This window comes from Octopus bimaculoides, chromosome 9 (assembly GCF_046866305.1).
Source record: "Octopus bimaculoides isolate indiv1 chromosome 9, ASM4686630v1, whole genome shotgun sequence".
NCBI lineage: Eukaryota > Metazoa > Mollusca > Cephalopoda > Octopoda > Octopodidae > Octopus > Octopus bimaculoides.
In genome coordinates this window covers 17,084,234-17,138,322 of record NC_142936.1, presented here as the reverse complement: position 1 = coordinate 17,138,322, position 54,089 = coordinate 17,084,234, and the positions used below count along the sequence as shown (strand labels likewise).

At 36.9% G+C, this 54,089-nt stretch overlaps 5 protein-coding genes across 6 annotated transcripts in view; all 5 read left to right on the top strand.

Annotated features, from left to right (window-relative positions):
• The first annotated feature begins 567 nt into the window (after positions 1-567).
• Positions 568-8,882, top strand: LOC128251420 (uncharacterized). The gene has a single exon (XM_052978262.2). It carries the CDS (start codon positions 3,845-3,847, stop codon positions 5,834-5,836), a length of 1,992 nt encoding a protein of 663 aa, XP_052834222.2. The 5' UTR covers positions 568-3,844; the 3' UTR covers positions 5,837-8,882.
• Positions 8,883-13,160: 4,278 nt separating this feature from the next.
• LOC106869648 (uncharacterized) lies at positions 13,161-17,047 on the top strand. Its single transcript, XM_089357197.1, has one exon. It carries the CDS (start codon positions 13,679-13,681, stop codon positions 15,668-15,670), a length of 1,992 nt encoding a protein of 663 aa, XP_089213323.1. The 5' UTR covers positions 13,161-13,678; the 3' UTR covers positions 15,671-17,047.
• Positions 17,048-23,780: 6,733 nt separating this feature from the next.
• On the top strand, positions 23,781-26,751 carry LOC149133995 (uncharacterized). Its single transcript, XM_089357200.1, has one exon. It carries the CDS (start codon positions 24,791-24,793, stop codon positions 26,270-26,272), a length of 1,482 nt encoding a protein of 493 aa, XP_089213326.1. The 5' UTR covers positions 23,781-24,790; the 3' UTR covers positions 26,273-26,751.
• A 4,153-nt stretch (positions 26,752-30,904) lies between these two features.
• On the top strand, positions 30,905-43,126 carry LOC106869647 (uncharacterized). Its single transcript, XM_089357203.1, is given in 3 exon segments — positions 30,905-31,535; positions 35,210-36,421; positions 40,493-43,126. Coding segments are annotated over 2 exon segments (2,004 nt in total). The 5' UTR covers positions 30,905-31,535; positions 35,210-35,620; the 3' UTR covers positions 41,696-43,126.
• A 4,992-nt stretch (positions 43,127-48,118) lies between these two features.
• LOC128248700 (uncharacterized) overlaps positions 48,119-54,089 on the top strand; it is a 7,492-nt gene continuing 1,521 nt past the window's right edge. Inside the window, exons 1-2 of one of the 2 annotated variants that reach the window (XR_016243062.1) lie at positions 48,119-48,623; positions 52,244-54,043. Coding sequence is in view for 1 of the 2 variants with exons in the window: in XM_052970447.2 (XP_052826407.1) it covers positions 52,532-53,407 (876 nt within the window). In the remaining variant the exon portion in view is untranslated. Of the gene's footprint in view, positions 48,624-52,243; positions 54,084-54,089 lie in introns of those variants that run through there. The other variant, XM_052970447.2, reaches the window with a different exon arrangement.

The window sequence follows — 54,089 nt, the reverse complement described above, 5'->3', positions numbered from 1 at the left end:
ATAGTAAGCTTTTCGTTTCGGTCAGGTACCAAGTGATATTTGTACATTCCCTAATATTTTCATTTTACTCAATACTTCTGTGATCAATGTTACCCGTATCCTTTTGTTTTGTTTTTTTTTTCCCTTACGTTTTTTCAGATTCCTATATTCTCAACAACAGAATTTTGCTAGAATAAATAAATAATACAAAAACAGCTTTTAATTAGTTCACCTATTTTTAGTTTTTAACCTTTTTTTCCGAAAGTTTATAGTGCGATCCTAGGTTTTGCAATCGTGTGCTAAATACCCTAACTAAGCCACGCGCTTTCACAACATGACTATATATGTCTACAAAACCCTAGAACTAACACTGCTACACACGGACTACACGCCAACACTCGATCCCCTCTATATTTCTACCTACTTGCCTGCCTGCTGTGCGAGGGAACTGTAATGCAGGGAAATAAAAAACAATTCGCCTACCTTCTCGTCGTTTTGCTGTCCAGCTGTACTCAATCCAAAACTCGTGCCCAGCCCGCGCACCTAACGATAGCAGCTGCTAGTACCCGTCCCTACTAGCTCGCTTACCTCACGTCCGTTCGCCGTGAGCACCGTAGTCTTCCTTCTCTTACTTCCTCTCTCGCCCTTCCTGTTCTGGTCAAGGCCCCTGACCGTTGACGTCACAGCCCTTTCCTTCCGACTCAACCCCACACGCCCCATGGTCTCATAGATCACCTCTTCACTTTACTCCACGTCAAAATCTTCCATTCACCCGGGTGCACGCCTCACATGCTGTGATCTCTGTAGGGACGTAGTCACGTTCTCTTTCTCTGCTCTACTTTCGTCGTCCGAAGAAGCGACAATCCTGCAAGACGTGACGCGGCATTCCATCCACAGAAACGTTATTTTGGAAGTTAACAGCCGTCATTGTTCCACTGAGATGTGCAGCGTGCCTTCGTGGGCTTGACCCAGACTTCATCTCCCACCTCCACGAAGACAGTCTCTCTCCCTCCCCATCCTCTCTCTTTCTTTCTCTCTTCCGTAGAGCATTCTGATGGTTTACTCGGATGCCACCATTCATATCTGAACCCGCTCGGTGATACGGACTCTTCAGCCTGTCTTTATCGAGGCGACATATTGTACCAGAACACTGTTTCCAGCAGAGAGATACACCCCCTCTCCGCCACGGCCTTGATCGTTCGATGATGTCTTCCCACGATTCCATTTCCACTCGGCCTGTACACTGCTCTGAAGAAGCGGTGCATATTCTCTTTATCAAGCATCTCCTTCAGTATCTCTGAACGAAACGCAGTGCCATTGTCCATCAACAATTCATCCACAGGGCCCCGCTCCAGGAATATCTCGTTCAGGATACGTGCAATCTCGTCTGCAGTACCTGTCTTCAAATCCCTCCAAATGGTCAAGCTACCCACAGTTGACCATCGAGAGACACGTCCCCTGCCAGTAGTGTATCACATCCACCGCCAATCGTTTCCTGTTGTGCTCTACCGAGATGATTCCCTGCTCATGCGCACCTGCAGCAGGGTCAATGGATTGACGACACATCACAAGTTCCGACCATCTTTTGGATGCTCTGCCGAGTGACGTCGGCGTCAACAAGATACAGGGTTCTATCCACGCCCATATGATGCATGGCATGCAGTTTCCTTAGTCACTTAACCGACACAGTGCAGCTATCCCCTGCTTCGAATATCCGGCTCCGCCAACCAGGCCTTTTTCACCCTGGGTAGGACGTCTGCCTTGTTCCTTTCTGAAGGCACAAAGACAATGCTCAGCTCCAAACCAAATTTGGCAGCTAGTTCTCCTAGAATCCCTAGGAGGTGCTTTATTAACATCTCTGCCGCCCTCTTTTCATCAGTGATCACTGGTCCCCTTCAACCAGGAACGGTGGCCGAATCGGCTCGGATTTCCATGGGGTGCAGCCGCCATTTCAGGACCAAATTCATCCCCTTCAGCACTGCATCAAATTCAGCCACGTTGATGTGGCTGTAATCGTCAGCTTTTCGAAGCCAGGCTGCGTCTTCCACTTCGACGCCTCTGATTTCCAGTACAACCCTTATCGCTACGCTGCTAGCATCGCACCGTACGGTCGCATTCTCCAGTTTGGGTACGAAACAGTTCCCTCTTACTGTGTCTTCTGCTCTTGTCCTCTCTAGGATTTCTCGCATCATCACCACCGTCCCTACTTTGTCTCCCCAGTTTGCCCTTTCTGCTCGTCTCTTCATGTAGCTGCCCGCCGTCCACAGCCACCCTGCGATTGGGTAGTGTCTCATGAGCCTCCCACACATCGATAATAGTTCTTTCCTGTTGCTACTGGTACCCAGTTCCGGGATCTCGTTCCACCTCTGTAACACCAATGAGCCTGATCTATCTCTTTGAAGCTTGCGCCCCAGTGAGGTTCCTCCAACCATTGGCTCCACTGGCTTCGCAATCAGCCCGAACTTCTTGAGGTGACCTACAACCTCTGTGGCAGACACTACGGTCTCATCTACCAAGATGTCATCTATATAGGAATTGGTGTCCCTTCTTATCTTGCCCATCTTTCCCAGGATAGACTTGAGCACTATCGCCATGATCTTCGGTGCGGAATTTAGCCCGAAACCCAACCTAGTCAAACAGTATTCTGGCCCTTATATCGCACCAGCTGATACTGCCACAGTTTCAAGTCGACAATCGTCGCTGCCCTCGTCATCTGTCTCCACTCACGCAGTGTCTCACCGCAGACGTCAGTCGCCACGATACATGGCCATTCATCTCCCGAAAGTCCAGTACCGGCCCGACTTTGCCCTTTGTTGGCTGCACCACTGCCTTTAGTAGTAACACTTCACGCAGCACCTCCGCCTTCCACAGGATAAGGACACCGTCCTTAATCCACTTCTCTACCTCTCCTTCAAATTCACCACTGGCATGTCCCTTCAAGGTATGCTGGTAGCAGTTCAGCCTCACCTTTCCAACGCCACTCTGCCGTCCACCGCTGACCTTCGAACACCGCCCGAAAATCTTTATCCTCAAGAATGTAAGCAGTGCAGTCCCTTGAGGAGCTATGCTTCCTCTCATGTTACAGATTCACGGCACGTGACACCCCTGCATCACCAAACAAAACTACGTCTCCACGAGCACTGACTCCTCCAAGGCGGTTGATCGCATCCATCCCCATCACCACGTCAATTCCGTCTACCACATGGTCAGTCACAATGGGGTATACTGTCGAAATAATCCTTCTCTTAATAAGAAAACTGAATATCTACACACCCATCCCCACAGCGAGGCGAGGCGAACGTCTATAAAATTTCAAGTAGATAGGTAACCAGACCTATAATTTGGAGTGATATATCTCCGATTTCTAGTAGGTTATAATTTAAGGAGACAATTGGTGTAACAGATTATTTCTGCTTCATTTTTGTATCTGGTTTGCAATATTCTTTATGTAAATTCGTGTACGGAAAAAAATGTTGTGTCGAGATGAGTTATTAATGACTCTACCGAGACCGGATGTCACCGGTATCATTTAAGCAGGGTGATATTTTCAATGACACCGCCTATATGTTATCTTTGTAAGTTATTTTATTGTATTAGTAATTAACTTTATCACATAGTATTATAATTAATCTGATTATATTATGCAAACACAGTCCCATGATATGTAAGCCCTATCGCCCCCCCCCCCCAAAAAAAAACAACTAAACTACACCAGGGGCGATAGTTACAGGGATTTATAAGAATTCATTGTGACTTTATAAGGTAGAGACGTTAATCACTTCAACGCTTCCATCTGAACTGTTTTTTAAGCAATATAGGTTCATTTACACAGACATACAATGGTGATAAGCCTTTAAATAGTGAAATGTTTACTAAAGGAAGATCATTATATGAAAATATTCCTGAATATTGCTGTGAAATTTGTGGAAAAATGTTCTCTTCGGAACATGAGGCTGTCACACATAAAGAAACACACAATAGAAAATCTCCCTTCCACTGTGAAGTCTGTGGAAAATGTTTTGCTTATAAAAGTAGATTAACAACGCATAAAAAAGTACACACTGGGGAAAAACCCTATCGTTGTGAATTATGTGGAAAATGTTTTGTCTCTAAGGGTAGTTTAAAATCCCACCAAAGAATACAAACTGGAGAAAGATTGTTTCATTGTGAAATATGCGGAAAATCTTTTAATTGTAAGAGAAATTTAACATATCACCAAAGAATACATAGTGGCGAGAAGCCTTTTGGCTGTGAAATATGCGGGAAATCTTTCTCTGTTAATTCTAATCTTGTAGTTCATAAAAGAATACACACCGGAGAAAAGCCCTATCATTGCAAAGTATGTGGAAAGTCTTTCATCACTAGCAGTTATTTAACGATACACAAACGAATACACAGTGGAGAAAAACCGTTTAAATGTAAAATATGTGGGATTTCATTTAATGAGAATTCTAAGCTTACAATTCACCTACGTAAACATACCGGAGAAAAACCGTATTGCTGTGAGATATGTGGGAAATCTTTTGTCAATAGCAGTTATTTAACAAATCATAGTAGGGTACATACTGGCGAAAAACCCTATCGCTGTGAAATATGCGGAAAATCTTTCACTCAGAATTCAAGTCTTATTTACCACAAACGTAATCACACTGGCGAAAAACCCTATCGCTGTGAAATATGCGGAAAATCTTTCACTCACAATTCAAGTCTTATTTACCACAAACGTAATCACACTGGAGAAAAACTCTATCACTGTGAAATATGCGGAAAATCTTTCACTCAGAATTCAAGTCTTGTTAGTCACCAACGACGTCACACTGGAGAAAAACCCTGTCACTGTGAAATTTGTGGCAAATCTTTCTCTAATAGTTCAAATCTTGTTAAACACGTACGTAGTCACACTGGGGAAAAACCTTACCATTGTGAAATATGTGGAAAATCATTTATGTCAAACAGTATCTTAAAAACACACAGAAGGATACATACTGGAGACAAACCCTATGACTGCGAAATATGCGGAAAATCATTCATTAATAATTCAAACCTTGTTATCCACATACGCAGTCACACTGGAGAAAAACCCTTCCGTTGTGAAATTTGTGGTAAATCATTTGCCTCGAGCATTATTTTAAAAACGCACCAAAAATTACACACTGGAGAAAAGCGATTTCACTGTGAAATTTGTGGCAAATCTTTCTTTAATAATTCAAACCTTGTTATCCATAAGCGTAGCCACACAGGAGAAAAACCATATGATTGTGAGATATGCGGGAAATCATTCATGTTGAGCGGTGTCCTAAAAACGCACAAAAGAATACACACAGAGGAAAAACCTTATGATTGCAAAATATGCGGTAAATCATTCATTGATAATTCTCGTCTTGTAGTTCACAAAAGAATACACACTGGAGAAAAACCTTATCATTGTGAGATATGCGGGAAATCATATATCACTAATTCTCATTTACTTGTTCACAGGCGAAAGCACACTGGTGAAAAACCCTATCTTTGTGATATTTGTGGGAAATCTTTTTTCTTTAACTGTTATTTAACAAAACACAAACGAACACATACTGGAGAAAGCCTGTTCCACTGTGAAATATGTGGGAAATCTTTCAATGAAAATTCCAAGTTTACAATCCACAAACGTAGACACAATGGCGAAGACCCATTTTGCTGTGAAATATGTGGTAAATCGTTCTCAGTGAATTATAGTCTTGTCGTACATAAACGTAGTCATACTGGAGAAAAACCTTTCCACTGTGACATGTGTGGCAAATCATTTATCAGTAACAGTCTCTTAAAAAGACATGAACGATTACACACTAGTGGTAAGCCTTTTAAATGTGAAATGTGAAAAACCTTCTTACAAATCTAAAGTTATAGTCCACCAACAGATAAACATTGGAGAAAATTTGTCATGGTGAATCATTATCACCATTTGACATTCACTTCCAATGCTGGCATGAATTGAACAGTTTCGTATGGTTGGAGTCTGCATACTCAGAAGTTTTTGCTTAGCCAGAAGACTGCATCTCCTGTTTCATTTTTGGTTTGGTTACTATGACTAGATGCCCTTCCTAATACCAACCGCTTCACTGAGTCTAATGGATACTTTTTACATAGCACCAGCACTAGAGAGGTGTCATTTATTTAGTAAGATCTGCACAACTTTACACTTGACAGAGTGCCCTGGGTGTTATTTTTGTGGTATCAGCACTAGAGAGATAATCGTAACTTTAGCATGACTAAAAGTACTTCATGACCCTATATCTCTGCTTGCTTGTTGATATCTTTACAGATTGAGAGACATGAATGACAGTGATTGGACTGTGTTTGAAGGAGCATAATAGAGATAATCAGTACTCTGAGGTAGATTTGTGTATTCAAGGCAACATGGCCAAGAGGATAGGCAATGACTGAAGGCAAACATCACCCAGGCGATGGAACACTGGCAGAAAGTCAGCATTTGTGGGAGAAAAGGAGCAAAAGTATAATGGCAGAGGTTGATGACAGAAAGTACAGGCAGAGAGGGTGATGGTAGAGTGTGAGTCAGAAATCATTCTTGCTGAATTCCAATTCCTTAATACAAAAAAAAATAATACTCATTTAGGAGAAACTCTTTTACTAAAATATTTGGGAAATTTTTATTTGTGAATTATAAGCTTGAAGTTAACAAATGCTGGACAAAATAAAAATCTTATATAGATATGTATGTTTGTATACACATCTATTAATGTGAAAGGAACTATTCAGGTAATTCTCTGAATTCTAATTTTGTAATCAACAAATACACACTTTGGAAAAATATGTTCACAGTTATTTGTCGTTAAAGTTTCTTACAGAAACAATCTCATTAAACATGACTGGAAATCATAGCAATGAAAGTTTATTGGTTTGAAATTTGAGGAAAATTGTTTTTGTAAAGCGATATTGTTAAACAGTAAATATTTTAATATAATGCTGTTTTAATTGCACACATCGAGTATATTTCAACCTGGTAAACTTTCCGCAATATTAGTGAATGCATTATTCTCTGTGCATTATATGTCGTGGTAAGGGAGAGATTTCGTCTTGGTATGTGACCACTAGATATGTGTCATTGACAAAAGCTGAAGAAGACTGAAACGCGTCTGATATTCTCGTAAGCCACTGCTGGAACGATGTTCATCTTGTCTTGATATATGTTGCAATTTTAATAAATGTATATGAAGAAATTTTCTTTCTTACAAAACGACAGCATCATGCCTTTTATATATATATATATGTTAGTAAGGTATAGATAGCTATTTATTTTTGATTACTGTATTTGCCGGCGCATAAGACGTGCTTTGAAAAATTTTTTAAAACATTTCAAAAATTTGTCCTGCGTCTTATTACATTGGCAGAACGAGTGTTGTAAACTAGGGAATAGAATAAGCATAAATCTGCTAGGCTCAATAATTGTTTTTAAAGTATTGCAAACAAGTTTAAATATCAGTCTGTTAGCACAGACTAATGCAAAATTACACTACACTGACAGTTGTGTGGAGAGACCACATCATCTCATTATACGTATTTCTCCAACATACATATCCCACACCAGATATGTGGTTTACATTATTTGATGACTGTGATACCTCTAAGAAAGGTTTTTTAAAAATTATCTAAGTGAAAAATTTCTAAGAAAGATTAATATTAAACTTTCATTCGCCTGTCAGCCATTTGCATCGAAGGGTTGACAACAAAACCGTAGCAGTGAAGTACTACCACAGTGGCTGATTACAGTAATACATCAAAGCCAAAAGTACCAGTTTTATATTCTGCATGGCAGTTCTTTTGACAAAATAATAGACAAACTACACGGAGTGGCTGTGTGGTAAGTAGCTTGCTTACCAACCACATGGTTCTGGGTTCAGCCCCACTGCGTGGTACCTTGGGAAAGTGTCTTCTACTATAACCTCGGGCCGACCAAAGCCTTGTGAGTGGATTTGGTAGACAGAAACTGTAAGAAGCCCGTCATATATATGTATATGTATATATATATATATATATATATATATGTTTGTGTGTCTGTCTTTGTTCCCCCAACATCACTTAACAACTGATGCTGGTGTGTTTACGTCCCTGTAACTTAACGGTTCGGCAAAAAAGACCGATAGAATAAGTACTAGGCTTACAAAGAATAAGTTCTAGGGTCGATTTGCTCGACTAAAAGCGGTGCTCCAGCATGGCCACAGTCAGATGACTGAAACAATTAAAAGAGTTGATCTGAAAGAAGATAAAGGTGAAATACAGTACTCCCATAACGTAGTTCATATACTATAAATTAATGGTCACATACTTTATTCTAGTATTTACATGTGTACATGTTGTCCACAAAGTCTGGGTACAAGGGATTAACACATACTTTAAGAAATTATTATTTTTTATATTAATTGTTTGTGTTATGATTTAATTTACTCCATGTACCCAGCCTTTGTGGACACCCTGTAGAATACATTTTCCCCCACAAAACCATTAAAAAAATTTTTTGACGTACTAAGATGTATTTTCTACAAAATATACTTGTTAAATTGCGGTGCATCCTATGTGAGAGTGCGCCTTGTACGCAGGCAAATACTTCAATTAAAAGTAGTAGTAGTAGTAGTAGACGTGATAGTAATAATATTTGTTTCATTGAACATTAACATTTTTAATGAAGAGTTTTGCTGGTTAGAGGTTACCTGTAGCATACTGGAAGTTGTATGGGAGATCCCAACTTGACGTACAAAATGAAAAGTGTTTGCTTTAATTATTTTTAGCAAAAGCTGGATCATATGTGGTAAAATATTATATGTGTGTGTTATACATGTATGTATATTGTTATAATTGTCTTTTTAGAAAATAAATAAATAGACATAATGTCTTAAAGTTGATGAATACCACCTCTTGATCCCCTCCATTTACTTATTGCTGTATAAAGGGTAAAATAACTTTTTACCCTCACCCATTTATTACACTCGGAAATGTAATTGCCATGCTATGAAAAAACACTTGTGTATTCTACCAGCAGTATATTGGATAGATATTATCCCTTAGTTGCTTGGATTCTTAACCTCTAACTCTCTTGGAATTATATATATATATATATATATATATATACATATATATTTATATGTATATATATAGTTGTCAGAGGTTTATTATTAATTGTGTATTCTACCAGCAGTATATTGGATAGATATTATCCCTTAGTTGCTTGGATTCATAACCCCTAACTCTTTTGGAATTATATATATATATATATATATATATATATATATATATACACATGTAAATACTAGAATAAAGTCTGTCATACCGGCCATGACGAAGGGAAATAGCCCTGAAACTCGAGTCGCCTTTATATATATATTTATATATTTATATATTTGATCCTTTATATTGAACACTCAATATTTCATCTACATTCAATACTTTCTTTCATGGTGCCATCCATTTTTATTTTATATTGTATATTGTATATCATATTATATATTGTATATTCCATATTCTATACCCCACATTAGTTCTGCAGGAATATAAATAAAACATAAAAAACAGACAGTGTTGGAACTCTTTTAAGCAAAATAATATATTCCTCTATACACAATCATACAAAAAAACCCCACCTTTTTTGTATTTATTTTTACTCGCATATATATATATATATATATATATAGTTGGCAGAGGTTTAGCAATGTATTATCAAAAAGGTAAACTATAATTGTTATCAAATATGACTGAGATTGTTAGAATACCTACAATACTAGAAATAGAAGCTGAAGCGCTGTGATGCTGCAGTCGGCACACAGGACCGGCCTTAGAAAGTGCGGGGCACAATTGGGTGAGGTGAGGAGGGAATTTCTGCCCTACCCCACCCCCTCTGATTTCTGTGGAAAAAAATTATTTGCGGCACATTAGGAGATTAGATTAGCTGATAGCACAAGAAAAAAATGAGGGAAAAGCATTATTTTCCACCGAAATTGAGTTAGGTGTTAAACTATAAATGTACCAAAAATTTTCACCATCAGTAAGCGAAACCACATTCAAACTACGCTTTCTAAAAATATTCTAGCAAAAATTGGAAAGAAATTTAACAAGGTCCCAAAGAAACTTTCATCTGTTGCATAATGTTACGCTAAATGAGATATTCATAAAAAGCAAAATAATAATTAATATTTTTCGGAAGCTGGTTATATACTTACCTTGTGTTTTTTCTATAATTTCTGTTGTAGAAAACACAGTCCTGTCTGCGTGGCAAGAAGCCTGTTTCTTAGCTATATGGTTCTGGGTTTAGCACCATTGTGTAACACCAAATGTCTCCTATAGCACCCCACCCATCTGTGTGTGTGGCTGTGTGTTTGTGCTTGCTCAAAAACCTGAATGGGTGTCATTGCAAAACGTTTTCTCTTTTGAACAAGAGACAAACATTTTTATCTCACCTCCCCCCCCATCTCTCTCTCACTGTATGCACATGCGCACGCGTCTGTGAATGTATACAATTCACCACACACTAAAAAATGCATATATGTATAATCATACACATACTAACATAAACATACATTCACACAAATACAAAGACCTCAACCAAACCAAAACCACTATGAAAAATAATTGAACTTTTAACCATGTCTTTTTGACAGAAATTCCTGTCGCAAAAAAGCTGAGCACTTAATTCTGCCATATGGAAAAGATCCAACTCTTTTACACACACATTTATATTTTGATTTTATCATTTTTGATTTATTTTTTGCTTTCTTTAATACACACACACACACACACATAAAATACACTTTATTGAAATAAAAAAGCTTCCCCAAAATTAAACATATACAAATATATTTATAGCAACTCACACACATATATACATACAATTCACCATACACTTAAACAACCACATACATACTCTCACATACACACACAGAGTGGTTGGCGTTAGGAAGGGCATCCAGCTGTAGAAACTCTGCCAAATCAGATTGGAGCCTGGTGTCGCCTTCTGGTCCACCAGTCCTCAGTCAAATCGTCCGACCCATGCTAGCTTGGAAAGAAGACGTTAGACGACGATACGATATATACGATGCTCATGTATACACTCCCAAACATTCACATACACACAAGCAAGGATGACCCTAGCAATTTTGGATGAACGGGTTTATCTTTTGGTATCTTGTGTCGCTAAAGTATAGAAAGTATGTTCTTTTTTTTACAGAGCATTTTTATGTAGATTTTTTTAAACTTCAAGGAGACCACCTTCATGAAATTTCGCAGTATAGGATGTGATCTCCTTGAGCACGGGGCCTCCTTGGGCGCAGGGCCTGATTGGGAGCAATCAGTCCATTTGGCTTAAGGCCCGCACTGGTTGTATACATACATACTGACAGCAGCTGAAAGTGGCAACCGAGATATCCCTATACTGTCGGGCAGTTTCAGCTTTAACACCGGAGCCTCTTCAGTAGGGTATATATATATATATAAATATATATATACATATATATATATATATATGTATGTATATGGTTCAAATGTACAGAAAACAAATGTAATGAAAAGAAAAAAGGCATTGGAGGGGCGGTGCATACCCTCACGATATCATGATTATACACTCATGAATATAAGTAGTCATATTTCTTCTACCAGCTATCTTAGTAATAGTGGTGGTGGAAAATATAGTGGCAATACTGGTAGAGGCAGATGATAGTATTGGTGGTAGCATCATGACATATTTCTTCTACAAGTTTTGCCTTGGTGGTAGTGCTGCCATTGACAGTAATGAGATACTAGATGCTATTCAGTTTCATTGACTTTGGTAGAATACACTGAGATGTACACAGGATATTTTATATTAATTTTACCAAGTACAACAAGGACAAATCTTTTTCTAATCTACTATTGCAACTTACTAACAACTAGGAATTGGTGTTTTTATATGGTTTATAGTTGTGCACTTCTGACAGTATTTATTCAAAATAATTGGGAATGGTATCTGTGGACTTGACTTCAATAAAAATATACATGTTACCAGGCATCGATCATCCAAGCATGGAAGTCTTTTAAACAAGCAAAAACTGAAAATATCAAAACATAGAATAACTGTAGAATTCGAGTTAATCAATGAAGCAATATGACCACAAAGCTGCTAGAATGTTCTACCAACCCCAGGTCTATCAAGATGCCTAACTAAATATTTTTAGGTTTCTGTAAATTATGTATGGAGACACAGTTTTGGGAAATAATATTTTGCCATCGTGTTTCCAAGAGTAAAATAAGTTTGTAAAGGATTTATTTTGACTGTCAGAAAATAACAACCAACAAAAATGGTAGATAACTTCAAGATTTTAATTTACAAATAAATATTTTGCTACAAATTTAAGCGAGAGAGAGAATAAAAGAATACGTATGTCTTATGCTTGTAGCAGTTTGGTCATTGGGTGTTACAGTGTAAAAATTAACACTTCCTTCTCCATGCCTAGATTCGAAACCGAATCTAAGAATTCTGTCGTCCAAACCACCACGATCAACAGGCGCGAAAACAGGTGTTGGTTTGTTTACGTGTAGATATGCAAGTATAAGTACGAGGTTATTAAAAAATAACTAATGGAGACGATTCGTTCCACTAAAACAGGTAAACATGTATGTGTGTGTGTAACATAAGGATGTATATACATATATATAAATTCAATGAGGGCTTTATTTTGCTGGAAATTAATACATTTGTATTGAAATATTTTTATTGGTATATATATATATATATATATATATATATATTATCCGGAGGGTACAGTATTATATATCTATCACGGATATATAATAGTACTCTTCGGATAATATACCGACTCTATTCACAGATATGCGAGGGCATCTTTTTCGTGGCTTATGGAACGTTAGACGAAATACGCGCGCGCGCGTGTGTGTGTATATGTATATATATATATATATATATATATATATATATACACATATATATCCATCAAGATGCAAACATTAACCGTTATGGTTATATATAATGGGGTATACTGTCGAAATTATCCTTTTCCTAATAAGAAAAATGAGTATCTACACACCCATCCCCACCTGCGAGGTGAGGCGAACGTCTATAAAATTTCAAGTAAGCTTATAGGTAACCAGAGCTCCTATAATTTCGAGAGAATTGTCTCCGATTTCTAGTAGGTTATAACTTAAAGAGACAGTTCGTGTAACAGATTATTTCTGCTTCATTTTTGTATTTGGTTTGCAAGATTCTTTATGTAAATTCGTAAAAATTTTGTTGTGTCGAGAGAGAGTTATAATGACTCTACCGAGACCGGATTATTTCTGAATATACAAAATAACGTTTGGGACCTTGAACTTATGTCACCGGTATCATTTAAGCAGGGTGATATTTTCAATGACACCGCCTTATATGTTATCTTTGTAAGTTATTTATTTCTATTAGTAATTAACTTTATTACATAGTATTATAATTAATCTGATTATATTATGCAAACACAGTCCCATGATATGTAAGCCCTATCGCCCCCCCCCCAAAAAAACAACTAAACTACACCAGGGGCGATAGTTACAGGGATTTATAAGAATTCATTGTGACTTTATAAGGTAGAGACGTTAATCACTTCAACGCTTCCATCTGAACTGTTTTTTAAGCAATATAGGTTCATTTACACAGACATACAATGGGGATAAGCCTTTAAATAGTGAAATGTTTACTAAAGGAAGATCATTATATGAAAATATTCCTGAATATTGCTGTGAAATTTGTGGAAAAATGTTCTCTTCGGAACATGAGGCTGTCACACATAAAGAAACACACAATAGAAAATCTCCCTTCCACTGTGAAATCTGTGGAAAATGTTTTGCTTATAAAAGTAGATTAACAACGCATAAAAAAGTACACACTGGGGAAAAACCCTATCGTTGTGAATTATGTGGAAAATGTTTTGTCTCTAAGGGTAGTTTAAAATCCCACCAAAGAATACAAACTGGAGAAAGATTGTTTCATTGTGAAATATGCGGAAAATCTTTTAATTGTAAGAGAAATTTAACATATCACCAAAGAATACATAGTGGCGAGAAGCCTTTTGGCTGTGAAATATGCGGGAAATCTTTCTCTGTTAATTCTAATCTTGTAGTTCATAAAAGAATACACACCGGAGAAAAGCCCTATCATTGCAAAGTATGTGGAAAGTCTTTCATCACTAGCAGTTATTTAACGATACACAAACGAATACACAGTGGAGAAAAACCGTTTAAATGTAAAATATGTGGGATTTCATTTAATGAGAATTCTAAGCTTACAATTCACCTACGTAAACATACCGGAGAAAAACCGTATTGCTGTGAGATATGTGGGAAATCTTTTGTCAATAGCAGTTATTTAACAAATCATAGTAGGGTACATACTGGCGAAAAACCCTATCGCTGTGAAATATGCGGAAAATCTTTCACTCAGAATTCAAGTCTTATTTACCACAAACGTAATCACACTGGCGAAAAACCCTATCGCTGTGAAATATGCGGAAAATCTTTCACTCACAATTCAAGTCTTATTTACCACAAACGTAATCACACTGGAGAAAAACTCTATCACTGTGAAATATGCGGAAAATCTTTCACTCAGAATTCAAGTCTTGTTAGTCACCAACGACGTCACACTGGAGAAAAACCCTGTCACTGTGAAATTTGTGGCAAATCTTTCTCTAATAGTTCAAATCTTGTTAAACACGTACGTAGTCACACTGGGGAAAAACCTTACCATTGTGAAATATGTGGAAAATCATTTATGTCAAACAGTATCTTAAAAACACACAGAAGGATACATACTGGAGACAAACCCTATGACTGCGAAATATGCGGAAAATCATTCATTAATAATTCAAACCTTGTTATCCACATACGCAGTCACACTGGAGAAAAACCCTTCCGTTGTGAAATTTGTGGTAAATCATTTGCCTCGAGCATTATTTTAAAAACGCACCAAAAATTACACACTGGAGAAAAGCGATTTCACTGTGAAATTTGTGGCAAATCTTTCTTTAATAATTCAAACCTTGTTATCCATAAGCGTAGCCACACAGGAGAAAATCCATATGATTGTGAGATATGCGGGAAATCATTCATGTTGAGCGGTGTCCTAAAAACGCACAAAAGAATACACACAGAGGAAAAACCTTATGATTGCAAAATATGCGGTAAATCATTCATTGATAATTCTCGTCTTGTAGTTCACAAAAGAATACACACTGGAGAAAAACCTTATCATTGTGAGATATGCGGGAAATCATATATCACTAATTCTCATTTACTTGTTCACAGGCGAAAGCACACTGGTGAAAAACCCTATCTTTGTGATATCTGTGGGAAATCTTTTTTCTCTAACTGTTATTTAACAAAACACAAACGAACACATACTGGAGAAAGCCTGTTCCACTGTGAAATATGTGGGAAATCTTTCAATGAAAATTCCAAGTTTACAATCCACAAACGTAGACACAATGGCGAAGACCCATTTTGCTGTGAAATATGTGGTAAATCGTTCTCAGTGAATTATAGTCTTGTCGTACATAAACGTAGTCATACTGGAGAAAAACCTTTCCACTGTGACATGTGTGGCAAATCATTTATCAGTAACAGTCTCTTAAAAAGACATGAACGATTACACACTAGTGGTAAGCCTTTTAAATGTGAAATGTGAAAAACCTTCTTACAAATCTAAAGTTATAGTCCACCAACAGATAAACATTGGAGAAAATTTGTCATGGTGAATCATTATCACCATTTGACATTCACTTCCAATGCTGGCATGAATTGGACAGTTTCGTATGGTTGGAGTCTGCATACTCAGAAGTTTTTGCTTAGCCAGAAGACTGCATCTCCTGTTTCATTTTTGGTTTGGTTACTATGACTAGATGCCCTTCCTAATACCAACCGCTTCACTGAGTCTAATGGATACTTTTTACATAGCACCAGCACTAGAGAGGTGTCATTTATTTAGTAAGATCTGCACAACTTTACACTTGACAGAGTGCCCTGGGTGTTATTTTTGTGGTATCAGCACTAGAGAGATAATCGTAACTTTAGCATGACTAAAAGTACTTCATGACCCTATATCTCTGCTTGCTTGTTGATATCTTTACAGATTGAGAGACATGAATGACAGTGATTGGACTGTGTTTGAAGGAGCATAATAGAGATAATCAGTACTCTGAGGTAGATTTGTGTATTCAAGGCAACATGGCCAAGAGGATAGGCAATGACTGAAGGCAAACATCACCCAGGCGATGGAACACTGGCAGAAAGTCAGCATTTGTGGGAGAAAAGGAGCAAAAGTATAATGGCAGAGGTTGATGACAGAAAGTACAGGCAGAGAGGGTGATGGTAGAGTGTGAGTCAGAAATCATTCTTGCTGAATTCCAATTCCTTAATACAAAAAAAAATAATACTCATTTAGGAGAAACTCTTTTACTAAAATATTTGGGAAATTTTTATTTGTGAATTATAAGCTTGAAGTTAACAAATGCTGGACAAAATAAAAATCTTATATAGATATGTATGTTTGTATACACATCTATTAATGTGAAAGGAACTATTCAGGTAATTCTCTGAATTCTAATTTTGTAATCAACAAATACACACTTTGGAAAAATATGTTCACAGTTATTTGTCGTTAAAGTTTCTTACAGAAACAATCTCATTAAACATGACTGGAAATCATAGCAATGAAAGTTTATTGGTTTGAAATTTGAGGAAAATTGTTTTTGTAAAGCGATATTGTTAAACAGTAAATATTTTAATATAATGCTGTTTTAATTGCACACATCGAGTATATTTCAACCTGGTAAACTTTCCGCAATATTAGTGAATGCATTATTCTCTGTGCATTATATGTCGTGGTAAGGGAGAGATTTCGTCTTGGTATGTGACCACTAGATATGTGTCATTGACAAAAGCTGAAGAAGACTGAAACGCGTCTGATATTCTCGTAAGCCACTGCTGGAACGATGTTCATCTTGTCTTGATATATGTTGCAATTTTAATAAATGTATATGAAGAAATTTTCTTTCATACAAAACGACAGCATCATGCCTTTTATATATATATATATATATATATATATATGTTAGTAAGGTAAAGAGATAGCTATTTATTTTTGATTACTGTATTTGCCGGCGCATAAGACGTGCTTTGAAAAATTTTTTAAAACATTTCAAAAATTTGTCCTGCGTCTTATGCGGTCGTATTACATTGGCAGAACGAGTGTTGTAAACTAGGGAATAGAATAAGCATAAATCTGCTAGGCTCAATAATTGTTTTTAAAGTATTGCAAACAAGTTTAAATATCAGTCTGTTAGCACAGACTAATGCAAAATTACACTACACTGACAGTTGTGTGGAGAGACCACATCATCTCATTATACGTATTTCTCCAACATACATATCCCACACCAGATATGTGGTTTACATTATTTGATGACTGTGATACCTCTAAGAAAGGTTTTTTAAAAATTATCTAAGTGAAAAATTTCTAAGAAAGATTAATGTTAAACTTTCATTCGCCTGTCAGCCATTTGGATCGAAGGGTTGACAACAAAACCGTAGCAGTGAAGTACTACCACAGTGGCTGATTACAGTAATACATCAAAGCCAAAAGTACCAGTTTTATATTCTGCATGGCAGTTCTTTTGACGAAATAATAAACAAACTACACGGAGTGGCTGTGTGGTAAGTAGCTTGCTTACCAACCACATGGTTCTGGGTTCAGCCCCACTGCGTGGCACCTTGGGCAAGTGTCTTCTACTATAACCTCGGGCCGACCAAAGCCTTGTGAGTGGATTTGGTAGACAGAAACTGTAAGAAGCCCGTCATATATATATATATATATATGTGTGTCTGTGTTTATATGTTTGTGTGTCTGTCTTTGTTCCCCCAACATCACTTGACAACTGATGCTGGTGTGTTTACGTCCCTGTAACTTAACGGTTCGGCAAAAGAGACCGATAGAATAAGTACTAGGCTTACAAAGAATAAGTTCTAGGGTCGATTTGCTCGACTAAAAGCGGTGCTCCAGCGTGGCCACAGTCAGATGACTGAAACAATTAAAAGAGTTGATCTGAAAGAAGATAAAGGTGAAATACAGTACTCCCATAACGTAGTTCATATACTATAAATTAATGGTCACATACTTTATTCTAGTATTTACATGTGTACAGGTTGTCCACAAAGTCTGCGTACAAGGGATTAACACATACTTTAAGAAATTATTTATTATATTTAATTGTTTGTGTTATGATTTTATTTGCTCCATGTACCCACATGGGGAATAACATACTTTAAGAAATTATTATTTCTTATATTGTTTATGCTATGATTTTATTTACTCCATGTACCCAACCTTTGTGGACACTGTAGAATACATTTTCCTCCACAAAACCATTTAAAAAATTTTTTCACGTACTAAGATGTATTTTCTACAAAATATACTTGTTAAATTGGGGTGCATCCTGTGTGAGAGTGCACCTTGTACGCTGGCAAATACTTCAATAAAAAGTAGTAGTAGTAGACGTGATAGTAATAATATTTGTTTCATTGAACATTAACATTTTTACTGAAGAGTTTTGCTAGAGGTTACCGGTAGCATACTGGAAGTTGTATGGACTACTCATTGGCCTATGGGAGATCCCAACTTGACGTACAAAATGAAAAGTGTTTGCTTTAATTATTTTTAGCAACAGTTGGATCATATGTGGTAAAATATAATATATGTGTGTGTGTGTTATACGTGTATGTATTTTGTTATTGTTATAATTGTCATTTTAGAAAATAAATAAATAGACATAATATAATGTCTTAAAGTTGATGAATACCACCTCTTGATCCCCTCCATTTTCTTATTGCTGTATAAAGGGTAAAATAACATTTTACCCTCACCCATTTATTACACTCGTTAATGTAATTGCCATGCTATGAAAAAACACTTGTGTATTAATAATTGTGTATTCTACCGGCAGTATATTGGATAGATATTATCCCTTAGTTGCTTGGATTCATAACCCCTAACTCTTTTGGAATTATATATATATATATATATATCATCATCATCATCGTTTAACGTCCGCCTTCCATGCTAGCATGGGTTGGACGATTTGACTGAGGACTGGTGAAACCGGATGTCAACACCAGGCTCCAATCTAATTTGGCAGAGTTTCTACAGCTGGATGCCCTTCCTAACGCCAACCACTCAGAGAGTGTAGTGGGTGCTTTTACGTGTCACCCGCAAGAAAACGGCCACGCTCGAAATGGTGTCTTTTATGTGCCACCCGCACAAGAGCCAGTCCAGGGGCACCGGCAACGATCTCGCACGAAAGACATCACGTGTCGCCCGCACATGAACCAGTCCAGGGGCACTGGCAACGATCTCGCTCGAAAAAGCCTCATGTGTCGCCCGCACAAGAGCCAGTCCGGGGGCACTGGCAACGATCCCGCTCGAAAGATTTCATGTGTTGCCCGCACATGAGCCAGTCCGGGGGCACCGGCAACGACCTTGCTCGAAAAACCTCATGTGTCACCCGCAAGCCGGCCCAGGGGCACTGGCAATGATCTCGCTCGAAAGATTTCATGTGTCGCCCACACATGAGCCAGTCCCAGGGCACTGGCATTGATCCCGCTTGAAAGATTTCATGTGTCTCCCGCACATGAGCCAGTCCATGGGCACTGGCAACGATCCCACTCGAAACATTTCATGTGTCACCCGCACATGAGCCAGTCCAGGGGCACTGGCAACGATCCCGCTCAAACAATTTTATGTGTCACCCGCACATGAGCCAGTCCAGGGGCACCGGCAATGATCTCGCTCGAAAAACCTCATGTGTCACTCGCACAAGAGCCAGTCCATGGGCACTGGCAACGATCCTGCTCGAAAGATTTCATGTGTCGCCCGCACATGAGCCAGTCCGGGGGCGCTGGCAACTCGATTTCGATTTCACTTGCCTCAACAGGTCTTCACAAGTGGAATTTAGTGTCCAATGAAGGAAAGAAGGTACGCATAAGTGGGCTGGCTGGGCCTTAGATTTAGGTCTCACTTGGCTTGCCGGGTCTTCTCGCGCACAGTGTATTTCCAAAGGTCTCGGTCAGAAGTCATCGCCTCGGTGAGGCCCAATGTTCGAAGGTCGTGCCTTACCACCTCATCCCAGGTCTTCCTGGGCCTACCTCTTCCACAGGATCCCTCAACTGTTAAGGTGTGGCACTTTTTCACACAGCTATCCTCATCCATTCTCGCTACATGACCATACCAGCACAGTCGTCTCTCTTGCACACCACAACTGATGCTTCGTAAGTTCAACTTTTCTCTCAAGGTACTGATACTCTGTCTAGCATGCACACTGACATTACACATCCATCGAAGCATACTGGCTTCGTTCCTTGCGAGCCTATGCATGTCCTCAGCAGTCACGGCCCATGTTTCACTGCCATGAAGCATGGCTGTTCGTACACGTGCGTCATACAATCTGCCTTTTACTCTGAGAGAGAGACCCTAGAGCTCTCTGAACTTTGCCCAGGCTATTCTAATTCTAGCAGCTACGCTTTCAGCGCACCCACCTCCATTGCTAATTTGGTCACCAAGATAGCGGAAGCTATCAACCACTTCTAGTTTTTCTCCCTGGAATGTGGCAGAAGTTGTTTTCTGCACATTTCCAGTATTTATAGCTCCAGAACATCTGCTGCAAACAAAAACTAACTTCCTAGTTAACCTTCCTTTGATATTGCTGCACCTCTTATGTGTCCATAGCTTGCACTGGGTGCATCTTATAGAGTTACTTCCCACTCCTTTTCTACAGATCGAGCAGGGCCATCTACCTGAAGGGGTTTGTGTTTTGTCTGCCTTCCTACTTATGAGGACTTTGGTTTTAGCTAGGTTGACTCTAAGGCCCTTTGATTCTAGTCCTTGCTTCCATACCTGAAACTTCTCTAATTGTGATAGTGACTCAGCAATTAGTGCAAGGTCATCATCATAGAGGAGCTCCCAGGGGCATCCTGTCTTGAATTCCTCTGTTATAGCCTAGAGAACTATGATAAATAGGAGGGGGCTGAGGACAGAACCTTGGTGGACCCCTACCGCCACCCGGAATTCTTCACTGTACTCTCTGCCAATCCTCACCTTACTGACAGAGTTTCTGTACATGGCTCGCACAGCTCTCACTAACCATTCTTCTATCCCTAGTTTCCTCATTGACCACCAGATGAGAGATCGGGGGACCCTGTCAAAGGCTTTCTCCATATCAACGAAAGCCAGGAACAGAGGTTTATCCTTGGCTAGGTATTTCTCCTGAAGCTGTCTTACCAGAAATATAGCATCAGTGGTGCTTTTCCCAGGCACAAAACCAAACTGCATCTCATCTAAGCTGACTCGCTCCCTAAGCAGTTGAGCTATGACCCTCCCCGTGACTTTCATTACCTGATCTAAAAGCTTGATACCTCTGTAATTATTTGTATCTAAAGCGTCACCTTTACCTTTGTAGAAGTTGATTATGGTGCTGCTACACCAGTCGTTGGGTATGACTCTTTCGTGTATCACCTGGTTCGTAATACTGGTGACTAGGCTATAGCTGACACTGCCAGATATTTTGAGCATCAATTATATATATATATATATATATATCCCTTAGTTGCTTGAATTCATAACCCCTAACTCTTTTGGAATTATATATATATATATATATATATTCACACACACGCATATATATATATATATATAATTCCAAGAGAGTTATATATATACATATATATATAAGCAAATTAATAATTAATATTTTTCAGAAGCTGGTTATATACTTACCTTGTATTTTTTCTATAATTTCTGTTGTAGAAAACACAGTCCTGTCTGCGTGGCAAGAAGCCTGTTTCTTAGCTATATGGTTCTGGGTTTAGCACCATTGTGTAACACCAAATGTCTCCTATAGCACCCCACCCATCTGTGTGTGTGGCTGTGTGTTTGTGCTTGCTCAAAAACCTGAATGGGTGTCATTGCAAAACGTTTTCTCTTTTGAACAAGAGACAAACATTTTTATCTCACCTCCCCCCCCATCTCTCTCTCACTGTATGCACATGCGCACGCGTCTGTGAATGTATACAATTCACCACACACTAAAAAATGCATATATGTATAATCATACACATACTAACATAAACATACATTCACACAAATACAAAGACCTCAACCAAACCAAAACCACTATGAAAAATAATTGAACTTTTAACCATGTCTTTTTGACAGAAATTCCTGTCGCGAAAAAGCTGAGCACTTAATTCTGCCATATGGAAAAGATCCAACTCTTTTACACACACATTTATATTTTGATTTTATCATTTCTGATTTATTTTTTGCTTTCTTTAATACACACACACACACACACACACATAAAATACACTTTATTGAAATAAATACATACAATTCACCATATATACATACAATTCACCATACACTTAAACAACCACATACATACTCTCACATACACACACAAATATTTTATCCAAATATGCCCATATATACACTCCCAAACATTCACATACACACAAGCAAGGCTGACCCTAGCAATTTTGGATGAACGGGTTTATCTTTTGGTATCTTATGTCGCTAAAGTATAGAAAGTATGTTCTTTTTTTTACGGAGCATTTTTATGTAGATTTTTTTAAACTTCAGGGAGACCACCTCATGAAATTTCGCAGTATAGGATGTGGTCTCCTTGAGCACAGGGCCTCCTTGGGCGCAGGGCCTGATTGGGAGCAATCAGTCCAATTGGCTTAAGGCTGGCCCTGGTTGTATAAATACATACTGACAGCAGCCGTAAACGGCCGAAAGTGGCAGTCGAGATATCCCTATACTGTCGGACAGTTTCAGCTTTAACACCGGAGCCTCTTCAGTAGGGTATACATATATATATATATATGTATGTATGTATATGGTTCAAACGTACAGAAAACAAATGTAATGAAAAGAAAAAAAGGCATTGGAGGGGCGGTGCATACCTTCACGATAACATGATTATACACTCATGAATATAAGTAGTCATATTTCTTCTACCAGCTATCTTAGTAATAGTGGTGGTAGAAATTATAGTGGCAATACTGGTAAAGGCAGATGATAGTATTGGTGGTAGCATCATGACATATTTCTTCTACAAGTTTTGCCTTGGTGGTAGTGCTGCCATTGACAGTAATGAGATACTAGATGCTATTCAGTTTCATTGACTTTGGTAGAATACACTGAGATGTACACAGGATATTTTATATTAGTTTTACCAAATACAAGGACAAATCTTTTTCTAATCTACTATTGCAACTCACTAACAACTAGGAATTGGTGTTTTTATATGGTTTATAGTTGTGCACTTCTGACAGTATTTATTCAAAATAATTGGGAATGGTATCTGTGGACTTGACTTCAATGAAAATATACGTTACCAGGCATCGATCATCCAAGCATGGAAGTCTTTTAAACAAGCGAAAACTGAAAATATCAAAACATAGAATTCAATCTAATCAATGAAGCAATATGACCACAAAGCTACTAGAATGTTCTAACAACCCCAGGTCTATCAAGATGCCTAACTAAATATCTTTAGGTTTCTGTAAATTTTGTATGGAGAAACAATTTTGGGAAATAATATTTTGCCATCGTGTTTCCAAGAGTAAAAAAACTTTGTAAAGGATTTATTTTGACTGTTAGAAAATAACAACCAACAAAAATGGTAGATAACTTCAAAATTTTTATTTATAAGATTTTAATTTACAAATAAATATTTTGCTACAAATTTAAGCGAGAGAGAGAGAGAATAAAAGAATACGTATGTCTTATGCTTGTAGCAGTTTGGTCATTGGGTGTTACAGTGTAAAAATTAAGCCTAGATTCGAAACCGAATCTAAGAATTCTCTGTCGTCCAAACCACCACGATCAACAGGCGCGAAAACAGGTGTTGGTTTGTTTACGTTTAGATATGCAAGTATAAGTACCAGGTTATTAAAAAAATAACTAATGGGGTCGATTCGTTCCACTAAAACAGGTAAACATGTATGTGTGTGCAACATCCATCAAGATGCAAACATTAACCGTTATGGTTATATATAATGGGGTATACTGTCGAAATTATCCTTTTCCTAATAAGAAAAATGAGTATCTACACACCCATCCCCACCTGCGAGGTGAGGCGAACGTCTATAAAATTTCAAGTAAGCTAATAGGTAACCAGACCTCCTATAATTTCGAGAGAATTGTCTCCGATTTCTAGTAGGTTATAACTTAAGGAGACAGTTCGTGTAACAGATTATTTCTGCTTCATTTTTGTATTTTGTTTGCAAGATTCTTTATGTAAATTCGTAAAAATTTTGTTGTGTCGAGAGAGAGTTATAATGACTCTACCGAGACCGGATTATTTCTGAATATACAAAATAACGTTTGGGACCTTGAACTTATGTCACCGGTATCATTTAAGCAGGGTGATATTTTCAATGACACCGCCTATATGTTATCTTTGTAAGTTATTTATTTCTATTAGTAATTAACTTTATTACATAGTATTATAATTAATCTGATTATATTATGCAAACACAGTCCCATGATACGTAAGCCCCATCCCCCCCAAAAACCCAACTAAACTACACCAGGGGCTATAGTTAGAGGGATTTCATAACTTATAAGAATTCATTGAGACTTTATAAGGGAGACGTTAATAACTTCAACGCTTCCATCTGAACTGTTTTTTTTAGCAATATAGGTTCATTTACACAGACATACAATGGTGATAAGCCTTTAAATAGTGAAATGTTTACTAAAGAAAGATCATTATATGAAAATATTCCTGAATATTGCTGTGAAATTTGTGGAAAAAATTTCTATTCGGAATATGAGGTTGTCACACATAAAGAAACACACAATAGAAAATCTCCCTTCCACTGTGAAGTCTGTGGAAAATGTTTTGTTTATAACGGTCAATTAACAAGGCATAAAAGAGTACACACTGGGGAAAAACCCTATCGTTGTGAATTATGTGGAAAATGTTTTGTCTCTAAGGGTAATTTAAAATCCCACAAAAGAATACACACTGGAGAAAAATTGTTTCATTGTGAAATATGCGGAAAATCTTTTGATTCTAACAGTAATTTAACAAATCACAAAAGAATACATACTGGCGAGAAGCCTTTTGGCTGTGAAATATGCGGGAAATCTTTCTCTGTTAATTCTAATCTTGTAGTTCATAAAAGAATACACACCGGAGAAAAGCCCTATCATTGCAAAGTATGTGGAAAGTCTTTCATCACTAGCAGTTATTTAACGATACACAAACGAATACACAGTGGAGAAAAACCGTTTAAATGTAAAATATGTGGGATTTCTTTTACTGAGAATTCTAAGCTTACAATTCACCTACGTAAACATACTGGAGAAAAACCGTATTGGTGTGAGATATGTGGGAAATCTTTTGTCAATAGCAGTTATTTAACAAATCATAGTAGGGTACATACTGGCGAAAAACCCTATCGCTGTGAAATATGCGGAAAATCTTTCACTCGGAATTGGAATCTTGTTTACCACAAACGTAATCACACTGGAGAAAAACCCTGTCACTGTGAAATATGCGGAAAATCTTTCTCTGATAATTCAAGTCTTGTTATTCACGTACGTAGTCACACTGGGGAAAAACCCTACCATTGTGAAATATGTGGAAAATCATTTATATTAAACAGTGTCTTAAAAATACACAGAAGGATACATATTGGAGATAAACCCTATGACTGCGAAATATGCGGAAAATCATTCATTAATAAGTCAAACCTTGTTATCCACATACGCAGTCACACTGGAGAAAAACCCTCCCGTTGTGAAATTTGTGGTAAATCATTTGTCTCCAACAATGTTTTAAAAACGCACCAAAAAATACACACTGGAGAAAAGCGATTTCACTGTGAAATTTGTGGAAAATCTTTCATTAATAATTCAATCCTTGTTATCCACACACGCAGTCACACTGGAGAAAAACCCTTCCGTTGTGAAATTTGTGGTAAATCATTTGTCTCCAACAATATTTTAAAAACGCACCAAAAAATACACACTGGAGAAAAGCGATTTCACTGTGAAATTTGTGGAAAATCTTTCATTAATAATTCAATCCTTGTTATCCACACACGCAGTCACACTGGAGAAAAACCCTTCCGTTGTGAAATTTGTGAGAAATCATTTGTCTCCAAAGTTATTTTAAAAACGCACCAAAAAATACACACAGGAGAAAAGCGATTTCATATTTAAAAGAAACCCTTTTACTAAAATATTTGGGAAATTTTTATTTGTGAATTATAAGCTTGAAGTTAACAAATGCTGGACAAAATAAAAATTTTATATTGATATGTTTGTTTGTATACACATCTATTAATGTGAAATATATAAGGAACTATTCAGGTACTTTGAATTCTAATTTTGTAATCAACAAATACACACTTTGGAAAAATATGTTCACAGTTATTTGTCGTTAAAGTTTCTTACAGAAACAATCTGACTAGAAAACATAGCTGTGAAACTTTATTGGTTTGAAATTTGAGGAAAATTGTTTTTATAAAGCCATATTGTTAAACAGTAAATATATAAGAGCAACATACTTTTGAGATGATTCTATAGCAAGTAAAAAGAAGAAATTCAGAAATTAATGTAAAATTTTATCACTTCAATTTGTAGCAAAATATTTATTTGTAAATTAAAATCTTATAAATAAAAATCTTGAAGTTATCTACCATTTTTGTTGGTTGTTATTTTCTAACAGTCAAAATAAATCCTTTACAAAGTTTTTTTTACTCTTGGAAACACGATGGCAAAATATTATTTCCCAAAATTGTGTCTCCATACAAAATTTACAGAAACCTAAAAATATTTAGTTAGGCATCTTGATAGACCTGGGGTTGTTAGAACATTCTAGCAGCTTTGTGGTCATATTGCTTCATTGATTAGATTGAATTCTACAGTTATTCTATGTTTTGATATTTTCAGTTTTTGCTTGTTTAAAAGACTTCCATGCTTGGATGATCAATGCCTGGCAACATGTATATTTTCATTGAAGTCAAGTCCACAGATACCATTCCCAATTATTTTGAATAAATACTGTCAGAAGTGCACAACTATAAACCATATAGAAACACCAATTCCTAGTTGTTAGTGAGTTGCAATAGTAAATTAGAAAAAGATTTGTCCTTGTTGTACTTGGTAAAATTAATATAAAATATCCTGTGTACATCTCAGTGTATTCTACCAAAGTCAATGAAACTGAATAGCATCTAGTATCTCATGAATGTATGATCATGTTATCATGTGTCGTGTGTGCCCATGTTTTATTCAGAAACTACTGAACAAATATCCACATCATTTATCTTTCCACAAGAATATATATATATATATATATATATATACATCTTGATGCAAAACAAAGTAAAGTTTATAAATTTATATTTTAAATTTTCAAATTTCTATAGTAAAATATGACAATATTGTCTTACAGTTATTTCCTTTGCACAGCTCTTCAGAAAAAGAAAGAATGAAACAACATGTGCAAGAGAGATAATGCATTAGAGAACATGAGTAAAAAAGTCAGATAAAATAAATGCAAATGAGTCATATGGAGAGAGGGAGAGGAAAAGTGATCATGTAGATAATGAGAGAGAGGTAGATGTATTATCTATAGTGGTATGTGTCAAAAAGTGACTGTCACAGACCACAATTATTACTTTTAACTCTTGTAACATTGGTTAGATTTCCGAGGATTTCCAAAACTAGTGGAATGCCTGCGAACAGCATAGACAAAATTGAAGCAAAATATCATCATCTTCATCACTGAATTCTCATATATCCATATGAAAGTGATTTGACAAAGATGAATATAGAATAATATATACAACTTTAAAGCAATTTAAAATTCATATATACATTAAAAAGACTGCAGTGTTGTTTGAGCAAGATTTGACTGGTATTTCAAGCAGGCCTAGTTACCATATAATGATCATGGCTAGAATACCGTTGTATGGAACTGCGGTAACCATTAAGTTTAAAGAGAATGAATAGCTTTACAAAAATGAATAGCTTTGCAGGAGAATAGAAGAAAAAATTAGAAAAATGTGGTGGTAGAGACAGGCTGGCAGACCAGAGAATGACAGAGTCAACATCCCTATTTTCATCTATCTATCAAAAACTGCTAGACCTTTTTAACTTATAAACTTTCAAAACTTGAAACTTCTGAACCTTTGAACTTCGAAAATTCGAGAAAAAAAAACTTTCTAGGTTTTCTCAAACGATTATTTCCAAAGACCTCTGCTCTGTTCAATGTTCATATAAATATATTTATACTAATACTTCAGTTTCCTGTCATCTTTTCAGTTTCATTTCCTATTTAAAATTTTTTAAAATTTTTCTTTAAGATAGTTTTAAAAATATTTTTCTTTTTACTCTGTTCGTTTTTCATTCCTATTTTCATCTGTGAGTAACATTGATGAAGAGGAGTTTGAAACTGTTAGAACTGCACATATTTTTAAGATGAAATTTTACAAATGTAAGTTTTTTTGATTACAGTTAATGGACATCTATTTTTTTTTTTTTTTTTCATATCAAGGAAGTAAAGAAATCCATTCAGTAACTTGTTCATGATCATTGCATAGTATAATGGTGTGGAATATCATCCAGAATATCATCCAAAATATTTTTTGGTTTGTATTGTAGCAGGTTAAACATAAAGTCGATATTTTTAAAAAGTTGTGTTAAGATCATGTGTAAGTCATTGAATGGTTAAAAGTACCTTTGTTTCTTACAAAATATATATCTCTATCTATCTATACACACACACACACACACATATATATATATATATATATATATATATTGTTGGCACTCGTCGTTTACGACGTCGAGGGTTCCAGTTGATCCGATCAACGGAACAGCCTGCTCGTGAAATTAACATGCAAGTGGCTGAGCACTCCACAGACACGTGTACCCTTAACGTAGTTCTCGAGGAGATTCAGCGCGACAAGGCTGGCCCTTTGAATTACAGGTACAACAGAAACAGGAAGAAAGAGTGAGAGAAAGTTGTGGCAAAAGAGTACAGCAGGATTCGCCACCATCCCCTGCCGGAGCCTCGTGGAGCTTTATGTGTTTTCGCTCAATAAACACTCAACGCCCGGTCTGGAAATCGATACCGCGAGTCTGCTGCCCTAACCACTGGGCCATTGCACCTCCACTATCTATCTATCTATACACACACACACACATATATATATATATATATCCATATACAAACATACATATAAAAATTGTTAATGTAAAAAGAAATTTTTTAGTTATAAGATGAAATTATGAGATGTAATGAAGTAATACGATCTGAAATCGATGAAAACAATGATAGACAGACGAACTTTTAACTACTTCTCAAAGCATATTTTCTTCTGGTTCGTGAATGATCTCGTAAGTTATTACATGATTTAGTCAGTTATTACAAACACTGTATATAAAAACAAGGAAATATCTTAGTGTGAAAGTGAATGTATGTTCCAAGTTGGTCACAATGTTGCATGTAGGTAGCTGAAATGTTGGATAGGGACAAGCCTTTTCATCAAACTCATGGGTTATGCAACTTGAAATGTCCCCCTTTTAGTTCGTAACAGAAAATCTTAGAATATTCGGCAGAGGTTAAGGATACGCACACCACCCGTTTACGACATAACCCTAAACACTGGGTGTACGTATTCTTTACCTTCGCCAAATATTCTCTACCCCAAGCATTGCAATAGACATTGGATAAACTACCGATCAATAAAAATTAATCAAAGTAAATTACTATAGTATCTGGGGGGGGGGGGCGTTTCTTTTTGCGAGGAAATATACAAATGGAAGAGTAGAATTATAAGCCCTCCCTTCCATCCACCCATTTTCATGAGTTTCATCTTATACCATCACAAATGTTTGGGTGGAGGTAAAAAACACTTTCGGAGTTTATTTTTATTTTTATTTTTTTCCAACAGAAATCCACTTTTTCGAGCGCGGAGATACCGAATCTGCCAAAAAATCGGCTTTTCAAAATTTAGTAAAAATTAATTAATTTTTTTTTGCACACACACAAACACACACGCGCGCACACGACAACAAAACGACATTAAAAAATGTTTTCTTTGTTTGGTAATTCGTATTTAGAAAGTGAATCTGCGGTTTGGGAATTAAAATTTTGGAATGCCGATATTTTTTTTTTTTTTTTGCAAATTCGTAATCTCTGCAGTCGAAAAAGTGGGTTTCTGTAGAACCCCACTCGGTGATCTTTCGGTACGATTACCTAAATATCGGCCTTTTCCGTCAAAAGTGTCTTCGGCGATCTTTACCATAGATCGGCCTTTTCCATAATAGCCGCACAATCTTCACTATAGTGTTAGGATTAGGGTTTTAGTGTCAGGGTTAGGGTTACGGTTACAGTTAGGGACGGAAACCCTAAAACCCAAACCTTAACCGTAAACCTAACCCTAACCCTAACTCTAAACCCTTCAAAATAAATCGCGCTCTCTGTATGTCTGTCGTTGATATGACATCGTTTCCCTGTTTCTCTCCAACACTTTTTTACGGAAAAGGCCGATATTTAGGTAATCGTACCGAAAGATCGCCCCCCTCCTCCACCCCGCAAACACCGAAAGGGGGTGTGGTCCATATCCTTTACCTCCGCCAATGGATACTACTAAAGCAGCGCGGACCCGAACGCGCAGTCGCGCGTCCGCGCTAGCTAGTCTTGAGTGGTCGATCCTAACCCTATCCCTAACCCTGTCCCTAACCCTATCCCTAACCCTAACCCGCGTGTGCAAATGAATACGTGTTTAGGGTTAGGGTTAGGGTTCGGATCGACCACTCACGACTAGCTAGCGCGGACGCGCAACTGCGCGTTCGGGTCCGCGCTGCTTTAGTAGTACCCGCCAATGTTTGAATACAACACTTCGCTGAAAAGTGCTAACACCATTTTAAAGCAATTTTGCGTGAATCAAAATGTAGTTATTTCATGTTACCTATGGTTTAGTCATTTATAAAACTAAGGTCAGCTATAGCTGTTAGAAATAAACTGTTACGTTTACAAATTTAGTGAAAAGTGGAAGTTTCATTGATTGAATGGTAAGAACTGATTTCTAATCGTTAGAGAGTGCTATGTAGTTTCCTGCTGTTATTATTATTGACCCCCGGGACAAACCGGGAAGTAAATTAGATAACATTGTCAAGATTATATTAAAAAAAAAACAAACAAAAAAACGAGAAATTGTGCTGGAGGCGTATAGAGAATAAGAGATAAGTGAATGAAAACTAAGACTGCATTCTAAGAGACAGCAAAAGAAATAAAGGACGACAAGTATTGTTTAAATTTGGGAAACACAATATCGAAATTTTGGAGAAATACAAGAAGAGCCTTCTTTAATCAGCAATTGCTTTTTTTTGGTTGATTGTATAATAATATAACAGCTAGAATCATATAGCTTTCACCGTACTTGCCGATTCCTAATGACTGAATGATGATGTAGGTAAATATTTATATTATTTAAACCATGACACAAAAAAAACATTTAAATTATTTTCATTATCACATGTTCTGGTAGAAAATTAGAGAAAAGCGGCGTAATTTATTTTCGATAGAGACAGTAAAATTTTATTTAGTAAAACACCGAAACAACGAAATATACATGGTTTTTGTATATTCACAGTTACAACAATGTATGTAATAATGCACATTATTCCCTAGAGTTTCATTTGCGTTTTAGTAGCTATGATCATCCAATTTTTCTCCAGTTTATAGTCATCAAATTAAATTTTACATACTATTTTTTCACCTCCTGCACGAGACAAAAATAAACAGAAGTATATGGAAGATTTTAATTCAGACTAGATTTGTTGTTTCGTTTACCACACAACTTGTGAAGGTATCAGAATTTTTTTAATTACGAATTGTGCGATGAAATGGACAAAGTTATAAGTTTTTTTTTTGTTAAAGTGTATTCCAAATCTTTCATATAAAATAACAACAATATATATATATATATATATATATATATATATTATATATTGCTGATTGCTGGGGTGAGAACACGTATAAAATGCATGGATTTAAATTGTTTTACTTGTTTCAGTCATTTGACTGCGGCCATGCTGGATCACCGCCTTTAATCGAGCAAATCGACACTAGGACTTATTCTTTGGAAGCTTAGTACTTATTCTATGGGTCACTTTTGCCTAACCGCTAAGTTACGGGCACGTAAACACACCAGCATCGGTTGTCAAGCGATGCTGGGTGGGGGGACAAACACACACACACACATATATATATATACATATACATATATACGACAGGCTTCTTTCAGTTTCCGTCTACCAAATCTATTCACAAGGCTTTGGTCGGCCCGAGGCTATAGTAGAAGACACTTGACCAAAGTGCCACGCAGTGGGACTGAACCCGGAACCATGTGGTTGGTAAGCAAGCTACTTACCACACAGCCACGTATGTTTCAGAATATGGAATATAACAAGAAGGGGTGAAGTTTTAAAACTTATGGATTTTAAAATTCTGTGTTTAGAAAAGGTCCCCCCCCCCCCATTTCAAAGTACATAGTGCTTAACAAATAATGAGAAATTCCTGTGAAAACGAAGAAAATCGAACTTATGTGGGTGAGCTTTTCTGAAACGCCACTAAAAAAATATCTTTTTTAGAAGTGTTTCGGAGCTTTCTCTCCTTCCCCGCCCACCACAACTTTCCCCCCACCCTTAAGATTTATATGTTTAATACATCACTTCTATGCAGTTTACATTCACAATATCTGTCTTCAAAATATCATTTACAAAGGAGTGGCTGTGTATAGGCGTAGGAGTGGCTGTGTGGTAAGTAGCTTGCTTACCAACCACATGGTACCGGGTTCAGTCCCACGGCATGGCACCTTGGGCAAGTGTCTTCTAATATAGCCTCGGGCTGACCAAAGCCTTGTGAGTGGATTTGGTAGACGGAAACTGAAAGAAGCCTGTCGTATATATGTATATGTATATATATATGTGTGTGTGTGTGTTTGTCCCCCCACCCAGCATCGCTTGACAACCGATGCTGGTGTGTTTACGTGCCCGTAACTTAGCGGTTAGGCAAAAGTGACCCATAGAATAAGTACTAGGCTTCCAAAGAATAAGTCCTGGGGTCGATTTGCTCGACTAAAGGTGGTGCTCCAGCATGGCCACAGTCAAATGACTGAAACAAGTAAAAGAGAGGGAACCAAGTTTTGTGGGTGGAATGATCCAAAAGTTCTTCATTAACATTTTTTTAATGTTGTCAGTGTTATTGTAATCTGCACCCTCAGTAAAGTATCTTTACAAAATTTCATTTTAAAAATATGCATTTTCCAGAAAATTTACGAGGGGCACCAAAATGTAGTAATGCCTATCATTTTATCTTTTACTTGTTTCATACTGAAAATCGAGATCGAGCGAGCTTTTGCTCGACGTGTAATTTCCGTCCACGCTGAGCTCGCCTTAGGACACCTGCGTTACCGTTTGACAGACGTGCCGCTCCAGTACACCAATACTTACTTTTTCAAGTTTGATACTTATTCTATTGGTCTCTTAGGTGAACTACTAAGTTATAGGAACATACACCAGTTGTCAAATGGTGGAGGAACAAAGAAACACAAAGACACACATACATATATATTTTTGCAACAGGCTTCCGCACAGTGGAACTGAATGGAAATCACATTGTTGCAAAGTAAAAGCTTAACCCAACAGCTGATTTTCTAAGTTGTCTTCACAGCTTTCCTGCATTAGAGACATTTCCTTATTTTCTGTAGAATACGCTTATAAGTTTGTTACAAAATGTTCACACAATCCAAAAGCTATTACTTAGCATTATAAAAAAGCAGTATCTGTTGTCAGGGGCCTCTTAGCTTAATGGTACAGAGCGCTCAGCTAGATTTTAAGAAGTGTAGGTTTCAGTTCTCTGTGGAGGCTTGCTGGCCACTTTTTACCTCATTTTCTAAACCATCGTCCGAGCCTTCCTGCATTCGAGACATTCTTTTATTTTCTATATATCATCATCATCATCGTTTAACGTCCGCTTTCCATGCTAGCATGGGTTGGACGATTTGACTGAGGACTGGTGAACCAGATGGCTACACCAGGCTCCAATCTGATTTGGCAGAGTTTCTACAGCTGGATGCCCTTCCTAACGCCAACCACTCCGAGAGTGTAGTGGGTGCTTTTACGTGCCACCGGCATGAGGGCCAGTCAGGCGGTACTGGCAATGGCCATGCTCAAAATGGTGTATTTTACGTGACACCTGCACAGGAGCCAGTCCAGTGGCACTGGCAACGATCTCGCTCAAATGACTTTTCACATGCCGTGGGCACAAGTGCCAGGAAGGCTGGTAACGATCACGCTCGAACAGTGGTATATATATATATATATATATATATATATATATATATATATATATATATATATACATATATATAAAGCCTAAAACTTTCATATTTATGTATATACATGCATGTATGTCTTGACATCACATGATGGCTGTAAACAAACCTCACTATCATACAAGCAATGTTGTTTTTTCCAGTCTTCCCTGAAAAACATGTTTGGCTATGAGGAAATATTACCTTACTTGGAAACAGGAGAGTTAGTGACTGGAAGGATATCTGTCTGTAGAAAACCTGCCTCAACAAATTCTGTTTGATCTATGCGAGCATAGAAAAGTGGATGTTAAAACAATAATGATGATAATGAACTGTATCCAATACCTGAGTGTTTTGTGTCTGTCTTCATCTACTTGAAAGAGAGAGACACAAGATAATGAAGTCCTCAATATATAATGCTCATGAGAAGTGATGGTCTTCACCTTGGATTTAACAAAAGCGAAAACACAATGGCAAATGATGTTTCTGGATATGCACAGATAATTATCATTTCTTATTCAGTAGTTTAACTTATATAATATTAAACAATCTGAAGCTAGGGCTATAATTTACAAGTATATGTAGACTTCATACATGGTTGTATGATGTAATTTTTATAATAAATTAAGGAATAGGATTCAATTGGTTAGGTAAAATTATATATCAACAGTTTATCAGTATAGAAATATAGTAAGATTTACACTGTTATCTCTCTATTTTTAAAATATCCTCTGTATCATATTCTGTTTTTATGTTATTATTTCAGAATACCAAATGAAGTTGGCATATTATTATGCAAAGGCTTAAGGAAGATGCTATACCAAACTTATGCAACTTTGTTTATTTAAATTCATGGTAGAATTCCTGTGGAATATTTACTTGAACTGACATTAAAAGCAAAATTTCCCAACTTTTGCTGCCTAGAAAAAGTAATAGATGATTTGAGATTCTAATGAAACTTGAGAAAACTTTACAAAGGAAATCACAGTATCTTCAGATACTGACAAAGATATCAGTTGATGGAAGTAAACCAGTAGAAATATTTGTACTGGTCAAAATATAAAAGTAAAAAGAAGAAAAATATCCTTATATTGTGGTGAAAAAAGAAAAAGTATAGAAAAATGATTTATGAGAGGAACTTAAAAGATTGATTTTTTTTTTTTTTTTTACTGGAGAGATGCCAAAAGAGATAGTGAAAGCATTATACCATTGTGATATCTGTGGTATATCATTCTCTCAGAAAGGTAACTTAGTTACTCACAAACGTGTACATACTGGAGAAAAACCATATTACTGTAATATCTGTGGTAAATCATTCTCACAAAGTCATGCTTTAACTAAACACAAACGTATTCATACAGGAGAGAAGCCATATAACTGTGATATCTGTGGTAAGTCATTCTCTGTAAAATGTAACCTAACTACTCACAAACGGATTCATACAGGAGAGAAGCCATATCACTGTGGTATTTGTGGTAAATCATTCTCTGAAAATGGTGTCTTAACTAAACACAAACGCATTCATACAGGAGAGAAACCATATCGTTGTGATATTTGTGGTGAATCATTTTCTGAAAATGGTGTCTTAACTAAACACAAACGCATTCATACTGGAGAGAAGCCATATCACTGTGATATCTGTGGTAAATCATTCTCACGAAATGATCACTTAACTAGGCACAAATACACTCATACAGGAATTAAGTTATACAACTGTGATATCTGTGGTAAATCTTTCTCTGAAAATGGTGTCTTAACTAAACACAAGCGCATTCATACAGGAGAGAAACCATATCACTGTGATATTTGTGGTCAGTCATTTTCTGAGAGTAGTACTTTAACTATTCACAAACGAATTCATACAGGAGAGAAACCATATCACTGTGATTTCTGTGGTAAATCATTCTCTCATACAGGGAACTTAAACAAACACAAATATGTTCATACAGGTTAAAACCATATAACTATTACAATGAAAGTAAACAAACAAAGTTTGTTCTTTTTTTTTTTAGAAGCGTTGAGCTGTATTAGAACTTATAAATTTAGCTTCATAAATTCAACTTCATGAAGCTAAATTTATAAGTTCTAAAATTGCAGAAGAATTCGTTGCTGGGCAGTTTAGTTTAATGGTAAAACACTTGATGCATAATCACAGAGATGTGAATTCGAGTCTCACGGTTGGCCAGTAACGTATTTTTCTGCAATAAATGGATACGTTATCCTGATCACGCTATTTATAGCATTATCACACGTTTGAGAAATAAATTTATTTCTGCATCTTACATATAACTATTGTGTTAGGTCAGATTCTCTCTCTCAAAAAAAAAAATGCATAAATAAACTACACAGAAATATATCAAATTTTGTTCTATGAAAGAAATATAATTCACAATAAATGCATTCAGATGGGAATGAACATGTAACAGTATAACTACTTTCAGACACTTTTTTTGTTTTTTATATAACAACTATATATTTGTGAGAAAACTTACCACACTGATATTATGAATAAAAATATTCTTTCAGAATACTAATATATATTGCATCTAACATATTTCCAGAAGAGAAATAAAATACTACTTATTTATTTGAGATTGTAGGTAAATTCTTTGAGAAATATATAATGATATAAACATATAACAGTTTATTTATATTCTAGATATTATATATTCTTTCATGTGTCTTATATATGCTATTGTTGACATTTCATTATGTATGTACCCCCACAAACAAATGATTCTGTTGTTCCTAAGATCTATATAATTTTGTTACATAGGCATGGATGTGGAGTTTGCTGGTAACGTGATTTCAGGTTTCATCTCTGTGTGACATCTTTATCAAATGTCTTCTTCCAGTGCTTACAATCTGTCATTGTCTGAGAAAAACATGGATGTCATGTAAGCAATATCTTGTAGCTCTACACTTTCAAAGCCTTGTGACATTAGGAAAGATGTCCAACAACAGAAACCATGTCAAAGCTGACACTGGAACCTGATGCAGCTCTGCAGCTCGTCAGACCCTGTCAAACTATCTTATCCATACCAGCATGAGAAATAGACATCAAATGATGATGATGATGTAGGATTTTAAAAAACCCTTGCTTGAAAAACATGAAAGAATTGACAACAGGAAGTCCATCTAGTTTTAAAATACTGCATCTGTAAAACTCTGTCCAACCTGTGTTGGCATGGAGAAATAAATGAACAAATATTTCCTTTTATTACATGATTCCTTTGTGACATGATGGCAAAGCTAAATGTTAATTTGGAAGTATCAGTGTAACATTTAACTTAATAAAAATGCAAAGTGGTTGGTACAATTTGTGAATCATCATCTTCGTCAATATCCATTTTGGTTAGACATGTCTGTCATACAAGTTATTGCCATGTTTTTTCAAACTTGTGTCTGCTACCCAAAATTGTGACCACATCACTCTGAAATTTAAATAAAGCTGTTTTATCTTGAAATTATTCTTTTCTCATTTTATATGTAGAAGATCTAATTAAAACTTGTACTGATCATAAATAGAATTAAGACTTGCATATTTATCCAAACTGATCTTCAATTGTTTACTTTAAAGCTATATAATTTGTTGATGTTATTTCATATTAATTATTAAATATTAGAGATTGTAAGATAATTTAGTATATAATAAATGATAATAGCAGTAATGTAGTCAATATGTTGACAGTAGTAACCTGGAAGCAATGTAATATAATTAATTCATGATGCAATTAAAATGTGACACATATTGTCTTTATGAGTGAGATATAGTCCTCTCACTTGTCTAGGTGAGTTGAATTCTGAATAAGAACAGACTCAGACTGTAATGACCCATCAAACCTATATTTGTGACAATCTAGCCCCATCATCTCAAAGACAGAGAAACTGTTCATATCAAGGAAGTAATCTTGTACTTCACCCTCTCTAGTTTTGGACAGCATGCAGTTAAAACCTTTCAGAATCACCACAAATAATAGATCTTGCTATCAGATGAGTTTTCCTAGTGACCTAGTGACCAACATAACTAAATCTGCATCTCCAAAACTGACCTTTTTCAGAAACAGGAAATTCTTCAATTCTAATCAGTTATTAATCTTCTATAAAAAGGCTTAAACACATCTTATACTCTTTGAGTAAAATCGAGGATAAACTTACTTATTTTATCTATTATTATACTAATTGAATTTTACACTCAGAGTAGATGAATAGCTTGTGAGAGCTGTACAAGCAATATCAAAAAGTGCAGTCAGTAAGGTGAGAGTAATGTACATAGTGATGAATTCAACATGAAGGTAGGGATACATCAGAGGTCAATCGTCACTTCACTTCCAAGCCATAACAGAAGGGTTTGAGACTTGCTACTCTTGAGAATTCATGTATATGTGACCTAGTTCTTATAGTTGAATCAATAGCAAACTTGGAAAAGAAATTCCTAGCTTGAAAACAAACCAAAGCTACTCCCAGCCCTACTATTGGGGCTCGAAGAAGAAATAACGATATTAGAGGCCTCAAAAATCCACCAGCTGAACTGGAAGGGGCAAGGCCTCGTGGTCATCATCTAAGCGGCGCCACAGACCCTAGAAAAGATCGTGGAAATATATACCTCGGAGAAGAAAGCACCTTACGGGTAATGGTGGAGGGGAGAAGACCCCGGTGCTTCGAATGTGGACAGAAAGGCCACATTTGGGCAAACTGTCCTACCCGTAAGGTCGACTTTGCCTTTCATCCTTTCGGGGTCGATTAAACAAGTACCAGTTACGCACTGGAGTCGATGTAATCGACTTAATCCCTTTGTCTGTCCTTGTTTGTCCCCTCTATGTTTATCCCTTTGTGGGCAATAAGGACATAAATATCACCCAGAGGCACCCGCTCTGGATGAAGGAATTAGAGTTTAAGTTCTCATATATCTGAGCACTATTCCGTGGATATCTATATCACACTTGCTTCGAGTTCTCCAAAATACTGTATCTTTGTACATGTTTACTTTCCCCTCGCTTTTGCTGCTACGTAAATAATAGCATCCTGACGGTGTCATTTGTTTGTAGTTCACTACGAAAGGATGGCCGGACTCGTTGTTTGTTTAAATATTTTTCTTTCTTTTTTTTGTATTCCTAAAAAATTAAAATTCTGATAAAAAATAATTATGGTGATCCTTCGTTTTGACTCGCAAATGACCTACGTAATGCACTTATTTCAGCGGGCGAAGTTAAGAGTCTTTAATTCATGTTTGGTACTCAAACTTATAGCACTGATGTCATCCACTAGAGTGGGGTATTAGTTTCAACTTCACCGCCTACCTAGTCTGTTGTAATTAGTTTTGCTAACGAAATATCATGTGTAATAGTTATCTCAGGTTACGGTATATAAGTGTTCTTTAAACAGTTGTATTTCGCTATACAACCACACCATTCCGTGCGCTTTTCCTTTCCCCATAATAGCTAGGGATATCAGCGACCAGATCAACTTTTAAAAGAATGCAGGACAGCCCTTAATGTCTGTGGATACATGTAGTATCCTGCATGTTTCAGAATTAGTGTTACATCATTTGCATTATTATATATTTCAATTAGCCATGAAATACCTGATAGTTTAAACACTGTGTACTTTTCTACGCTTTGTTCTTTCATTTGGACTACACACGCACGTATATGTACAGAACTGAAAACGTCTACAGTGTCTCGTGAACTGGACCCATTCTGCAAGACGCATTTTAATAGTAAGTAAAAAATATACCTGTTATATATAAACAGTATTCTATCATATCAAGAAAGCGAACCGTAATAGATTACCAGGACATTTCTCGGCTTTTAAGAATTCTCTGAGAATTAATATGGGAGATGTTAATAACTTGAACACTTCTAACACAATTGTTTTTACCAATACAAATACAGTTAAACAGACATACAGCAATGAAAAATCTTTACGAAGTAAAACCTTTTCTGTGCAAAGATCATCACACAGAAATGTTCCAGAATTTTGCTGTGAGATTTGTAAGAAAACATATCCTTCAAAACATGAAGCCTTCAAACACAAAGAAACACACAAGGAAAACCCCTATCATTGTGAAATGTGTGGGAAATATTTTGTTTCACGGACGAAATTAACAAAACACAGAAGGATTCACACTAGGGAAAAACTTTTCCTTTGTAAAATTTGTGGGAAATCTTTCATGAAGAATTCGAATCTTGTTGTTCACATACGTAGTCATACTGGAGAAAAACCCTTTAGCTGTGAAATATGCGGGAAATCTTTCGTGGACAATTGTTATTTAAAAAAACACAAAACATTACACACAGGAGAAAAACCGAATCGCTGTGAGATATGTGGCAAATCTTTCATTAGTAGTTCGAATCTTGTTATCCACAAACGTAGTCACACTGGAGAAAAACCTTACTGTTGTAAAATATGTGGAAAATCTTTTGCCTCTAATTGTCACTTAAACAGACACAAACGCTTACATTCTGGTGAAAAACCATACTGCTGTGATATTTGTGGGAAGTCTTTTGTCTCAAATGGTAATTTAAGCAGACATTCAAGGATACACACGGGGGAAAAACCTTATCGTTGTGTAATATGTGGAAAATCATTTACCACTCACAGTCTTTTAAAAACGCATGCAATGACACACACTGGTAATAAGCCTTATAATTGTGAAATTTGTGGAAAATCATTCGTTAGAAATTCTGATCTTGTGGTTCACAAACGTAGACACACTGGAGAAAAACCATTTCATTGTAAAATATGTAGCAAATCTTTCATATCCAACAGTGAATTAAACAGGCACAAAAGAATACATACTGGAGTAAAGCCGTTTCAATGTCAAGTATGTGGCAAATCATTCTTTAGTAATTCAAAACTTGTTTACCACAATCGAAGTCACACTGGTGAAAAGCCCTATCGTTGTGAAATATGTGGAAAGCCTTTTGTTTCTAACTCTAGTTTGACAATACATAGAAGAATACACACTGGAGAGAAGTTGTTTCACTGTGAAACGTGTGGAAAATCATTTGTCTCCAATGGTGATTTAACAAAACACAAAAGAACGCACACTGGAGAGAAGCTGTTTCGCTGTGAGATTTGCGGGAAATCTTTTACCCAGAGTTCTAGCTTTGTTATTCACAGAAGAATACACACCGGAGAAGAACCTTATCATTGTGTAACGTGTGGGAAATCGTTTATCAGCAGCAGTATCTTAAAGACACACAAGCAAACACACTCAGGAAGGAAGCCTTTCAACAGAAAAAAGTGAAAGAATCATTCTGTTGCAAATTTAAACTCATAGTCCACAACTGGTACACACTGAAGAACATTTGGCATGGAGAAATGATTCCCTTAAAGTTCTCAACTACATACACACACATATATATATATATGTAATAATAATATTAGGGACAAAATCCAAAATTACAGGTAAAAACTCAATTAAAATCAATTTATAAAAAATTAAAATTAAATCGAGCTTTATAGATTAAAATATATAGTTTTAGGGAAAATAACCAAGTTTCAAGAACTCATCGATGAGTTCTTGAAACTTGGTTATTTTTTCTCTCTCTCTCTCTCTCTCTCTCTTTCTCTCTCTCTCTCTCTCTATATATATGATCAGTACATGTGTGGTAGGGTGGAGTGAAAATAAAAAATTGTGGAAATTAAAAATGCCTGAGGGCTAAAATGTTGCTATATTTCATTACTAGAAAAATGCTAAATTTTCGCTGAAATCAATGAAGGGCATTTCCTCCCTCGTGCCCCCCTAAACTCCAAAAATGGGGATTTTTGTAATTTTTTACAATTGCGAAGTTTGAGGGAGTAAATGTCCTTGACTGATCTAAGATAAAATTCAGCATTTTTCTACTAATCAAATATAGCAACATTTTAGCCCTTAGGTATTTTCAATATAGCAAGATTTTAGGTCTCGGACATTTTCAATTTCCACAATTTGCTATTTTCACTCCACCCCAGATTTCATAATCTATATACCCACACTCACATACATGTGTGTTAGGGTGGAGTGAAAATAAAAAATTGTGGAAATTGAAAATGCCTAAGAGCTAAAATGTTGCTATAGTTGATTAATAGAAAAATGCTAAATTTTCACTTTGATCAGTGAAAGACATTAACTCCCTCAACCTCTTCAAACACTGCTATTGTAAAAAAATTTTCAAAACTTCCCCATTTTCAGAGTTTAGGGGGCTTGAGGGAGTAAGTGCCCTTGATTGATTTCAATGAAAATTTAGTATCTTTCTCATAATCAAATATAGCAGCATTTTAGCCCTCAGGCATTTTCAATTTCCACATTTTAAAAATTTTCACTCCACCCTTCTGTGTGGTAAGACATTTGTTTCCCAACTACATGACTAGGTTTAGTTTCACTGCATGGCACCAGGAGCAAGTGTCTTCTACATTGGCCTTGTGAGTAGATTTGGTAGGCTGAGGCTGAAAGAACCCTGTCGTGTGTATGTGTATATATAATATATATGTGTGTGTTTGTCTTCTCCCCACACACACTGCTTTATCAAAACTGAAATGTTTTTCTGTTATTGATGTTTTACCCCAGATTAAAAAAATTCTCTCTCAAACATTACTAGCAAACTTTGTCAGAACCACCTTTCCTTCTTTAACACTTTGTTTTGATATCAATCCATGTTAAATAATTTTGGAAATAAATTCCTATTTTCAAGTTGTATCTTAACTTTGTTAAATGTCTTTGAAGATCCTGTTGAGAGATGTGAGTTTGTGTACATAAATACACACGTATAGACACAGAGAATATCGCTGTCACATTCATATATATGTACATGCATAATGTTATATATACAGAGAAAGATGGAATCAGAATCGTCGTCATCATTTAACGATGATTTGACAAGAACAGATGGGCCAGAGAGCTCCGCCAGATTCTAAGTCTACTTTGGCATAGTTTCTACAGCTCTGCACACTTCATAATGCCAACCACTTAATAGAGCACACTGGGTACTTTTTATGTGGCACCTGCACATGTGAGTACTCGTAAGGTAAGACCCCTCAACTGAGTGGGTACTGGAGGAATAGAGATTCATATTTTTTGTTGTTAATAAAAGTTTTGTGAAATATATGTGCATCTGTGCGTGCACACACACACACACACACACACACACACACACATACAGAGGGAGAGAAGGGAAGTTACAAACTGAACCAGAAGTTATGTTACAGACAGACAGATTCCGGTTTTGCTTAGTATAAATTAGGGAAAGGACATATGGCTCCCTTTTCAAGCACAGAGAACAAAGAACAAAAGGGTTACCCAAGACAAGAAAGGAAGGTTGGCAATCCTACAAGTCATACATACATACAAAACACCTACAGGTGGGGGAGGTGGGGCTTAGCTTTATGCAAGGAGATGATGGGGTTAAAATATAGTGGTTGTGGTGGTGAATCAGCAGTTTCTTGTAGAGTATCTGCTTATATAATTTACAAAACCCTAAAGATAGTAAGTCCTGTATCTTGATACCCCTTAGGCTGTTGTATACGCCTATGTTTTAAAAACAGTAATCATATTGCTTCATTGATAGTGTAGGTGGCTGTTTTGGTATTTTCAATCTTTTTGCTGGTTTATGAAGACATCCATACTTGAATAATGATTTTTTGGCAACACACTTTCTTGACTTTAAGATCAAGTCTTCTAGTTCTATTACCAATATTTTGAATAAATATTATCTGGAATCCAATATTACAAGCAAGCAAATGGTGTGTGAAACCAGGGGGTTTCAAACTTTTTGACTTCCGGACCCCTTTATATTTCAGGCTTTACCTTATAAACACTTATGAAATTTATACATAAATATTTGCTTAAAATAACATATAGTTTTACATTTATTTATTTAACAGTATTTAACAAACAGGTTTATTGTCAATTAAAAGATTTCGATTAAAAAACATATATAAAATCAAATTGCCCATAAAAAGTATTTGCTGTCCACGGACCCCTGTCTTGTCCTTGCGGACCACAGTTTGAAAACCCCTGTGTGAGACTATTATCTTTTGAGAGAAGAATGTTCCACAATGTTCTGCTTGTATTATGGCACTGAAATAGAAATAGGTCTTTGGAGTTAACTGATACTTTATCACAGCCACCACAAGATATAACTGGTTGAAATATATGTTGGAAGGTGTGTTTACCTGTCTGTGTTGGCAATCTAGCTCTTGCTGTTATTTTATTAAATATGGAAATGTTGGCTAAAATAAGAATGTCTTAAGTTAGACAGAAATATAGTATTAATTCCAGGATGAGAACTACTAATTTTTCTGGCGTCTTCTATCTGCAAAATTACAAAGGATATTATCAAAATCGATTTTTCCTGGCAGTATGCATTCTTAATAAATCAACAAATCTGATTTAAGACATGGATGAGAAAACCTGTCAAGCCAAGTGAAATTGTAATCATGGCTGATGCTGGTGTCCCATAACTGGTACATAAAAAGCACCATATAAGCACTGAGCCTCACAGAGGCAATGTGATTGATGTCAGTGTCATGCAACCGGCACATGCTGGACCAGGTGATGCAAGCTATGGAGGGAGTTATAGTCCAATTAATTAGGAACATAATTAGACTAGATGAAATACAGTTTGGCTTTGTGCCAGTGAGAAGTACTATCAATGCTATATACATTGTCAGGTAACTGCAAGAGAAATATTTAGCTAAGAATAAGGCCATTGTACTTGGCATTGGTTGATCTGGAGAAAGTCTTTGACAGAGTGTCTCACTCTGTGATATGGTGGTCTCTGGGAAAGCTAGGGGTGGACAAATGTCTTGTGAAAGCAGTACAGGCCATGCACAATAGTGCTGTTAGTAAAGTAAGAGTTAACCATAAGTACAGTGATGAATTTAGTGTACAGGTAGATGTTCACCAAGTCTCAGTCCCCTCCTATTCATCGTCATCCTCCACGCCACAACAGAGCAATTTAAGACTGGAAACCCTTGGGAACTAGTGTTTGCTGATGACCTTGCTTCATATCAGAATCTGTAACAGAACTACAAAACAAATTTTGGGTGTGGAAACAAAACATGGAATCAAAGGGCCTTAAAGTTAACTTAGCACCTACCAAGGTCCCAGTAAACAAGAAATCAGACAGGACCCACTCCAGGTAAATGGCTCTACTCAATATGTAGGAAAGGTGTCGGTAGGAATTCCATTTGGTGTACCCAATGCAGGCTATGGACACAAAGAGGTGCAGTGGAATAGTAGGAAGGTTAACGGAGAAAGTGGTGTTTGTATATGGGAGATGTACAGGAGCCATAAAGTCTACAGACACACAGGAAATTGATTTCCTTAAATGCCCTGGAGGCTGTTTAGAAGTAGAGGGATAATTTCTGCTACTGAGGTGACCTAATTAGCAATGTCCGTCGAGCCAAGGCATTATACAAAGTGACGGTAAATAAACATTTGCTTAAAACTTCGATCGCTGTTCTTCTTTCATCTTGCACACTGGCAGCCAACACCTTAACAACCATTACATACATACATACATACACAGACACACACACACACACACATACATATATATAAGATTGACCAGTGACCGGTCTATATCATCATCATCATCATCATCATCATCATCGTTTAACGTCCGCTTTCCATGCTAGCATGGGTTGGACGATTTGACTGAGGACTGGTGAAACCGGATGGCAACACCAGGCTCCAGTCTGATTTGGCAGAGTTTCTACAGCTGGATGCCCTTCCTAACGCCAACCACTCAGAGAGTGTAGTGGGTGCTTTTACGTGTCACCCGCACGAAAACGGCCACGCTCGAAATGGTGTCTTTTATGTGCCACCCGCACAAGCCAGTCCAGGGGCACTGGCAACGATCTCGCTCGAAAATCCTACAGGAGCCAGTCAGGCGGTACTGGCAACGGCCACGCTCAAAATGGTGCATCTCATGTGCCAACCGCACAAGAACCAGTCCAGGGGCACTGGCAACGATCTTACTTGGCTTGCCGGGTCTTCTCACGCACAGCCCATTTCCAAAGGTCTCGGTCCGTAGTCATCGCCTTGGTGAGGCCCAATGTACGAAGGTCTTGCCTCACCACCTCAGCCCAGGTCTTCCTGGGCCTACCTCTTCCACGGGTTCCCTCAACTGTTAGGGTGTGGCACTTTTTCACGCAGCTATCCTCCTCCATTCTCACCACATGTCCATACCAGCGCAATCGTCTCTCTTGCACGCCACAACTGATGCTTCTAATGTTCAGCTTTTCTCTCAAGATACTTACACTCTGACGGGTATTCACATTGACATTACACATCCAACGGAGCATACTGGCTTCATTCCTTGCGAGCTTACGTATGTCCTCAGCAGTTACAGCCCATGTTTCACTGCCATGTAGCATGGTTGTTCGTACGCATGCGTCATACAGTCTGCCTTTTACTCTGAGTGAGAGTCCCTTTGTCGCCAGCAGGGGTAAGAGCTCTCTAAACTTTGCCCAGGCTATTCTTATTCTAGCAGCTACACTTTCAGCGCACCCACCCCCACTACTAACTTGGTCGCCCAGATAGCGGAAGCTATCGACTACCTCTAGTTTTTCACCCTGGAATGAGATAGAAGTTGTTTCCTGTTTGTTTGCAGTCTTTATTGCACCTGAACATCTGCCACAAACAAAAACTAACTTGCTAGTTAACCTGCCTTTGATGTTGCTGCACCTCATGTGTCCATAGCTTGCACTGGGTACATCTTATAGAGTTACTACCTACTCCTTTTCTACATACTGAGCAGGGCCATCTACCTGAAGGGGTTTGTGTTTTATCTACCTTCCTACTTATTAGGATTTTGGTTTTAGCTAGGTTGACTCTAAGGCCCTTCAATTCTAGACCTTGCTTCCACACCTGAAACTTCTCCTCTAGTTCTGATAGTGACTCCGCAATTAGGGCAAGGTCATCAGCATAGAGGAGCTCCCAGGGGCAACCTGTCTTGAACTCCTCTGTGATTGCCTGGAGGACTATGGTAAATAATAGGGGGCTGAGGACGGAACCTTGGTGGACCCCTACCTCTACCCGGAATTCATTGCTGTACTCATTTCCAACCCTCACCTTACTGGCAGCATCTCTGTACATGGCTCGCACAGCTCTCACTAACCATTCTTCTATCCCAAGTTTCCTCATTGACCACCAGATAAGGGATCGGATGTATATGTATGTGTATATATATATATATATATATATATATATGCACATTTGAAGAGGCCAGGATGATGCAAGCAGGGCTCAAGAGACATTTAAGGAAAAAGGTGAAGACTGAGAAGGTGAATGACAAGGACCTTTTTGTGTGCACAGTCTGTGACAGACCATGTCTGTCCTTGGCTGGCCTCAAATCTCACCTGCGAACCCATGGAAAACAAACCTCATCCAGCTATTCTGATTATATGTCTGTGCACACGTTTGAATGTGGTGTGTGCCAGAGGGTTTGCAAATCCAATGGGGGTCTTAAAAGACATGTTAGGATCCACAATGAACAGAACTTACTTGCAGGTATTGGTAGTGCAAATCAGAGGTGCAATCTGTGTGGGTGTCTTTTCAAAACTGTCTGGTTTAAAAAGCCACATCAGACGCCATGAAAGGGCTAAGGTGTAGGTGCAGGAGGTGGTCAAACTCTGTTTAAGGAGTAGACAACCACCATATATATATATATACACGATAAGCTTCTCTCTCTTTCCGTCTATCAGACCTACTGACAAGGCTTTGGCCAACCCAGGGCTGAATACTTGCTCAAAGTAGAATTGAAACCAGGACCATGTGGCTGGGAAACGAACTTGCTACGCATTCATAAACTGGATAAAAAGAACTTAATACATGAGTATATGTATTTTAGCATTATCTGTAATCAGCAGAGAATTACATAAATGACTTAAGAGCTGAGAATTTTATGCAGGATACCTATCAAACTACCAGTTTCATAAGATCCATGAACGAAACTCTCGACTCTTTAGTCACTTTTATAACTTCCTACCGATTAAAGTTAATAAAACACATAGACACTTGTCGAAACTGCGGCCAGAGACACAAAGTTATCTTCGTTACAGCGAGATACGAATCTATGGCTAAAAATAGAAGGAAAGTAATAAAGCCTTTGAGCACCTTAATCTATCGATGCAATAATTTCTTAATTAGTTTGGTAAAAAGGCTCAACAATTGTTTACATCTGAAAAACGTAAGTTGATCTCGATTTGCTTCAAGGCTATAATAATGGGTGTCAATAGAATTATGTGAATTTTTGAGGGTACACTATTATGTAGAAGTGAAAACACATAACATTGATAAAAAGCTATAAGTAATGCTTTAAAAGTGAAAACATATAAGGTTTGGAAAAGATGTTTTGATGTTAGTTTGTTTGGTGGCAGCACATCTTTGACGTTTTTCTGCGTGCATTTTTTTCCGTTTCTTTGGTTGAGAGGAATTGTTTTTGATGCAGTCGAGATCAGTGTCGTTGCCTAAGATTGTTTATATTTTGGCAGTCCAGATGGACTATATGTAATCTGAACCTTTCCTCCCTTATTTTTTTTTTTTTTACGGAATCCCACGTTTTTAGGCTATGGAGATTCCGATTCTGAAAAAAAATTTTCAAAAATCTCAATTTCAAAATTTCGATACCCCCCCCCCCCCCGGTTTTTATATAGATCCACAGGGTAAACCTAAACCTAACCCTAACACTAGTTTTGTGAGATTTGGCTGTTATTTCTAGCATGTAAATAGCCTGCTTGGTGGGGGGGGGGGGAATTGAAATTTTTCAAACAATTTTTTTTCAGAATCGGAATCTCCATAGCCTAAAACGTGGGATTCCGTAAAAAAAATTAATAAATAAGGGGGGGAAGGTTCAGATTACATATAGTCCATCTGGACCATTTTGGCCTCAAGTCAGTCTTGGTCGCATATACAAATAGTCAAAACTATCCCAATCTTTTCCAAACATTGTGTATCTATGATTACTTAGTCTCTGACATATGCTGCTGAAAGAATATATATATATGTATATGTAGTATTTCTGAAAATTTTACTGCAGGCGTGGCTGTGTGGTAAGAAGCTTGCTTCGCAACAACATAATTCCGGGTTCAGTTACATTGTGTGGCACGTTGGAGTAGTGTCTTCTACTATAACCTCCGGCCGACTAAATCCTTGTGAGGAGATTTGGTAGACAAACTGAATGAAGCCCGTCGTGTGTATATATATATATATATATATATATATAGGTAATCTTCAAGTTTAGGGGGATAAAAAAAAAATATTCAAGGGAAATAACTGAACGACTTACCAGTATTATCCGTTTTCTTCTAGCTGTTTATAAATAAATCACACCCTAACACTAATCCTAACGTCAATCAAATCACGTGTGTGATTTATTTATAAACAGAGATGTACGGAGAATACTGGTAAGACGTTCAGTTACTTCCCTTGAATATTTTTATTTATTTTTTCATCCCGCTAAACTTGAAGATTACCATATATATATATATGTGTGTGTGTGTGTCTTTGTTTCTGTGTTTGTTCCCCGCCACCGCTTGACAACTGGTGTTGGTGTATTTAGATCCCTGTAGCTTCGCTGTTCAGCAAAAGAAACCGATAGAATAAGTACTATGCTTTAAGATACAGTCCTGGGGGTCGATTTGTTCGACTAAAACCCTTCAAGGCGATACCCCAGCATGGCCGCCGTCAAATGACTGAAACAAGTAAAAGATAAAGACAAAAATAAAATACAGTTAAATGTTATGGAAATTGTACGTAACAAATATCCTCAACTGAAGATATGCAGTTGTTCTCTCAGGGTGGATATTTACCTGTTTCTGGCAGATTGGGTACCTGTGTAGAGGTTTCCACTTTAGTTGAAATGAGTCTGTTTGTTGCTAATTGTTATTGTTGTTTAACCCCAGGCCAGTTCTGACCCAGCAGTCCTATGATCAAAAGTATTTCACACATGACCATTTCTTCTCAAATAATCATTATGACAAACTAATACCCCTTGGTGTTACACTTTGTTACCATAAAATTTATGAAGAAATTTGCCGTCTTCAATACACATGTTATTTAACCTTTGACCAACTTTGATTGAGCATGCATCTTTTTAGTTGTATTTAGGTTTATGCTATCTCATGTATCTTTTCTTTTATAAGACAGTAGGATTTTATTTGACGGAGATTTACCTACTATCTCTAAGTTGAGCAAAGACATACAGGCTCTCTCAATGTTTTTTTTTTTTTGTGTCTAGCTTTTGTGGATGTGCATAAAAGTATGAGTTAAAAGTGAAAGTGTTGAGTGTAAAATAAAAGTGAAACTACTAAAGGAGTTGTGAATCTAGACTAGCACTTACAAATCAATAAACCCCCTCCCTTGCCACACACACACTCACCGCCGCCACTCCAACTTTAGTTGTAGGGGAAAATTTTAAATTTTATATTTTTCCATAGGCGTAGGAGTGGCTGTGTGATAAGTAGCTTGCTCACCAACCACATGGTCCCCGGTTCATTCCTACACACACATACATATATATATATATATATATATATATATATATATATATATATATATATATATATATATATACATATATACGACGGGCTTCTTTCAGTCTTCTACTATAGCCTCCCGCCAACCAAAGCCTTGTGAGTGGATTTGGTAGACGGAAACTGAAAGAAGCCCGTCGTATATATGTATATATATATATATATATATATATGTATGTGTGCGTATATGTTTGTGTCTGTGTTTGTCCTCCCAACATCGCTTGACAACCAATGCTGGTGTGTTTACGTCCCCGTAACTTAGTGGTTCGGCAAAAGAGACCGATAGAATAAGTACTAGGCTTCCAAAGAATAAGTCCTGGGGTCAATTTGCTCGACTAAAGGTGCTGCTCCAGCATGGCCGCAGTCAAATGACTGAAACAAGTAAAAGAGTTAAAGAGATGTTTCTCTATTACTGGGGTTCATCTAATATGAACCATACCATGTTCTGATACTTCAATTTTGATCCATTTATACCCCCAATTATTTACTACACTAAAATCCTTACACTGCAATGCCCTTGATCATAAGTCGGTTCATTTAGGGATGACATAAAGCTAAAGAACAACAGCTGAACAATGAGTGGTTATATTTCTGGAGAGATTAGATTTTGATCTCTTCATTATTCTGTAATCTAATGGAACTAGAAAGAAATTATAGCTGTGACAACAACCTAACAATGTTATATTCCATACAGTTCAATGTTGCATACTCTGAAGATATGACTGTTATTTATAAATGTAAAAAAGGTTGGATCTTTTACCTTTTATTTGTTTCAGTGATTGGACTGTGCCCATGCTGCAGCACCACTTTGAAGGGCTCCAGTCAAACAAATCAATCCCACTTCTTATTCTCACTTTTGGTACTTATTCTATCAGTTCCTTTTACTGAACTGCTAAGTTACAGAGAACATAAAAAAATAAAACCAACTCAGGTTGTCAAGCAGTGGTGGGTGACAAATACAAAAGCACACATGCATATATGGTGGACTTCCACACAGTTTTCATCTACCAAATTCACCTGTAAGGCATTGGTCAGCCTAGAGACACTTGCTTGAGGTGTTGTGCTGTGGAACTGAACCTGAAACCATATGGTTGCAAAAGGAACTTCTTAACCATTCAGCCATGCCTGCACCTATAAACGAATTGAAAAGTAAAGTTCAGTTGTTCAAATGATTGTTTATATCTAGTTTGTCAGTATGAAAATGCAAAATATCTACTGTTGAATCTATATTTCTTATGTATCCTCTATATCTTAAATCGTTTCTCTATTATTTCAGAAAATCAGATGACATTGGCATAAGAGAATTTTTTTTTTTTTTTTTTTTGTGGCTGCATCATCAAAATTTATCATCTTTTAAAACTAAAGAAAGATATTACATGAGAGAAGATGTTATGTGAAAGTACTGTGAAATGTTTATTCTGAGTGAGATTATTGTAAACACTGCTCTACTTTATTATCTGAAATATGCTCAAGATAATTTTGCATTCTGATTAAACTTGATAAATTTACAAAGGATTATCTATCAATTTCAAGTATCACAATCAAAAAGAATCCTAATGCTGATATGAGAGGTAAAAAAATGATGGAAAATAAAATATGTGAGAAACAGGTTAAATGTAAAAAAATATCTGAAGGTATTGGTTTTCATGATGAGATGCTGAAAGAGACATCAAAAGCATTTTACCACTGTGATATCTGTAAAAAGTCATTTTCTCAAAAAGCTCACATAACTAGGCACAAACGTATTCATACAGGGGAAAAGCCATATCACTGTGATATCTGTGATAAATCATTCTCTCAAAGATATAGGCTAACTGGCCACAAACGCATTCATACAGGAGAGAAACCATATCACTGTGAAATCTGTGATAAATCATTCTCTCAAAGTAGTGGTTTAACTAAACACACACGTATTCATACAGGAGAAAAACTACATGAATGTAGTATCTGTGGCAAATCATTCTCTCAAAGCCATGGGTTAACTACACATATACGCATTCATACTGGAGAAAAGCCATATCAGTGTGATATTTGTGGTAAATCATTCTCTCAAACAAGTGAATTAACTACTCATAAACACATACATACAGGAGACAAGCCATTTTGTGATATCTGTGGTAAATCATTCTATGATGGAAGTGTTTTAATTACACACAGACGCATTCATACAGGAGAGAAGCCATATCTCTGTGATATTTGTGGTAGATCATTCTCTCAACGCAGTCACTTGACGAAACACAAACGCGTTCATACAGGAGAGAAGCCATTTCACTGTGATATCTGTGATAAATCGTTCACTGGAAGAAGTAACTTAACTACTCACAATCGCATTCATACTGGAGAAAAGCCCTATTGTTGTAATAGCTGTGGTAAATCATTTTCTCAGACAGGTACTTTAACGAGACACAAATGCTTACTTTCAGGAGAAAAAGCCTCATAATTGATTTCTGTAGTATGACATTCTCAAAAAAGTCACTTACCTACATTTGTATATATTCATATGGAAGTGTATCTGTGACGATGTCAAAACTCATTCTAAGAAACAAAACATCTTACATAATCATAAATGTATTCATGTCAAAGAAGATAAGCTGTGTGATAACAACTTGTCAATACTATAATTCATATAGTCTCAGCTATATCTACATTAGTGAAATAGCTGTGATATTTTTAATAAAAGCCAGAAAAGTCCTATATATTTCATGTTACATACTTCCAGAAGAGAGTAAAAACATGATTGATTAATTTGATATTGTGGAGGCGCAATGGCCCAGTGGTTAGGGCAGCGGACTCGCCGTCATAAGATCGCGGTTTCAATTCCCAGACCAGGCGTTGTAAGTGTTTATTGAGTGAAAACACCTAAAGCTCCACGAGGCTCTGGCAGGGGATGGTGGCAAACTCTGCTGTACTCTTTCACCACAACTTTCTCTCACTCTTACTTCCTGTTTCTGTTGTTCCTGTAATTCAAAGGGTCAGCCTTGTCACACTGTGTCATGCTGAATATCCCCGAGAACTACGTTAAGGGTACATGTGTCTGTGGAGTGCTCAGCCACTTGCATGTTAATTTCATGAGCAGGCTGTTCTGTTGATCGGATCAACTGGAACCCTCGACGTCGTAAGTG

Bases quoted from the DNA above. Each gene is read 5' to 3' on its own strand.
- LOC149133995 (XM_089357200.1), top strand. From the start codon at position 24,791: ATGTTTACTAAAGAAAGATCATTATATGAAAATATTCCTGAATATTGC.
- LOC128251420 (XM_052978262.2), top strand. From the start codon at position 3,845: ATGTTTACTAAAGGAAGATCATTATATGAAAATATTCCTGAATATTGC.
- LOC106869648 (XM_089357197.1), top strand. From the start codon at position 13,679: ATGTTTACTAAAGGAAGATCATTATATGAAAATATTCCTGAATATTGC.